A 53,695-nucleotide genomic window follows, 5' to 3' on the forward strand; every position below is an offset into this window, starting at 1 on the left:
TAATCGACCAAGAAACCCCGGTAACCACAACCCCAGCAACTGGGGGGAACACCGGCGGTTATACAAATCTTACGAACACTATCCCGACTACCCAAGCCGGAGCAAGTGCAGTAAATATTCCACTGGGGTTCACTGATGCCCAGTTGGAAAAACGAACGAGGGTCCCTCGCCAAACACTAGATCAAGTGAAGGCGTGGGCCGAAGCACGTCAGAGAGAGTTCCAAGCTGAATTGGACGAACGCTTGCGTTCAGTTCAACAGGCTGACGAATTCGGCAGTACTCGCCAACATCTCAATATGAACAGTGAGTGCGAGTACTCAGACGACGAGAGGGAAGAATCCGATACCGACGCAAACCCTCGCCATAAGGCGAAAGGGAAGCGTAAGGAAACGGACTTCCAACCGAAAAGAAATTTTGGGGAAGCTTTTAAACCAACAAATGCGGAGAGAAACCCGCGTGACTTCTCCAAAACCTTTAGACCAACTGCTACAAATGCAGGAAAGTCAAAGTTCGCAAGGGACATTGCGGAAGCAATCGCCCCGAGAAGTGCCAAACAAATGTCCAACATTGGCACTTATGATGGTCTATCCGACCCAGACGACCACTTGAACAGATTCATTGCGGGGGCAACCGTCAGTAACTGGACGGAACCCACGTGGTGTTACATGTTCCAGATGACTCTGGTTGGAGCGGCCAGGGCATGGTTCGATCGTTTGCCGGTCCACCACATTTATGATTGGGCGGACTTTCAGAATAAGTTCAGCCAGCACTTCAGCCAGCAGAGGAAATATACTGAAGAACAGTGGACGATCCTCAACTGCGTTAGAGAGGAGGATGAATCTTTACTAGACTTCATCACCCGCTTCAACTCCAAAAAGCTAAGTCTCGGCAACATAAGTGAAGATCTTGTTCGCGCCGCTTTCATCCAAGGCGCCGAATACCCAGAGCTTATCCGCACATTGACGGGTAAGGATGGCATGCCATCAACATGGGATGCCATCATGACGGCGGCAAAGCGCTTTGCCGAGACGGAAAAGCAACTGGGAAGGGATCTTCCCCAGAGTACACACCTCTACACGCAGAGGACAAGAGAGAACAATGTTCGGATCGCCCGGCAGAACAAAAAGAGGAAGCTAGGTATCTGGCAGTCAAGGGTAAACTTTGACACCTCATCCAGCTCTCACCCTCTTGTTGGCGGAAGACATCACACACACCCTTCAAGCCAAAAGCACCGGTGGACGCCACTCACCAAAAGCGTCACGGAGATATTTGCCACTGAAAAGCTACCATGGCCAAAAGCCCCAATGATCCGGCAGCGACCTAATGCGGATCAGAGTAAATCCTGTGACTTCCACGGGACAAAAGGTCATAGTACGGAAGAGTGTACATCCTTGAAGGATATTGTTGAAGCATTTGTCAAGGATGGAAGACTGGCACACCTGGTGGCATCAATCAAGAAGGGAGGAAGGAACGACAACCGGTACCGAGGCAACGGACGAAAGCCCGTTGACATCAGCATCAACATGGTTCATGGTAAGATCAGAGGAAGAAAAAGGCGAACGACAGAACCATGTGCGTGGAAGGAAGCTGAGGTGCGCTTCCCGCGAGTGCCAGGAGGACCCAGCAAAGAAGGCCCTATCGTCATCAAAAGCCAGCTGGGGCACTACATCACTTCTCGCACTCTTGCTGACAACGGCGCCTCGTCAACGGTGATGTACAAGCAATTCTTCGACAAGCTAGATGACGAAGACAAGGAACGCCTGGAAACGATCTGCGCCTCGATGGAAGGGTTTGATGGCAGCACAAACACCCCCCTGGGTATCCTATCTTTCCCCGTCACTCTTACGGATGGGAAACACTCCCGCACAGAAGATGTGGACTTTGTCGTGATGAGGAAGCCACACCACACATACGACATTCTCTTCGGGAGAGACGGGATGGCAAGATTCAACGCCGTGGTATCCTCAGTCCACGGCATGATGGGATGGCCAACAGCTGAGGGTGTAGCGATGATCACCGGCATTCCCCAGGTATGCATCGCATCTGTCTCATCTAAACCCAAACCAAAGATGGCTAAACCAACCATCACCGAACCAGAAAGATGGGCCTTCAACGGCAAGTACCCTGACCAGGCCGTCACCATTGGCCCGACAATTGTTGATCCCACACGCACCTTACTCAAGCGCTTATTACAAAAAAACGCTGACATCTTCGCGTGGACACCAGCTGACATGACTGGTGTACCCCGAAGTAAGGCAGAGCATAAGCTCAAATGCGATCCGGCTGTTACGCCGATCGTACAAAAGCGCAGAGTAATGGGGCCAGAACAAACTAACGCGTGTAGAACCCAAGTCAAGGAACTCCTTGACGCAGGCATCGTACGCGTTAGTAGATATCAAACTTGGGTTGCAAATCCCGTTATGGTACCGAAGAATAACAAACAATGGCGCATGTGCATAGATTTCAAGGACTTGAACAAAGCATGCCCCAAAGATTGTTATCCGTTACCCGAAATTGATCTTAAGGTGGATTCGTTGGCACCGTTCCGCTTTAAATGCTTCCTGGACGCGTATAAGGGGTACCATCAAATACACATGGCCGTTGATGATCAGGACAAAACCGCTTTTCGGACGCCCGATGGCACATTTTGTTACCAAATGATGCCATTCGGACTTAAGAATGCCGGGTCCACATACCAACGCCTGATGGACAACCAGTTTCATGCCCAAATTGGGAGGAACTTGGAAGTCTACATGGATGACTTGGTCATCAAAAGCCCTGACCCAGAAGCGATGTTGAAAGACATCGAAGAGACTTTCAACACGCTCAGGAAGATAAACATGAAGCTCAACCCGAGCAAGTGTGCCTTTGGAATGGAAGAAGGGAAGTTCTTGGGGGTCATCGTCACTAAAGATGGCTTCAGAGCGAACCCTGAAAAGGTCGAAGCCATTATCAAAATGGAATCACCTACTACCATCAAACAGGCTCAGACACTGAATGGACGACTAGTGGCACTTAATCGCTTTTTGGCAAACCACGCAGATAAGTCGTTTCCCTTCGTGTCAACGTTGAGAAACTGTTTAAAGAAAACGCACTTCCGCTGGACACCAGAAGCGGAAGCAGCTTTTCAGGAGATTCGGTCACGCTTGATCGAACTCCCAACGCTCACAGCACCAAAAGCGGGAGAGGAGTTAATCCTATACCTTTCTGCAACAGATAGAGCAACCGGGGCAGTCCTGCTAGTAGAGCGAAAAGGCATCCAAATGCCAATCTATTATGTCAGCCGTATCCTAACAGACGTAGAAACCCGGTACTCTACCCTCGAAAAATTAGTCTTAGCACTTATACACGCTTCACGCAGGTTAAGACGATATTTCCAGGGTCACCCAATCACCATTCTCTCCAACTTCAAACTTGCAAACGTTCTAGGAAAACCCGAGTTATCGGGACGCCTAGCCAAATGGGCAATTGAGTTGGGGGAATACGCGATAAAGTATAAGCCAAGACCAGCCATAAAAGGCCAGGTTCTGGCCGACTTTATTGCAGAAGTACCTGCATCGCGGGAAAAAGAGTTCCAGGAAGAGGTTCAACCCTCTCCAGCACAAGACATCAATGATGTCTGGCGACTCTACACTGATGGAGCAGCCAGTAACGAGGGTTCAGGCGCAGGGCTGAAACTAACCAACCCAGCAGGCCAAGAATACACTTACGCTATTCGACTGGACTTTCCAAGTACGAATAACGAAGCCGAGTATGAGGCATTCTTGGCGGGGCTGAGAATTGCGCGTAAGATGGCGGGGCTGCAAAGTCATACACGTCAAGCGAAGTGAAAACAAATCTGCGGATGCGTTAAGCAAGCTTGCATCATTAGCCTTCACCCACTTAGGAAAGGATATCCGCATTGAACTCCTCGAGACACATTCGGTCCCGCACAAGGAAATTTGTGTCATCCAAACCGGCACGGAAACGTGGATGACACCAATAATAAAATACCTTGCGGCAGGTACACTACCAGAGTCAAAAACACAGGCAAGAAAACTACGCTGTAAAGCACTGAATTATCAACTCATCGATGACATCCTTTACAGACGTAACTTTCTTGGCCCACTCTTAAGATGCGTGGACAACCAAGATGCTGACTACCTCCTAAGGGAAGTACACGAAGGCATCTGTGGAGTACACGCAGGTCCCCGCGCTGTTGTAGCTAAGCTAAACAACGCGGGATACTTTTGGCTGGGGATGCATACGGATGCGCTGGCATACAACAGAAAATGCAGGTCTTGCCAGCTTTACGCACCCAACACGCACCGCTCGAAGAATGAACTTGTTCCAGTCACCTCTTCATGGCCATTTCAGAAGTGGGCCATCGATGTGACAGGCCCATTTCCTACAGCAGCAGGAAATGTTCAGTTCCTAGTGGTAGCCATCGACTACTTCACCAAGTGGATAGAAGCAAAACCCTTAGCCCAAACAACCGCGAAACATATCAAAAAGTTTATTTGGGAATTTATTATTTGTCGTTTTGGACTTCCACAGAATTTGGTGAGCGATAACGGCACCAACTTTGCTGACAAGAAGCTACAACAGTGGCTGAAAGAACTTCAAATCACCCACACCTTTACCTCAGTGGCACACCCGCAAGGTAATGGTGAGGTGGAAAGAGCAAATAAGAGCATCGTCGAAGGCATAAAGAAAAGACTCTTGGAACACAGATCCGGCTGGGTGGACGAGCTTCCGCACGTCTTTTGGGCAAACAGAACGCTGAAAAAGGCCAGTACGGGAGAAACCCCGTTCAGCCTCACTTATGGCACTGAAGCCATGGTCCCGGTCGAAATTGGTTTACCCTCACCAAGGGTCTTGATTCAGCCAGAAGACAATGATGCGGAAAGACGGTTGGACCTTATGCTAACCGAGGAACGCAGAGACTTAGCCGCAGTGCGTGAAGAGAACTACAAGCGACAAATGCAAAAGTACTACAACACGCGGGTAAAACTCTGCAACTTCAATGTAGGAGACTACATACTGCGTAACAACGAGGCTTCGAACCAAGAACGCCCAGGAAAGCTGGCCCCGGTCTGGGAAGGGCCGTACATTATCAAAGAAGTCCTGGGAAAGGGCGCATACCGGCTCGAAAGGCTCGATGGCACTCCCATCCCAAGAACATGGAATGGAGCTCAATTACGCAAATGTTATATGTAGATCAATTCCAAACTTGTGAAGAAAAGGCCTAGAGCCACTTCTAATGGAAATGATTCTCCTTTCACAATGTGTTGATAGCCTTACCTTTATACTTATGAACTTCCCACACTGATGTGCCGGTATTCACCGCATAAATGGGGAAAGAAGTAAGTCGTTACGTGTGGAAGGCGGCAAAACCCGCATAAACACCGCTAAAAATCTCAAGTTTTAAGGAAAACCTACACGCAGGTCAGATGTAAGTAAAGTTTAGCCATCCTTGTAAGTGCAAGTGACGGTCTTACCCGCACAATCACGAACAAGGAAGCAAAACTTCAACCTATCATCTACCACGTTCAAAGGTTAACTTATTCTGAACACTTAGAAAATTTCAAAGGAAAAGATGAGGAGAACTTCCACGCAGGTCAGATATAAGTTAAGTTAAGCCATCCTACTAAGTGTAAGTGACGGTCATACCCGCACAATCATGAAAGAAGAAGCGAAACAAACTTATAATTTACCACGTTAAAAAGTTAAACTTATCTAAGTACTAAAGAAATTGCTAAGTTAGATCAAAACATGCGTAAAATAAACAAGGCAAAGAACTAACATAATCTTTATTTCATCAAATTCAAATATTACAAAGATAGCTATACAAAAGCAAAAATCTACGCTAATGGTGGAAAGGGATCTTCAGAATCAAGCTTCAGGACCACTTCCACTTGGACCCGCTCCATCAGTAGAGCGTGGTGGTTCAAGGAAGGCTTTAAGAATAGCTAGCCCATCATCAGCAGCAGCGACTTCGTTCACCTTCTCCACCACCGGATGCGGGAAGGCGGCATACTGGTTCACTGCTTGGTCGTAAATAGCTTCAGTATCCACATCATACAAAGGGAAGTTGGAAGGCGGGATGCCTTTCTCAACGAACTCTAGACCAAACAGGAAGCCGGCCTTTCCCCATCCTCATGAGAAGCGTTGAGGGCTGCGCTCATAGCATCGTCATAAGACGTCTCTGAGAAGACCCGATGCACAACCTACAAAGAAAAAATACAAGTATCAGAACCTTTTCTATTTACAAAGAAAAGCGTGAAGACATGAAGCTAAACATACCTGAGACAACGCTTCTCGAAGAAGCCATTCCTTGGCAACCAGAGCTTCTTGGAGGGCAGCTTGAGCTTCGTTACGGGCGCGTTCGGCTTCACTCTTGTTGAGGTTGGCAAGCAACACATCTTTAGCCGCAGCCTCTTCGACGCCCTTTAGCTTACGCTCGGTATGGTCAAGCACCCCCCTCTGGTCCAGGATTTCTTGAAGCTTCTTAGCGTCCTCCATCGCCAAGGCATCATGAGCCTGCTGGAGAGCCTCTAATTTGGCTTTAAGCTCTTCATTCTCCAGGCGTAGAGGCTCAGCAACAGCTTCAGCCTTGGTGGCCCTTTCAGTCGCGTTCCTAGCAGTCTCCTTAGCCAGCCGAAGCTGTTCATTAACAGCTTGGGCAGCCTTGGAGCGAGCCTCGAGACGGGCCTGAACCTCGACTTCAAGGGCCTTGAACGCCTTCTCCTTCTCCGCCGCCGCGGCGGACAGCCTCCTATTCTCCTCCCGGACAGCCGCGCCTGAGCTACTTCCTGAAGGCGAGCTGCTTTTAACTTGTCGTTTTCACGACAAAGCAGCTCGACGCGCGGCTGCATCCGGGCCAGGAGAACCCGAAGCTCATTGCTTAGCCTACCCTCCTGGTAGCTAGCCATGGCTTCCCCCAACGCACCACTGGGAGCAGCGTGACGAGCCCACTCCACGCACTCCATAGGTGTGCGAAGGGTTGTTCCTCGGCGAATGTTCCATCGTGGAATATACACTTCATTGGAATCCGACACTGCAAAAAACAAAGGGCAGTTAGGAAAAGATGGTTGAAAAATATAAAATAGGCCAAAAGAACCCTACGCACCTGTAGGGTCAATAACAGGCCGATAGCCGCCGAACCCATCACCTGAACCCAAGGGAAATCCACCCAAGAGGTCAGGCAGATGGGAAGGTGGCAGAGTTTGGCGATACGCCCCATGAATACCAGAAGGATCGGCCGTCGTTGCCGATGACGGAGGAGGCATGGTAGCGGCCGCCGCGGTCGCCGCTGCGGAATCCGCAGCAATAGTAACCGCCGGCTCGGTGAAAGATGCTGTAAAAATAGCACTCACAGCCGGCGGTGACGTCATCACAGCTGGAACAGTCGGCTCAAAGGAGTGAGCAACTGAACCAGCGGAAGCAGGCGCAGGCGCCTGGGTCGTCGCCTCAGGTAGGGTGACCAAGCCTACCGTCATTGGCGGAGAGGTACTCCTCTGCGCTCCACCCTGGAATGCGTCAACATCCACGCCTGCGTAAAGAAGATAAGTGTTAATGATATTAAGCTATGAAGTTAAAGAAAAGAAGTTTGTACTTACGGGTTTTCTTGAGCCTAAAGGTACGGAGAGGCGGGGACGAACCCGATGGAGCCGGCCTCTTTGCGCCGATCACCGTCGTCTTCTTGGGCTCTCCGGAGGTGACAGTCGCAGCCTCCGGAGCGGTGGTCTTATCACCACCGGGATTCCCCGCCACCTCTTCGCTCTCGGTCTCCGAATCAGACCGAGGCGCCGGATCGGCAGTGGAGGCCACCTTCTCCTTCCCCTTCCCGCCGGCAGCCTTCTTCTTCCGCACCAACGGAGGACCATCTGCGGATTCCTCATCAGAACATACGATTAGAGGAATTCCAGCAGAGGTTTCAACATTGAGGGGTCGAGGGTTGAATAGCGCCTTACCTGGCCGCCTGGCGCTCAGGATCTCGTGGCCTAGCGGGTAGACCTCCACGAACCGATCCGCCGTTTGTTCTAGGATGGGCAACTCGTTCTCGTCTAGAGCGCGAGTACCCATCCGAGCGGGACCGTCAGCCTCCCGCGGGTTCAGGAGCGACTGCAAGTCGTTCCCCTCTGAAATAAACAGGAAAGAAGTTAGAAGAAATTCAAAATCAACAAAAGGAAACAAAGCATACCGTAAGAAACAGAGTTCGAACCGTATTCAAGGACGATTGGGATTTTTTGCGCATCCGCCTGCTTCCACACCCGGCTCATCCCCAGCATCACCATCCCGGACTCCGCAAACCGGTAAACCGGAGATTGGACCCGGGAAATCTTCGAAAACCATTCCGCCTCCTCGTAGTTGGAGGCGTGAAGGCTAGGAAGTGCTTGCCCATTTTTGAACTTCATGGCAAGGGGGATGGCGCGAGCGGATATGTAGAAGAATTCCCTCTTCCACGAGCGAAGACTGCGCTCGGTTGCGCAAATCTTCAAACCCTTAATCCGGGTTATCAGAGTATACCACCCCTGGATGCACCTCCAAGTGTAGAAGGTCATCAGGCGGTCAACATAGGGCTCAATGCCCAGAATCCGGCACACCCACTCGAAGTGCCGAATCTTGGCAATCGCCATCGGGTGCACCTCGGTCAGGTGCACACCGTGCCTCTCCAGGACACGGTAAACAAACTTTGTCAACGGGAACCTAAGATTCCCATAAACAAAGAATGCAGCATATACCCCGATCTTGCCTCTGGGGGGCATCGTACACAGTCTGATGGGGTTCAGGAAACTCAGGCTCGAGAGACTCGAGCATGAACTTCCTGACGACGTACTGGTACAGATCGACAGGCAGAGCACACTGGCACTCGCCAGCAGTACTCTTGTCATCGGCTGTAGATTCGAGATCACGAGACATCTTGCAAAAGAAAAGAAAACGATTTCAAGAGAATGCTCGACTGAAAGATGAGTATTCGCCGGAAATCGTTCTAAAGATGAAGAGAAGAGTGAAAGTGTGAATTACAAAAAACCCTCTCCCCCTTTATATACTAATCGCAATTAATGCGATGAATTTAATGCGGAGGAGAGAGAAATCGAAGGTGCAATGAAACTATGACACGTGGCAAAAAGCAAGCTGGCAACAGCTGTTGAAAGGACGCATCCTATTAATTTCGCGGCCACGCGCCCGAAAAAACGGGCCCACGCGCCTGAAAAAGCGACTGGAATGACCAGGTACTGTCACGTTACCATAACTTCCTGCACGTCCTGACACAGTCAGAAGAAACCGTCGCACGACGTTTCAGAGGTTTGGACTGTTCTTATCCTTTCACCAACTCTTCGAATTTCAAAATAGAATTTCAAAAAGATTCAAAAGTAAGCGGGAAAATACCCCTTACCTTGGCAACCAAGTAACCATAAGACGGGTGCGGGTACAGTGTCAAGGCAAAACCCTTCACATACTTAGCACCCGCAGGGAATTGACGCCATGAATACCTTGGAAGTAAAGTAACCGTAAGACGAGTGCGGGTACAGTGTCAAGGCAAAACCCTTCACATACTTAGCACTCTGCAGGGAATTCAAACCAAGAAGGATCTTCTGGGCCATGCTTGCGGAAACGGGAATAACATCCCCGCATGACGGGAACGTCGAGAACTATATTGTTTGAAACTCCATGATGGGATTGGCGGTTTTAGCATAATTGATCAATATGTCGAAAACTCCCAAAACCCCATGGAGAATCCACACAAGTGGGACTCAACGCTCCTGACGTGCGAGGAGGTTACAAACCTACCCGCTTCACACCCAAAGATCAAGAAGAAAAGTCGGGAATTTCTGCGTGACATCAGGAAAACCGCGGGAAGAATCACCACGGAAAACCTAAAAACTAAACCCTTTTCAAAACCCCTTGCTAAGTCCAAAAGTTCACCTCACTTATTAATAATTCATGAGAAGAACATTGGACTGGGGGACTTGAAGAGGTAGGTCCCAGCAGAGCCCAGTTGGACCCACAAGACTCACCTTGAACAGGGACGTCTGCGCAATGACCAACTGCTCCAGCAGGACCCACCATGCTCAAAGAACCTTACGCGCAGTACGCCAGCTGTACCCGCAGGGAAAGCCTCCCAATGGTGAAGTACCCCGCCTGTTCCCGCAGCTGCGGATACAAGCCATCAGGGAAGGCTACCCGCACTAACAGCAAGGCTACACGCACAAGGCAGTAGCTACTTCAGTAGTCACATGAAGGAATGAGCAAGGCGGGAATACTCCCGCCTAAATGAGCCAGTCCGTATGCTTCTGGAAGGTCTTTCGTACTATACCTACTAAGGTATGGGCAGAACGGACGATTTGACCAGAACAGCCCATGAACCAATCACAGGGTGACAGCTCACCGACAACAGTACGAGGAGGAGCACCCTCTAATACTGTTTGTCACTATTAGCCGCTGCCTACTCACCAACCCTTACAATAGGACGTGCGCAGCCTACAGTTGGTGGAACAGTGCATAGCCGACAGTAAAGGAACAGTGTACAGCCGACCTTGTTACTGTTGGCCGTAGCCTATCCACCAACCAGCATGGCCTGTGCGTAGTCCACTGTTGGTAGAACAGGAATACTATTCAGCCGGCTGTACCTTCTAGGAAACCTACCTTCGGCTATAAATACTCCAACACCTTGGAATGGTAAGGACATGATCTGATATCTCAATCTTATCTAGCAATCTCTTAATATACACTTATATTCAGAGCAATCTAGTCTGATTCTCACGCCGGATGGTGGTCACAAGGAGGAACCCCCCCCCCCTTCTCAGTGACGAGCTTACGGTGTCTGTTTTGCAGGTCCCCTGAAGAACAACCTTCTCTGCCAGACCTCATCCTCGTGGGAAACATTACTTAACCCCCAGATTATCTATAATCTGCCCCGGGTCTCTTAGTGTTTCTTCAGACCTTCACCCATGAGCAATCTACACACATACATAAAAAACTAACAATAAATAAATAAATAAATAGCATAAACCTAAGATATATGAAATTTGATTAGAGATGTGAAAGAAATGCATAGTGTAGTTTAAAAGGGTGGTATATTAGGTTCTCGTACAACTGAAAGTTAAGGTTTTATTAATATATATCATAATCTTGCTTAATACAATGAGAAAAAGAAAGATAATATAGCTAGAGCATTAATATATTGGGAAATAGATGATGAAAAATAACCTTTAAATAAGTATATGAATATAAACAAGTAAACCGTTACTTCTTAATCTTGGTGAGGTGAAAAACTACCTACCTGATTATTTTATGAGAAAATTACTATTTGTGTCCCTGTGGTTTCAGGGAGGATGCACAATGAGTCCCTGAAAGAAAATTTAAACTGGTTGGGTCCATGTGGTTTCAAAAATGAACCATTTGAGTCCCTGTCAAATGTGAAATTACTATTTACCCTTTTTTTATGATCCATATGAGTTCATGTGGTTAAGTGATTGCTCAGTTTTAGTCCCTCTTTAAAAGTTACCTCTAAATTACATAATTTTTTTAACAAAAATAAGTGAACGAAACTTTTTTTTAAAAAAAATAAACGGACTGAACTCATTTTTTTTTAACAAAAATAGACGAACCATACTTTTTTTAACAAAAATACGAACCGAAATTTGTTTAACAAAAATAAACGATCAAACTACCTTTTTAGCGAAAATAAATGAACTATTCTTTTACTAAAGTAGTTGCGTTCGTTTAGTTTAGTAAAGGAATAGTTCATTTATTTTCGCTAAAAAGTTAGTTCGATCGTTTATTTTTGTTAAAAAATGGAGTATGGTTCATTTATTTGTATTAAAAAGTAGTTCGATTCGTTTATTTTTGTAAAAAATAGTTCGGTTCGTATTTTTATTAAAAAAAGTATGTTTCGTCTATTTTTGTTAAAAAAAAGTTAGTTCAGTCCGTTTATTTTTGTTAAAAAAAAAGTTTCGGTTTCTTATTTTTTTTAAAAATATTTTGTAATTAAGAGGTAATTTTTAAAGAGGGACTAAAACTGAGCAATCACTTAACCACAGGGACTCATATGGATCATAAAAAAGGGTAAACTAGTAATTCCATATTTGACAGGGACTCAAATGGTTCATTTTTGAAACCATAGAGACCAACCAGTTCAAATTTTCTTTTAGGGACTCATTGTGCTTCCTCCCTAATAACACAGGGACACAAATAGTAATTATCTCTTATTTTATAGTCTTAATGGACATACTGATAAATTATATGTGTAAGAGCATTCTCATCTCATCCCCTATGATTAAGGTTTGCAAATTATAGGGTGGGGGTGTGAATGATTGTGAGTGTAATTTATAGGGTGGAGAGAGAAATGTTGTGATTTTTTGTAAATTTGGAGAAACATTTTGGGAACATTGTTTGCCCCTATTTATTTTTTAATATTTGTTGGATTGGTTGTGAGTAGAGGAGAGAGAAAACTGTAATGATAAATGTATAAAAAAATATTATTTAATTAAACAGGAGAAAGAAATAAAGTGATTTTTAGTGTAATTATAGAGATAGAGATGAGGAATGGGTTAAGAATGCTCTAAGATACAATAATATAATTTTGAAACATGCATTTTTGAGTGAACATGATTTTAAACAAAACTGAGTTTTATGTTATAAAACAACTAATAGATATTATTTTTATAACAACACTTGGTGTCAAAACGGTGCTTACTTCAATATATATTTTGGAGAAATATGCGTTTGTGTGTGCGTCCAATGTAAAAGTAATATTTTTACGACTTAAACAACCGAAATGGTATATGAAGTCGGTTCTTAATTTTTGAAGAAAAGTGTATGAATATATTGATTACAACCGCAACTTAAAGAAATTTTATTTAGAAATCAATATATAGTTTCAATATAAATTTTTTGCTCGGCCCAAACAAATTGGATATATCTAAATGAAACCGACACTATTAAGAATATTATATTCTTAATATTTATATGAGTATATATTATATATGGATATTTATTTTCAAAAAGGATATAATAAGTTATCACCAACGGTCTTCCAATACTAACGTGTGAAAACATTATTTATAGAATAAATGAAACGATCGGTTGGTGAAAGCAACCACACCTTAAAGAAACGATCGGTTGGTGAAAGCAACCGACACAATAAACGAAATGCCTGGTTGGTGAAAACAACCGGCACGAACAACTAAACTACTAGTTGGGTGAAAGCGACTAGCATAAACCGACTTGCGAGTCGATAACGAACTAACTGACCTTACGTGTTTAGGACGTGTGAAGGCGGCGAACTATGATTAATCAAAAACTGCTAGCAAAATGACCACTGAACTCACGAGGTGAGTTTCACTACCCCCTTTTTACTGTTTTACTGTTTTATTTATTCGGGGGTGGAAAACATACACAACTGCATTTATATACGATAATTAGAAACAAAACACACAATCCTTATGCGAACATGAGTTGAACTATGTAGTGCTATAAGTCCCTTGCTTGCATACTATAACCATTAACTAACGGAGTTAGCCACATGAATATACGAATAGTACTATTAACGTTGACATTTCCCCCTACTGTTAGGTTAGTCGCGCTAACCTCCGATATTGCATCGAAACAGGGTGCGTATATTCCATCTGTGAGATTTGAACAGGGTAAAAGGATATAAGTCGTGGTTTGGTTATAGGCTCAGGGTTCGTCATATTAATTGGTAGACTTAGCTAGTCTACGGAGGATTCAACGTATTGTCGTATACTTATTTGTGAACTGATTCAACGTTTTATGAATAACGTGATTTCATATCTAGTCTCAAAACATGTGAACTCACCAACCATTGTGTTTGACTTTTTAAACGTATGTTTTTCCAGGGAATTAACAACGCTCATAAGGAATCATGAAGACGAGACCTAAATGCATAATTAGGATACCATTTTGGAGGATTTTACTTGTATAACCCTATCGATGTTTAGGGACATATACGAGAAATCTCCTGATTGTTATTACAAATTTTGTTTGAAAATAAGTTATGATTTGTAAAGACTTTGTAATACTATTGGTGTCTAAATACATGTATATTGGCGATAATCATATGCTTACGGTATACATGACGTCACTCGCCCGTACTTCTGCCTTGGCGGGGTGTGACAGCGAGTTACGTAACGCATGATTATAGATCACATATGTCTTAAAAGGGTCGCATTTTGTTCTTAGTGAGTCATGCTAGATGATAATTACAAAAATAGAAAACATGTCTTAATAGACCATATTGAGTCATCGTAAATCATAGTGGTCAATAATAGTTCTTACTTTTTACATGTCTTAATGACACTGACTGACCATAACTGAGCATCATTGGCCCCCAGGGCCGGCCCGGGGGGCCAATGGGGGGTGCGAGCCGCACCCTCGGCCGGGGCACGTAAATTTTGGGGGCACAAACATTTTTATACATATTATGGGCGGATTTATAGCTTAGCGAGGATGCCCACCTTCGACCTGCCGGAGTGCCCTGTTTTCCGATACACGTTAGTATATAATGAGTCTACAATCATATAAAAAGGGCGACCATGACATAATATCGGTCACTAAATTGACATGATTTAGGAATATTAACAACTGATTTTCAGCCTCTAATACGTTTCTTTCAAATCAGAGACTGAAGATCAGTCGCCTTACAATTGCACCTTTTTTCATTACTTATTTGAAACTGGATTTTAGTATTAAATTTATATAGGCCATACATATTTGTTACTGAAATTCAATTTCAATCTTAAATAAGGTGCTAGGATATTAATGAGTGATTACCAGTAGGAAGCAAATATCAGACACATAGAAATCAGTCCTCCCTAATATTAATTTATGTGTTCAAGACTGAAATAAATAAATAAATAAATAGTGTAGTCTCTAATGGTATCTTTGTTGGTATCAAATGATAGCATAATTAAACTTGGAATAGATATAGCTCAACACAATGCATAATTATAATTATATAGGTAGATTAATAATAATAACATTATCCCAATTTCATTATCTTCTTCTCATCTCTCAAATCACAAACCATACTCCCACTTTTGAGCCCGATGATGTCGGAGCTCCGGCGGTCGTTTATTCGTAGCTGTTACTCCACCGTAAGTTACTTGTCACCATCCCTGTTGCTGCTATTATCGCCTCGCATGATCTGATTGCCACTTTCTTAACCACCACAAGAGGCGGATTGGCTAACCCACAAACATGTTTAGCTAAATTAGTGGGTTGGTGTCGCCAGCCACCCGCCCAAGGGTGCTTGTTTGTGTATTGACCCCGTATATATATATTTTTTAAAATAATATATCTTTATTATTTTAAAAAAATAAATATACGGGGTCAATACACAAACAAACACCCCTTAATATATCTTTGGTGATTCTCATCTTTGGTCTCATTCAGCTTCGTGCGTATATCTTTTTTTAAATAATAATATATCTTTATTATTTAAAAAAATATACGGGGTCAATACACAAACAAACGAGCTTGATCCGTTTATTATTATATATTATATGATTTTGTACATTTATAATTATTTTTTATATGTATTTGTAACTATAAATTTAATATATAGCATAAATGTATACTATTTAGTCATTCTGATCATAATTTTATATGTGAAAATAATAAATATACATTTAATATTTTATAATAAAAATTATATAAATAATAGGCTCGTTTGTTCCTTTGAGCCAACCTAAAGCTCTATAATTAAGTGAAGCTTGGCCCGTGTAACTTACGAGAGCTCGAGCTCTGCTCATGTGTATCGGCTCGTTTATTATATATATTAGTATATGACTTTTATGCATTTAGAAATTGGGCTCCAACTTTTGATTGTTTAATTTTCTTTTGTTTTTCAGATGTTCTTTCCTGCTGGTAGAATTGCGGTTATGATGCATAGATGGTTGGTTGCTAAAATCTTCTGTGGATACGTACTCTACGACACTGATATGTTGATCAAACGCTACACATTACATGATGACTACATCTGGGCTGCAGTTGCTTTGTATCTTGATGTCATCAATCTTTTCATGGGCTTGCTTACTGTCTTCACTGCTGCTGCTTCTATGACCGAAATCCTTCCGATGGAATTTACATTGATCCTAATTGGACTCATATGGAATGCATATAATTGATCAATTTAGTAAAAGTCCAAAGTAGGAACTCGGGTACTTTTCGACAGTTTTAAGCTAATATTTGAATTATAACAGTATGTATATATAATGATCAGATTATTATGTAGGTGATTCTCGGGCTGTTAACTAAATCCCGACCCGTATACGTACAATTGGGTTGGGCTAATTCTTGATTTTCAAATTGAGGGTGTTTGTTGAATTACTAATTAGTTAATGTGTATTATTAGCATCCAAGTTTTTTTCAAATTCAATTCCATGTTTAGATATAGATGAGCTTGTATATCTAAAAGGACAGCAGCAACTCATAAGAATTTAAACTAAGTTTACTCAAACTAATGCATTACTTGTTTTACATACATGTACAGTTTTAATTTGTTGTGCAGCCTAAGCCTAATTAGTCTTATAGTACAAAATTGTTAACATCTATCCATCTACACAATCAATACATATGACGGCGATGCCTGGTGTATAAGAAGGCGCACATGGCGATCATAAACACGAGTGCGAACGAGAATGGCAGGTACCCACCCTTGGTGAACTTGTGCAGCACCGCACTCAAGAATACATACTCTGTCGAGCATATCACAAGCGCGTATAGTACAACAAGAGCCATCCTTGTTCGCCACACCACGATCATTATCACCACCATGAATACCGAGGTCAGCGTCTCGGCAAATATCACCGCGATTCCTAAATCACAGATTAGAAGACCCTCAGTTAGAAACCACCTCAAAACAGTTTTGATTATATATATATATATATATATATATATATATATATATTTAACGAACACGATAAAGATCTTGTTTAATTTTCAACCACCCTACTTACCATAAGCACTGCCGATCTTGTCAGCACTTTTGAAGGCAGCAGTAACAGCAATGCAGCCAATCATCAATACATAATTGATGACCGGTATGTAGACCTGCCCGGGATGGCTTTCGGATGTATGCACCACATTGAGTTGCGGAAAGCAACCCAATGTAATGGCTCGGTTCATGGTACGGCTCATTGGCTCAATCTTGGGCTCGTTTAACTTCTAAATCGAGCTCGGGCCTAACTGAGCTGCCTCATTTCATTTCGAGCTCGGCTCATTGGCTCAATCTTGGTCTCGCTTAACTTCTAAATCGAGCTCGAGCCTAACTGAGCTGCCTCGTTTCATTTCGAACTCAGGCTCAAACCTACCCTGGCTTGACTCGTGAACAACCCTACCCTGGGAACAAACTGCCCAACACCGCATTTATCAGTGTTAGCCTCCCACCGAGAGATTATGTTTTTACTTTCCATCTAGATAATATTGTATATCCAAAATCGATTTCCTGTTTTTATGTCAATCTCATAAGTCATATAATTCGCACCTATCAGTAAAACAATATTCTAACAACATATATACTCATTCCTTTCTCTATATTTGTTTTAGTTACAAGATACTCAAACAAAATCAATCTTTAACCACCTTTGTGTGTTATATCGGTCTCCCGTTAATTCTTAGTGTTTAAAAGGGGCAGCTGCCCACCTTAATTAATTTCTTAGTGTTTAAGAAAAAAGAACCGAGTGTAACGCATACGTTAAATCATGAACGCCCCCTATAAAATTTCACAGTCGTCCCTTTTAACTTTCAAAAACAACCCAAAGCTAGAGAACCCTTGATATGAAAAGAAAGAGTGAAACAATATATCAGATTATTCTATGGTCGGCGATGTGTCTCTATACAAAAGAATGCTAAGGAAGATGATGACCTAAATATAAACCGTAATATTTTACGGTGTACCATTTAGGAAGTTATATATATATATATATATATATATATATATTTTAATGTGATTAGTCTATTTAGTTAGCTTAATTATGGAAAAGGTAGCTCCCTTTGTATATATTTACTTTGATTAGAGAGAAAGAAGAAGAAATCTACTCAAATTTACTTGTTTCAGATTGTTGAAGTTGAGATGATCTACTAGCTAGACGCGATCGATGTTTGAATGATAATCTGGATCAGAACATTAAACGCGTATGAGCTATGAAAACATGTCCAATTAAGGTGATATAATTAGTTTGATTATATTTTTTTATATGACCTGACTCGAAATGTACTCAAAAAAATATATATTATATTACGACAACCGAGCATAAAAAAATTCTCGCTCCTCATAAGAAAATTTGTTTGGGTCCGCCACTACAGTCCTCTATATAACTAACCCACCCCACACTCCATTTCTTTTTATGTCTAAACAACATTGATCATCTCTCATTACACTCAATCTCTTCTTATTTCCCATAACCTTCTCCTTGCTTAGTTGCTTGCTTTACGTGAGTGCTCGTTCTTATTTAAACGTTTACAAGTTGGTTTTAGTATAAAACGTGTCACTGTCACCCTAGTAGTATAATTTGCTCTCTAGAACTTGATAAACATAGAAAACTAATGCTATAAATAATTGGTTTCCTTTTTATTAATATTTGTGGTTTTTACAAGAGAATACAAAAGAATTCATAAAAATGCATGTTTTACATAATAGATTTGTTGTTAAAATTAATGATCACAACAGTTATCTACGAGACCCATAAAAATTTTAGTTATTACTTTATAGTTGTTAAAAATATTGAATCAAAATGTCAAGACTTAAACGTATTTAGAGATAATACTTTAAAACCCGCTAGGAATATATAACAAAGGTGAAACCTAGCTACACAATTTTTTTCTAAACCAAGTGATAATTAATATAAATATATATATAAACCTATATATATATATATAATACCCGAGCGGAGCTAGCATGGTTTAAAATTGAGCTGATCTTGAAATCACTCGTACTTGGTTCATGAGCAACCCTAATTTCAGAGTTGTGGATAGGGTCACAATTAACTTGAATCACCCAACGACATTTCATTTCCTAAAGCCATGACCACGCTCATTGGTAAAATGCATGGGAGTCATCGAATCACGTGTAGTTGGCTTGGCATCCCATGTTGGGTCAATTGTTGTTTGGCTCAAGTGTAAGGCCCAACCCAATAATTAGGTTTATTATATCTGGTAATGTCTTGGCTAACAAGTTAGGGTTAGTCTATATAAACCGAGTTATGGTTAGACATTGGAGAGAAGTGGAGTTTGGTGTAACCGAGTTAGGGTTCATCAAGAGTCAAACCAGGTTAGGGTTTGAGGGTTTGTAATCAGTTTTTTGAGTAATATTTTCTTATTAATATAAACGAGAGTTATTCGTTTAATTCGTGTGTTGATTATCGATACGGGACTTGAATTGGTATCAGAGCCAAGTTCAAGAAATCGATAATCGGTCGGCGGCGATTGGTGACTTGAGGAGGAGTTATCAATCAGCGCATATCGGAACCGAGTTGGGTTTCCGATCGGCGTGTTTGGTTTTGGTTTGCGGTGGGCTAAGAGTGTTAAGCGCCAAAGTTTTTGATCGAAATTGATTTAGGTGGTTATAAGGTTTCGGTTTCTTTAATATGTGGTTCTTTTGTTTTAAAGTTTGTGACAAAAGTCAACATATGGGTTCTGGGTTTTGAATAATTCACGAACGGAAGAAAACAAAAGTTATTTTACTTCTTGAATTTGGTGCTGCACTACGAAGAAGAATTCAAAACCAAAACAATTTGGCAACGGGAATGACGAGGCTCGAACCCGCAACGCTCGCCTTGACAGGGCGGTGCTCTTGCCTATGGAATACAATCCCATGGAATTAAGAAGAAATCTAGCAGAAATTTTGGATTCTTTTTTATTCTCTCGTACCAGGTATTTTTTTAAGAACAGAAGGTTATGCCATTTAGATTGACAAATTGTTGGGTCGAGCTGGATTTGAACCAGCGTATGCATATTGTCAACGAATTTACAGTCTATCCCCATTAACCATTGGGGCATCGACCCAACGCCTAATTCATTTTAGACGTTCCATAATCAACTTCCTTTCATCTCCCAGACAGATTTGACAAATACATACTACTTCACTTGATATAAAATACAAAGTCATACTGAGTAGACTATTAGAATGACTTGACAAAGATGGATCACTTGATAGAAAATCCCACTCCTATAGTCTTGAGTATTGGTATACCCCTAGAGGGACTTGAACCCTCGTTTTCTCCGTGACAGAAAGAGGTCGTAACCACTGGACCATAGGGGCCTTTGGCCACCTTACCTTAATATAACTCAGGCCGAGAGCCACCTTTTGTCCTTTTGGAGATGAATAGGAGATGAATCAAACCCGAAAAACCCGTTAACTATTCAGGAGGTTAATGATCAAATCAAACTTTACCATTGAATTACAACCTTGAAACTTGATTTCGTTGGTCTTTCTCATCTTTATATCTCTCATTCACAAAGGGGTCTGCGGTGGATCCAAGATCCTTTACTATCTAGTGGATTCAATGTGCTTTACCAAAATAGTATTTGACCACTTAAATTATATTGCACCCTAAGTCACACTGTCAATTGACGACATGACAGGAGGACAATAATAGAACAGAGAAAGCGGAAATATAGATTAGGTATATCCCCACGATAGGACAGGAGGGCAATGAAATGGGTTACACTTCTCTTTCTTCTCGATTCTATACTTTGTGAGCTAACTACTAACGTACCATGGTTCTTTAGTGGCCGGTAACACATGATCCTGGAACTATCCGAAAATATACATATCCTAGTTGGAATATCCAAATTTTCGGATTCATATATCAATTTAATACAAATGCTGACTCTCAAGAGTCAGGCCGAATAAGTATAATGGTATGTTAATTTCGTCATGTCTTTATATTATGGAGTAGGATAAAGAAATGATCAAATCATGCTTTGACTTTCTTTACACTAGACAACATGAGAATTGATATATTGTCAAATCCATCAATAAATCGCAAGGTATTTACCTAGCCGTGGTTTGGATTACAATACAATACACAACAGAAAATATGTCAAGGGCTAGCGCCTAGCGACGCAACTAATTACCTGTTTGGTATATATTTGTGTTGTCACTTCGTATTTGTTTATAAAATTTGGACGTTGGATTGGACATGCAATACAGTGGAAATATTTTTATTTGGACGGTACACTTTGAGATGTTGCAAACACGATACCCAAAAGTTTGGAAAACGTTTAAACTATCCTTCAGACTATTATCTAACTACTTGTGTAAGTTGATGTGCTAGTATCTGCAATACATGTGTAGTCTAACGGAGTATATAACGTAAACTTAACTCGATTGGATTTAATACTTTTGGTCTTATAACATATATGTTATATGGGTCTTCTTATTATGTGTATATGTTATATGGGTCTTTTGTTTTCTTTTTCTTTTTTATAATTAATTTCATATTATTTGTGTTGATGAATATAAAATGATATGTTCACGCAATTTCTTTAAACTACCTTTTATTTAATCCTACACGCACGCAATATCTCTACCCTTTATACCCAAACCATATAAATTATCTTGTTAAGTGTTAACTATATTTAGGTGGTATCAATGCTTTTTAAGGGCATGCTGGCGTGGTCTCGTTGATTTGTATGTGGGTCAAACTGCCTTTAATTTGATGGAAATTTGGATTCTGTTTAAAAGTTATTAGAGTTTCTCACAAAACGACGGTTCTCAAAGGAGAAGATAGATGTGATACAAGCAATTATCGCGGTGTTGCTTTAATTTGGACAATTTGGAAATGGATAAATGAATGAGTCTTTACAATAAAATGGGTGCCGATCTCAAAGGTGATTATGTATGATAAAGAATGCTCTTTCTATGGGTTAAGACTTAAGAACCAAAGAATAAAAAATACTTTAGATTGGGAAGCTTGGTGTAGGTGCAACTTTGTTAAACGAGTCATTTGTTGTTTAGTGAAATGTGGGGGAGGGAAACAAATTATTATTATTTTGGCAACAACCCATTTGGGTTTGTTGTGCCACCCCTAGTAGAAAATATGTCAAGGGCTGGCGGCGTAGCTAATTACCTGTTCGGTATGTACTTGTGTTGTCACTTCGCATTTGTTTATAAAAAATGGCCTTTGGATTGGACATGTAATAGACGGTGGAATATATTTTTATTTGGACGGTACACTTTGAGATGTTGCAAACACAATACTCAAAAGTTTGGAAAACGTTTAAACGATCCTTCAAACTATTATCTAACTACTTGTGTAAGTTGATGTGCTAATATCTGCAATACATGTGTAGTCTAACCGAGTATTTAACGTAAAGTTAACTTGACTGGATTTAATACTTTTTGTCTTATACATTGGACATTTTAATAAGTTGTGATTAAGCGTCTTCTTATTACGTGTATATCTCATATGGGTCTTTTTTTCTTTTCTTTTTTTTTTAATTAATTTCATATTATTTATGTTGATGAATATAAAACAAGTAAATAACACACAATAATTGAAGAAAGTAGTGTGTATTATTATAAGTTTTCATTTTAAACGAATCCAATAATGAGAAAAGAGGAAACACTGATCCTAAACTAGCTATTGCACATATATATGATAACTTGTAATCAAACAAGTCAACCTTGTTAGTTAGTTGTTCGTAACTTTTCTAAGCTACTATATATAATTCTAGCTAGTTTTGTGCATGATACATGTATTTTCCTTTGAAACCGAGGGTTTACTATAATCGTTCACTTTCGGTCGATGATGAGTGTAAAACGTCGAGCTTGCACCACGAATCCTAACGGGTGCATTCTCTATGTCAACGCAAGTTGACTTAACTCTCCTTGTATGCGTCTTAGGACTAGAATCTAGCTTTAAGGTACATTGTGATTTTAAAACTGTACATGTAAAACAAGTAATGCTTTTTTTGCCTAATCTTTTTATCATTCTATAATAAGTATAAATCAAACAAACCTTACTAGTTTCAAGTTCTTTTTACGTGTACGCTATGCGTGTCTACATGTTATACATATTTAGGCTCATCTATCCATCTTTGGGACCTTTCGGTATGTTTCTGGCGTACAATTTGTTACGTACGTATGCTCAAGTTTGAGTTTAACATATTTTAACTTCTTAATAGTTGCTGCTGTCCTTTAGATATGCAAACTCATCTATATCTAAACATTGAATTGAATTTGAAATAAACTTGGATATATGCTAATTAATTAATTAATTAATACACATTAATTAATTAGTAATTCATGAAACATCTACATAATAATCTGATCATGTATACTGGTCTTAGTTAACAGGCCAACAATCACTTACATAATAATCTGATCATTAATTATATATACTGTTATAATTCAAATAGCTTAAAGAACTGTGGAAAACTCGAATACTAGCCCAATTTAATATGCATTCCATATGAGACCAATTAGCATCAATATAAGTTCCATCATAAGGGTTTTGGTCATAGCAGCAGCAGTGAAGACAGCAAGCAAGCAAGCCCATGAAAAGATTGATGACATCAAGATACAAAGCAACCGCAGCCCAGATGAAGTCATCATATGTGTAGCGTTTGATCAACGTATCAGTGTCGTAGACTATGTATCCACAGAAGATTTTAGCAACCAACCATCTATGCATCATAACCACAATTCTACCAGGAGGAAAGAATGTCTGAAAATTGCACAATCAAAAGTTGGAGCCCAATTTATAGATGCATAAAAATCATATAATATATATAATAAACGTGAGCAGGTCTCGTAAGTTACATGAGCCAAGCTTCACTTATAGAGCCTTAGGTTGGCTCTAAGGAACAAACGAGCCTATTATTTATATAATTTTTATTATAAAATATTAAATGTATATATATTTATTTATTTATGTATGAAGTATTTTCACATATAAAATTATAATAAGAATGACTAAATAATATACATTTATGCTATATATTTAAATTATAGTTATAAATACACAAAAAAATTATAATGTACAAAATCATATAATAATATAACAAATCTATGTTGCATGGGAACTGGTACGGGAACGGGAAACGGGCATGGGTACGGGAACGGGAAACGACAAAACTCAAAAAATCAAGAAACAGGTACGGCACGGGTTCGGCAATAAATACATATAAAAAATAAATATATATATATATACATAGGTAATTAATTACTAGTAACAAATAAATAAATATACAATTATTATTTATCTATAATGTCATTTAAACATTTTATGTATAAATTTATAAATTGAGGACCAAATGTAAGCTAGTCTAGATAGTGAGGGTTAAATGTTAAAATGCATAACCAAATTTAATACTATTTATGAAAAAATAAACAAAGTTTATGTTGGAGATATGTTGTCTTCAGCCCAGCCCATAATGGGTTAGCTGAGAATTAGAGAAAAAGGCATAAACGGGCCTGGCCAGCTCTAATTGCCAAAGCCCAGTTTGTTAGGTTTCTTGTTTAGCAAGATTAGCAAAGGGTTAAACCCTAATTAGCTATCCTATAAATAGATCTCTTGTATCTGTAATTCATTATCACTGAATAAAAGAATAACCCTAGTTGCCCCTGTGGACGTAGGTCAGGTAGACCAAACCACGTAAATCTCTCGTGTTTCTTTGTTCTTTGATTTCTGTTCGTGTGTGTGTGTGCTTCGATACCTAACAACTGGTATCAGATCCATGCTCGGCTCTTGATCATCGAAGAACACCAACCCAGCCGTAACCCACCCAAAACCGATCCTAGCCAACTGCTAGGGTTTTGCTGGAAGATAACCCAGATCTGTTGCAGTTGACCACAGTCATCCCTGACCAACCGAACGCAGCTGCTGCTGATCAGTTTGAGAACCGAACTGTTGCTGCTGTTGGTTCTGTTCTGTCCAGAAAGTAATGGCTGAAGGCGGGAAGACCAGAATTGTGGTATTTGATGGGCAGAATTTGGATGGTGGAAGATGCAAATCACGGATTTGCTAGTACAAAAGGATTTGGATTCGGCTCTAGGGACTCCTCCTAAACCGATAACACCAGCTTGGACAGCACTTGACAAGAAGGCCATGTCAACAATCCGGCGTATTCTATCTATGAATGTTGCATACAACATCCTAGAACAAACCACATCGCGTGGGATTATGGAAGCGTTGTCAAACATGTACGAGAAGCCATCTGCTACCAATAAAGTGTTCCTATTACGGGAGTTAGTTAACACACGCATGAAAGAGGGAAGTTCAGTTACTGCTCATATTAACCTATTTAATTCTCACTTGTCTCGTTTGTCTTCTGTTAATTTCAAGTTAGATGATGAACCACAAGCGTGCCTACTTTTATCCTCATTACCTGACAGCTGGTCAGGAACAATCACTGCAGTTACCGGGTCAGTTGGATCTGAAGCTCTCACGTTCAGTAAGGTTCGTGATTTGATACTAAGTGAGGATTCGAGAAGAAGAAGCACTGGAGAGACAAGTTCGTTACTCAGTACAGAGGGTAGAGGAAGAAACAGTAGTAGGGGAGGAAACAGAGGAAGATCAAAGTCTAAACGAAGAAGTAAGTCGAGATCAGCAAAACCAAGGAAAGACATAGTTTGCTGGAATTGTGAAGAAAACGCTCACTTCAGAAGTCAATGCACCAACCCACCTAAAGAAAAGAAAGAGGTGAACGCTGCCACATCAGCAGCATCAGATGATTCAGATGATGCGCTTATATGCTGTGTCGAGAATCCTGTTGAAGATTGGATTATGGATTCAGGAGCATCTTTTCATGCTATTTCTAGCACGAAGAAGATGAAGAAACTATGAACAGGTAACTTTGGTAAAGTTCGTTTGGCTAATAATCAGTGTCTTGATATAACATGAATGGGAGACATAGACTTAAAGACTTCATTGGGAACCACTTGGACCTTGAAAGATGTTCGGGTCATTCCAGGTTTAAGGAAGATGTTGATATCCATTGGTAAGCTTGATGATGAGGGATATGATGTCACTTTTGGTAGAGGACAATGGAAAGTAGTGAAAGACAGTATGGTGATTGCTAAAGGTAAGAAAAGAGGTACTTTATATGTGGTTGAAGTACCAGATGAAGGGGTTAATGTAGTGACTAGTGGGCTGAGTCAATCAAAGTTATGGCATCAACGACTCGGTCACATGAGTGAAAAGGGGTTGAAAATGCTTGTCGCCAGGGGAAAGCTTCCAGAGTTGAAGAGGGTCGATTATGAGTTTTGTGAACCGTGCGTTTTTGGCAAGAAAAAGAAGGTAACTTTTGCAAAGACAGGTCGAGCACCAAAAGCTCATAAATTAGAGCTAGTTCACTCAGATGTATATGGACCGACATCGGTCGCTTCAATTGGAGGATCTCGCTACTATGTTACCTTCATCGATGATTCAACACGCAAGGTATGGGTTTACTTTCTTAAACATAAATCTGAAGTTTTTGGTATTTTTAAGAAATGGAAATCTGCTGTTGAACTTGAAACTGATTTGAAGGTTAAGTGCTTAAAGTCCGACAACGGAGGAGAATACATCAGCAAAGAATTTATTGATTATTGTGCTGAAAGAGGGATCAAGATGATAAATACAGTTCTGGGAACTCCGCAACAGAACGGGGTTGCAGAAAGGATGAACAGAACATTATGTGAGAGAGCCAGAAGTATGAGATTGAATGCAGGTCTCCCAAAGATGTTCTGGGCTGATGCAGTTAACAATGCAGCTTATCTTATCAACTGTGGGCCCTCAGTACCGTTGGGATTCAAGATTCCTCAAGAAGAATGGAAGGGTAAAGTTGTAAATTATGATCACCTAAAAATTTTCGGGTGCAGTGCTTATGACATTAATCCAGAAGGTGACAAGTTAGATGCTAAAGCGAAGAAGTACACACTCATTGGTTTCGGGTCAGAAAAGATGGGCCATAGGCTTTGGGATTTTGAAAGCAGAAAGGTAGTCAGAAGCAAGCACGCCGAATTCAATGAAGCAGAGCTGTACAAAGACAGAAAGTTAGTCAACTCAGAGGTTCAGACCGAAGAGGTTGAGTTCGAAACCACAAGTCAGAGAAAAGAACCAGTTACAGAATCTATAGCAGGTCCTGAAGATGATTCAGATCCTGAGTTTGATAATAATGGTGGTGGAGTTGAAGAACCAGTGGGGTCTTTAGATAGTGGGAGTTCAGAGTCTGAAGAAGATCAGCCTCCACAACAGCCACAACAACCTGACAAGTGGGCCAGGAGATCCACCGGAGCTACTAAACCGCCGGACAGGTTCAATCCCGGTCGTACAAGTCCGTCAGTTAATTATCTTCTTTTAACTGATAATGGTGAGCCTGATTGCTACTATGAGGCAATTAAGGTAAAAGAATCGTTCCATTGGGAGCAAGCAATGAAAGAAGAAATGGGTTCTTTAGACAAGAACAAGACTTGGGTTCTTGTCAAGCTTCCGCAAGACAAGAAAGCTCTTCAGAATAAGTGGGTGTATACGATCAAAGATGAGAACGATGGAGCCAAGAGGTATAAAGCTCGTTTAGTGGTTAAGGGGTTTCAACAGAAAGAGGGGGTCGATTACAGTGAAATCTTCTCTCCAGTTGTGAAGATGACTACTATCAATATCGTTGCAGCAGAGAACTTACATTTAGAGCAACAAGATGTCAAGACAGCTTTCTTACATGGAGATCTTGATGAAGACATCTACATGAAACAACCAGAGGGTTTTCAAGTAAAAGGTAAAGAAAATTGGGTTTGTAAACTAAAGAAGAGCTTGTATGGTCTGAAACAAGCACCGAGACAGTGGTACTTGAAGTTTGATGACTTCATGGAGAGAATAGGTTTCAAGAGTTGTGAAGCTGACCACTGTTGCTATCTAAAGAATTTCGGAAATTCCTACATCATTCTACTTCTGTATGTAGATGATATGCTGATAGCAGGGTCTGACATGAATGAGATTAGCAAGTTGAAGAAACAAATGTCTAAAGAATTCGAGATGAAGGATTTAGGTGCAGCCAAGCAGATACTCGAGATGAGTATTACCCGAAACAGAAGAGTTGGTTCACTAACACTATCTCAAGAGAAGTACATAAGGAAAGTGTTAGAGAAATTCAAGATGAATGATGATCTCCATTAGGAAGTAACTTGAAGCTTACCAAACAACAATCACCAAAGTCCGAAGAAGAAAAATCAGAGATGGCTAAGGTTCCTTATGCATCAGCGGTTGGGAGTCTCATGCATGCTATGGTGTGCACTCGACCAGATATAGCTCATGCTGTTGGGGTAGACAGTCGATTTATGTCAAATCCTGGTAAAGAACATTGGGAAGCTGTCAAGTGGATACTCAGATACTTAAAGGGTACTCAAAAGATGGGGTTGTGTTTTAAGGGTAAAGATACTATGCTCAGAGGTAATACTGATGCAGATTTGGGAGGTTGCAGAGAGACATACAAAAGCACTACATGGTATGTTTTTACAGTGGGAGGCACAGCAGTGAGCTGGACTTCAAGACTTCAGAAAAGTGTGGCTCTATCAACAACATAGGCCGAGTATATGGCTGTTGCAGAAGCGAGTAAAGAACTAGTTTGGTTGAAGACTTTTCTCGAAGAATTAGGAAAACATCAGCCTGATTACTCGTTGTATTGTGACAACGAGAGTGCAGTGAAGCTTGCTAAGAATCATGTCTATCATAGCAAGACGAAGCACATTGGGAGAAAGTATCACTTTGTGAGGGAATTGATTAGAGATGGAACAATTAGTTTGAAAAATATCCCAGGTGCTAAGAATCCAGCAGATATGTTAACCAAGTCTGTGGTGCTGGATAAGCTGAAGCTTTGCATAGCTTTAGCTGGTCTCGAGGAATAGTTGAGGAGAGTGGGGTAACTAGGGAAAATTGAAGAATAAAAGGGATTCTTCATTTTACAGAAGTACGGAAGAGATGGTGCAGTTCGAGGTCCGAATACACCAAGTGGGAGATTGTTGGAGATATGTTCTCTTTAGCCCAACCCATAATGGGTTAGCTGAGAATTAGAGAAAAAGGCATAAACGGGCCTGGCCAGCTCTAATTGCCAAAGCCCAGTTTGTTAGGTTTCTTGTTTAGCAAGATTAGCAAAGGGTTAAACCCTAATTAGCTATCCTATAAATAGATCTCTTGTATCTGTAATTCATTATCACTGAATAAAAGAATAACCCTAGTTGCCCCTGTGGACGTAGGTCAGGTAGACCGAACCACGTAAATCTCTCGTGTTTCTTTGTTCTTTGATTTCTGTTCGTGTGTGTGTGTGCTTCGATACCTAACAGTTTAGGGACTAAATTTAAACAATTGAAAGATCAAGGGGGTTTATTGTTTAAACATAAACCTAAAGTACCAGCCGACGCCTTCTTCTTCTACCTCCATCTTCTTCTTCCTTCATCCTCTTCATCGATTTCCGGCGCCGGAATTCATCATATACGGTATGGAAACACCCTTCAACTTCCGGAAGCGTTTAATAATGGTCATTTACGTCCTAGAAACGTTTCGAAGTATGATTTGAATTTTGGAAACGGTCAACGACCGTCCCCCATATCCGGAATCGGTCAAGATACGTTTCCAGCCGTCCCCAATCGCGTTTCCGTCCCCGGCGAGTTTCCGGGACGTGGTATGGCACTCCGGCGGCGTTTCCGTGCAACAGAGTAACAAATGAACCGAGCTCGAGCTCTTGTAAGTTACATGAGTCGAGCTCGGCTCGTTTATATCTAGTTGGTTCAAGTTGTGATATAAAAACATGTATTATTATTTAAAAAAATAAATATGGGGTCAACACACAAACAAGCACCCCGGGGGGCGGCTAGCGACACCAACGCACTAATTTAGCTAAACATGTTTGAGGGTTAGACCCGAAACCGACTTAAAACTGTCTAAACCATCTATACACACGAACCTGAATGAGACCAAAGACGAGAATCACCATAAGGTAACCGAACAAGAAAGGGCCCAAGAATTTGAAGTCGTAGCCTCTCTTGGCGGCCCGAAATGTGAACAAACTGACACTCACAACCACCACTGCTGTCAAAATTGTTGCTTCTAGTATCGCCTTACCTACAAACATTATATAATTTGTTCTTCAATCGTTTATTACTTCTAAAGTTATGATATTAAACATGTCGATGGAGAGTAGGATTAATTACGGCTAGTCATAGCACATGCAAAACCGACTGCAAAAGCCATAGAGACGGTACTAAGGATCCCCAGACACACATAGTTCACAGGATGGCGATGACGATAATGGTACAATGGGAACATCAAGAAAAACCCTAGCGAATTGACAAGACGAAACAATTGTTAGGCCAAAATAAGAACAAGGACGATCAACACTTTATACCAAATACCGGTACCATTTTTCAGCATCTAGGCTTACTAGTTCATTTGCATCTTTTAAGCATTTTTTCAAGTCTTGATAATACTGGATTGTTGATGAATCTTGGTGATGATGAAAGATGCAACATTTATCAACTTGATAGTTATAACTATACCTTAACTTTAGGCTGATTTGGATAAATGTTGCATATAATGGAAGATGCAACATTTATTTTTACCATTATATGTTTTGATTGTAAAATTAAATGTTGCACTTTATACCAAACATTTTTTAAAGCTATTCTCATTATATGTTTACTGGAAAACTATTAAGTGTTTCTTTTTTATATATTTTTGAAGTTTATTAAGTGCAAAATGTGAAAAACATAGTGCTTTTTATTAAAAATCTCTAAAATTTTTATGCTTAACAACTTATCAAAATATAATTTCTGTAAATCTTTGTTATTAGTTGGAGATCCGTACTTAGCTTAGGTTTTGAAATTTAACCTTTAAATGTGAAAAAGATTAACGCAATCGATGGTATCGGTATTTTGAATATGCCGAATCAGAAAATCAGTTGGTAAAGGCATTTTTGTAACCTTAAAACTTGTAGTTAAACCAAACCAGAATTATAACACCAAAAAAGATAAAAATAAAAATAAAAATGAAGCAAAGCACATACTGATGAATGGAGTAGTGAAGACTCTTGTAGTTGTTAAGAGAAGTAGAAAATAAGTGAACCCGCCTCTTGTAGTTGTTAAGAAAGTGACAATAGGATCATGCGAGACGATAATAGCAGCAACAACAATGGTGACAAGTAACTGTGTGGCTACCAAGGAGTAAATCGTACGAACAAACAACCACCGGACCTCGGATATCATCGTACGTACGTGTTAATTCAAAGTGGGAGTATGGTTTGTGATTTGAGAGATGACAAGAAGATAATGAAATTCAGGTCTGATTATTATTATTATTATTATTATTATTAATCATAATAATTGTGGTTTCCGTTTTTAGTGTAGCTTCAAAGTTTAGTCTTTGCAATAAAGATGATCTAAAAACAGCATGCAATTATTCTATTCTATACATACATTTTTTAATATCTATGTACAACAGTAAACTTTTTTAACTGACGGTATTATATCAAACAACACAAAAAAATACACTTACAAGTTTGTCATATCCTAATTTACCCCTAATGTCTATGATCATGACCACCCATATACTTTTTTTTAAAAAAATTTTAATAGCCAACAAACAGAGAATTGTTTATAAATTCCGGACGTAGTGATTCAATGGGCAAAAGCTTATTACCAGTTGGCCCAACCGAACAGTAAAGTTAAAGAAATTTTATTAATTTCATATTTTTTAACTGATAATATTATATTAACGGTGTGTTTGGGATTCCTTATTTAAGAGAAAATGATTTTTTGTTAAAAGGACTTATTAACTTATGATTTTTTAAAAGAAGTTTTTTAAAAAATGTTTTGATTATCAAAATAACTAAAAAGGAGACTATTTTTTTAAAATGAGTATAATGGGTTTTGAGGGTTAGAGTGATGTAATAAGTACGTAAATCAAACTACTTAAGTTAATAAGTTCATATTCTTAACTTTTCAAAACCTCTTTATTTTGTCTTCTTCATAAGTTAAAATTTATAAGACCTTGTAGTTTACCAAACACTTTATATATCTTATTAACTTTTCAAAAAATTTATATTAGTGCTGAAAAAAATAAAAAATCCCAAACACCCTCTCAACAAGAGAACCAGTAAATACCTACTTAGTTAGTGACCCCAACAAACAACATAAAAATACACTTGCAAGTTTGTCATACCCTAATCTACTCCTAACGTCTTTGATCTTGACCATCCATCTACAAAAAAATTACTAAAATTTAATTAAGTCAATGGTAATAATTAGTATAGTGACAAGATTGTAAATCCTAAGTGACCTTGACAGAAAAAAGTGCAAATTAGACCATTTTTTTTCAAGCGAAATGATATTCAATTTGAAGTTTAAACCTCTCAAGTCTCAACCGACGCAAATGACTAAATATCTCAGTTACCGAAAATAAGTTGCAAATTAACATAAATTTTTTTGATGGATTGCCAAAATTATGTACGAATTAATTATAAAATATTTATGGATTGCCAAAAGTAAGTGGAGACTCAATTCTTGCTTTCATTACGTTATAAATATGACGGTTTTAAGAGCATTCTCATCTCATTCTTATCCTTATCCCTATAATTACATTAAAAAAATACTATATTTCTCTCTCCTGTTCAATTAAATAATATTTTTTTATACCTTTATCTTTATAGTTTTCTCTCTCTACTACTCACAACCAATCCAACAAATATTAAAAAATAAATAGGGGCAAACAATGTTCCCCAAATTTTTCCACAAATTTACAAAAAATCACTACATTTTTATCTCCACCCTATAATTTACACTCGCAACCACTCAAAACCTCACCCTATAATTTACATACTCCCCTCACATAAATTTAGAGGATGGGATGTGAATGCTCTAAGAGGGGCTTTCTTCTTTTTGTGGCGGATATAAATTCTACTGATTAGAATTTAATTATATTGTGTTGTTGTAACTTATAAGATTTATATTGTGCTGATTAGAATATGATAAGCAACATGGGGTACATTTACTATTAACACAACCAAACAATATCTCACAAAACAAAATAGATATGAAGTTATGAACTGAAGTGTAACAATTCACAAAAATTAAAGTCACCGACTTCCAAAGCCCACGTGAGTACGTGACCTCCAAAGTCCTGACCGACTGATAAGCCAACAAACCAACTCAACATCAGCCCATTTTGTTGCAGCCGATGAGTTTTAATTAGATGGACTGGACCATTCCTTCGTTCAAGGGCATCTATGAGGGTTTAAATAGCTTGGTTGAGCTGAAATAAAAAGGGTTGTAGACCTTAACGAGTAATAAAATATATATAAGTTAATTTTTATAAACGATTATTAATGTTATAAAAATATATATAACAAAAATGTAATATGAATGGGATACCCAAATATTTGAAACCCTAAAACTTAATACTTATATAAGTTATTAATACAAAATTTATTAAAATTATTATAGTTATTTTAATTTTTAAATGGTTTAAAGGATTTTAAATGGTATGTTGAAATAAAAGTTAAGGGTGAGTATGTAAATAATATATTTAATTATGAGATAAAAAGCATGAACTATTTTTGTCATTAATTGAAAGTTAATTTTGTTGTCATCTTATCCACAAAGAATTTCAGTTATCCGATGAACTTTCAGGTGACTTTTAAACATCAAAATTAAAGACCGATTTGACTAATTGACGATGTCGTTTGACTCAAGATATTTTATATATCAAATTTATATATGTATAAAAAAGTTTGGGTCCCAAAAATTACGTTCCCCGGCCGGGGTGCGGCTCACACACCTCAGACCACCCGTGGTTGAAGGTATTTATGAATTAAATAAGATATTCGTTGTTGAAGATATTCGTTTATGAAATTGTTAAAAAAAAAATTTACTTATTGTATTCTAGTAGGAATTCTAAAGCTAGAATAGGGTTTGTTGATCGTCAAAATGGCAATTCAATTGCGTTGTAATCGTCTAGTTTACAATGAGGCATATGTTTGTTTTTGTCTAAGTAGCTGCCTGAAGTTGGACCTAACCTTATAAAAAGATCGATTTGTATAATTACTTTATAATCATTTGATATGGTTTATTAGTTTATAGATTTGTTTTATTATATCCGAAATAATATATAGTTAATTTTGAGCCGTATTTAAAATGATAATGGCTATTTTAAGTTTTAAAAGTATTTTTTGAATTTTCAAACTAAGATCGTTTTTTCCTATTTCGAATTTGATTTCACCTTCTAAATTAAACATTTTTTTAATACATTTATATTTGTTCTAATCATATGATTTTATTTGTTCTATTACATCAGGCTTTATGGAGTTCATTATCGCTTGCCAAAAAGCTTATGTTCGGCCATCTCCCCCTTGAAGTTTTGGTTGATTTGCCCGATGTTTGCTTCTATTTCTTCACTCCAAGCTGTCATTCGTTGTTGATTGCAATGATTTGGGTTCAAGGTTTCGTGATTGAATCTAACGGCTCTTTCTTCTACAAGCATCCGATTGTGCTTAGGTTATAAATTGAAACCTTGGCTGTAGTCAAGTACACACAATCAACAGTGTTCTTGTTCCTTTATTTTAGAGAGTCACATTTGATTCGCTTTTAGCTTCTGATTATTGTTTCGTATAACCTCGATCTTGTGACTATAGATTGTGGTTATCTATCATTGCAATCTTGTGATTTGGAACAAAATGAGTTGGCTTTCAAATAAGCCAAATTGATTAACCTTGAGAAACCCAAAATTCAATGTCAATAACTAATTGATACATAATTCATTCTTTCATTTCAGGAAAAAAATATTAAACATAAAGTATTAACATTAGCACGAAAATCTCAAAGAACCACATCAAAAAATAAACTTATGCCATATATTTGTTTAATCAAACATTCTTCATGCATATGCTCAATAGTAGGAAAAAAAACGAGTACTTAGATTATTTCTTCACACACCACCTTAAAGTTCATAAGTCATTCCAACCTTCAACAACTTTTTATGAGGAACATCAAACACACTATAACTTTGTCTCAAGTTCTTCTTCATGAAATTGTAAGCATAATTGATCAAGAACCGTTTCCCAATCGAAGACCCTTCCCTCGACACAATCTCGTGCTCCCCCACCAAATGCACGACTCCAGAGTGCCAAGCCTTGTCTAGTTTCACAACATCCTCATTTGCTAGACTAGCATTTTGCGGTTCGTTTCCATAATCATATTTGATGTAATCCATTAAGCGTTCAATCAATATCTTCTCAAATGACTCCTTTTCATTGCCTACATCTGTGTACCCGTACCTCACCACACACCTAAAAACATACAACTCGTTTGGCTTCACTCTTCGGAACAAGAACCGCTCTTTGGGTGCCACCCTACTGACTGGCAACGACTTGATGGACAGGAACACAATAACTGAATGTAAAGCAGGCACATTGTCAACATAATGTTTAAAAATTGGTGGAATGCCATGGGCGAGCTCAGAATAGAAAATAGCAAGTCCTCCCATGTGACTAATGTTGGTGTCCATAACAATGTCTTTTATGGCTTCATGTGACACTTTGTGCTCGAGCTCATAGTTGTACTTTGCTCGGTGAACATAGTTCCAAGTGCACATTATGAACATTAGCGCGAGAGCAAATGAAAAAGGTAAGTATCCACCATTGGCAAATTTATATAGAACCGCGCTTAAGTAGAGATATTCTGTGAAGCTAATCACAAGAACATATAGCATCACCAGAAGTATATTGGTTTTCCATATAACAAGCATGATCACCACCAAAAATCCAGATGTTAGCGTCTCGGCAAATACCACCGCGATTCCTACATAAATATGAGGCAGAAGTACGAGTAACATGTTAGAAAATAGAAACCACACAAACCGTTTGACTATGCAAATTTTAGTGTGTATGTGTATGTACTAATAATGACTAAAATGTTAGATCTGAGTATTAAGTTCATTTTCTTAAACAAATGTGAATTTTATAGCTTTTCTCATAGAACAACTATGTATATATGCAATGTTTTATTATTTTTTTAGTTCTAATGATATTATAATATTATGTGTAATCCAATGATTATGCATTTTAATCATGATATATTATCTTTATCATGTTCCCTGACCCAACCCAAAAATTATAACGTCAGGTTGTTAGATATCTGACTTCGAAAAAAGTGACCTCATTGGATAAAAATTGGTTCCACCAACATATAAAGAAACTCTTACCATAAGCATTGCCGATCTTTTCGGTAGTTCTGAACGTAGCAGTAACTAAAACACAACCGGTCATCAAAAGGTAATTAACTTCCGGTATGTAAATTTGTCCTTCATACTTGTCTGAAGTATGCACGACTTGAACACGAGGAAAACATCCTAGTGAAAGCGACTGCTTGATGATGGAAAAAGTCCCGGATATCATAGCCTGACTCGCTATAATTGCTGCCAAGACAGCCATAACGAACATTGGCCAGTACAAGGCACTTGGAAGCGACTTATAAAACGTGTCAGCAACTTGATCACTATTGTTTCTTAGTCATGCTGCCTGGCCGCCGTATGCTGTGATTACAGCCGGATAAACCACACAACCCATGCTTATTTGTATCGATTTGACTGTAAAGTGTCCAAGATCTGCAAACATAGCCTCGGTTCCTATTGCAATCCAACCAGACATCATATGATCAAAAAGTCTAAAATCTTAACAAAACAAAAATCATTATTACCAAGTTGTACCTGTAATGGAAAGAATTACTCCACCAAGCGAAATCCATGCATCTTTTCCATTTCGTTTGAAATAATCGACAATGTATATAGGATTTATGGCTTTGACAACTAGAGGGTCGAACTTGATGAAATTGTATACACCAATACCAGTAATGAGCGAGAACCAGAAACAAAGGATGGGAGCAAAAGCGTAGCCAACTTTATCAGTTCCGAATCTTTGGACCATGAATAAAGCAATCAAGATCATTACAGCTAAAATGGCGATCCTCCCTGCATAGATCCATATCCAAAATGTTAGAACATTGTGCTTTCTTTCCTTATGAAGACATACAACAATTAAGTTGGGTTTGAATAATTCTATTTAAATACCTCAAACCCCGTTTGAAATTTTCTTTCTAGGACAATTGTAAGGAAACTGACGTATAAAAATAGAGTGTTACCTTCTGTCATGGAGTCAGTTGCTTCCTTAAGTCCTGATACCGCTGATAATACTATATAGAGAAATAAAAAACATTAGAAATTATTGAAAGTGCGTGAGAAAAATACGGAGTAATAAAGAGTAAAAGTGATCACCGGAGATGGAAGGAGTGAGGATGCCATCACCAACGACCATAGAAGTCCCGAGCATAGCAACAAAAAGAAGTGCATACTTAGCAAACTTGCTTTGCTCGAGACTCTTCTTGATCTTTGATGATATTTTGTTATGATTTTTTGGCAACTCAAGTTGATAATTTGAGAGCTCTTGGTCCTCTGGTTGATCGCTCGGGATTAAACCTACCTTTGCATATCGACACAGTTTCGAATACAACGCAAATGTACCCCCTGTTATATATTCAAAAGAAATTCATTAGGACTATTTTGACCACCATGTGTTACAAAAAGACTTATGATTCATATATAGTAGATAGTCTAAAAACAAGAAAATACTATTGTTTCAAAAACAAGACACTGCAACAAATTAGCTGATTTAATTTATCCTATATAAAGCATTTTTTAAACATCATGAAAATGAAATTGTATACGATATAAAGCATTTTTTAAACATCATGAACTATATATATGATATATCGAGTGTCTGTGCCTGACAAACCAAATCGAACAATATTGATACCGGCGCTAGTATTAATGGAACCAGTACCGTCATGTAAAACATCTTTCAAATTTATACTAGGCATATCACGACTTTTATTTTTGGGTTTTCTCTATTAGTTGTAATAGCGAGTGTCGATTTCATACATGTAACGTAACGAATTAAACTGATATATGTCCGCAACGTAGCGCGGGAAAATCCACTAGTTTTATAGAAACACAATGCATGCATGCATGCATACATACATACATACAATCGTGTATTAATACTCATTAAACAAATTATTAATTTGTATTAACTAACAATACATAATAACCAAATAGTGATTAAAGAGCTTTAAATGCTTAGATATTATTTAATTAATGAATGCTTTGAAATGTTTTCTAAATTCATAGGTAAATATTAAAGAGCATTAAGTGCACATTTGATATTACCAACAATAACACATAATTAATTGCATGATTAGTGCCTTAAGTGCAAATTTAATACTATCAACAAAAACACAGAATTAATCAAGAATAAATGCCTACCGTCACCGTTGTCGTTGGCATGCAAAACAATTGTCACGTACTTAATAACCGGAATTAATGTGATGGTGTAGAAGATCAAAGACAAAACACCCAAGATGTCATCTTGGTGTTTGATACCATTAGTAAATGTGCTCGAGAACACGTACAATGGTGATGTCCCGAGATCCCCATAGACCACCCCGATACTTTGGAAGGCGAGTCGAAGGATCACTCCCCAATCCTTAATTTAAACAAATATTTCAATGTCAATAATATTATATAAAAAAGTTAAGAAAAATGTAATTTATTAATTAATATGTACTAACTAATGGTGTGCGAAACCAAACCGAAAAGGAAAGCTTCGGTTTTAGATTTTTGAAATCGTTCAGTTTCGGTTTCGTTTTTTTGTCATTTGTGCTTGAAAATTTTAGTAAGAAAAGAATGTTGGCCGAAAATAATGAATTTATGTATAAACAATTTTGTTAATTGTTAACTAATACACTATTATACATGATTTGGCTAAAAATATTTGAGTTTCATATTTATTAAATTCTTATAAATTATTTAAAATAAAATACAACAAAACAAAAATCTAGAAATTCGGTTCGCTTTTTTCAGTTTTTATTACATGCAAAACCAAAATCGAACCGTTACTTAGTTTAGTTTTTTAACTTTTTTACAAAAACATAAAACCAAACCGTCAGTTTTTGTTTCGGTTCGGTTTTTTCAATTTTCTCGGTTAATTTCGGATTGGTTTTTCCGGTTTCTTGCACATCCCTAGACTACTAACTAACCTTGGTATCATGGTGACCATGGTGGCCATGGATGTTAGCAGCCTCAATATCTAACGAATCGTGACGCTTCAAGCCGTTAATTTCGTTAAGTAGATGATCAGGTGTTTGTTCCAAATCGATTTCCTCAGTGTTGCCTTCTTCGTCTTCCATGTTAACGGTGTTAGCGTGTCGTTTGCTGCCGCTAGGGGTTAACATGGTGAAACGAAGTGGAAAAAAAAACTCTAGAGATGGTAGTTGTTATACAGGAGTGATAAGAGTTATGATGATGCTATTAAAAGAAAAAGAATTTGTATTGCATGTATATTAATTAATAAACTATTATGTGTATATATTAATTTGCAACATTATATTTACTCTACGCGTATACATTAATATATTATTAATGATCATTTAGTATTTTTCTGTATTGGCATATCTTACATTTGACTTTTATATTAGCATACACGGTTTGTAAATTCAAGATATGTATATCTATCTATATTGGACATCTAGTCATCTATGATAAACTTGTGATTTAAATTGGAGATAAGGGGAAGAAGGGCACACGCGGGTACAGTGTGAGAGGGGGGGGGGGGTTGTTAATTCCATCATAAGGGGTAACACCGCGCGCTGCCGTGGCCTTATGGCCTAAATCGGGTTCCTGAATTGAGTGACAAGTACAACTACCTAGAGGTGCAAACGAGTCGAGCTGCTCGTGAAAAAGCTCGATCGAACTGAGCTTCACTTATCGAGCTCGAGCCTGTCGATCATTTATATATTTTTTATTACTATATATATATATTAATAGATATATATATATATATATTTAATAATTATTAATTGATATATATAATTTTGTGAAAAAAATTAACTAAATAACATATTATTTTATATAGAAAGTTATTATGAAAATAAATATACAAATATAATTATAAATATTTAAAAAATTAATTAATAAATATTAAACGAGCCGAGCTTGAAAAACTACGAAACAAGCCACCTGATGAAAGTTGGTCAATATTACCGTTAGTTTGGTCAATATGATTTTTTTTTATTAAAAAAAGAATCACCCACTTTAAATACATATCATCTCAACATAATCTTTCAAACTCATTTTAAACAATCAACTTCTCTTCTCATCATACTCAACATAAACTTTTTAGCTATTTATTTTCTATGACTATCAATTTTACGGGTAATGGGATCGAGGGGTTAGTTCCTCCTATCGACTCCATTGATAATGTTTTTTAAAACGCTGACAGTTTAGGTTTTTTCAATAATTTGATCAGCCAACTTAAAGACGAAGAGACGAGCAACACGGCTAAATGTAAAAAAAGACGTGTCCCTTGAATGTCTTGATTTTTTTTGTAATGTGTTGATTGAGTGATACGTCATGAAGTACTTGCGTAGGCCGACTATCCACGACATTGCGCTTTTGCACCAAGCACACGAAGAAAGACATCACCTTCCCCTTATATAGCTGATAATTATATACACATGTTATTTTATATTAGATAAAAATTTGATTTTTAAATTAACAATTTTTGAAATATTGTTGATCAAACTCCTTACTCTCAAGCTATTACCATATATGTGGTTTTAATAAGTTGGATAGGAACGCAAATGGGAGATCGCATTAGGTGATTTTGGGTTTTAAATCGGGTCCGAATCCACATGTACAAACTATGTTCATAGAAGACCATCGAGAACGACCAAGGTGCATGTGATCGATGACTGCCAAGAGATTTACAAAAATGGTTTGTACGTTTATGTTCAAACCAACCCGATCGAATGAGCATATGGAACACTTATAAAACGTTTTACTCTTTTTAAGGCTAATTTATATGCTTGATTATATGGTATGCTTTCAAAGATTATGAAAAAGCCTTTACAAGTGCACATTGTGTCTAATTTATGTATATATGAGTTTACGTTTATACACTACTTATAATATTGTATAAGTTTTATGTATGATTTAATGTAATAATATAGATAACTCAATAGATTCAATCTATAGCGAGATGGCACTTTATATTCGATTATTTGAGGAAGTCCCATTTTTGGGCATTTTGATAATGAATACCTCTCGGACAAGTTTTAGTAAGATGGGGTGTATACGATGATAAACCTCTCAACCAAATTGGCCAGGCTGGGCATTTTGATAATGAATACCTCTCGGACCAGTTGGGTTCTCGTGTTTCAGGTTCTTGTTGGGCTCATGTAACTTACAAGAGCTCGAGTTCGGTTCGTTTATTATATATTACATGATTTTATACTTATTTTTAATGTGTATTTATAAGTTATAACTATAATTTTAATATATAGCCATAAATATATAGTATTTAGTCGTTCTTGTTATAATTTTATATGTGAAAATAACTATTACATAAATAAATATACATTTAATATTATTTTACAATAAAATTTATATAAATAATAGGCTTGTTTGTTCTTTTGAGCCAACCTAGACAGCTCTATAAGTGAAGCTTGGCTTGTGTAACTTACGAGAGCTCAAGCTCTGCTCGTGTGTATCGGCTCGTTTATTATATATATATATATATTATATGATTTTTATGCATATATAACTATCTTTATCTTTATGTATATAATAAATGTTATCGGCTCGTTTAATACTTTAAGTAAGAGGCTTGTTTTATGCTTGCGAGTCAGCTTGAGTTTGATGAGTATGTGAAGCTTAATCGTGGGCTCGTTTATTAAACAAGTTTATTCTTAGGCCTGAGCTTGTGTAAGCCATGCTCGATAAGCCAACAAGTAGCTTACACATTACTTGTTTAAACATAATCTGTTTTTTATAAATCTGTTTTTTTTTTGTTCTAAATTTGTAATTATATAGTGTTTTTATGAACAACACTAATTCGGACTAAATGTGAACCCGCAACTACTCGTGTTGTGTTTGGGTTCAAATTGCCAACCCGTAAACATGACCTATTTAACATCTCTATTCGGTTATGATGCATAAATGTTTGGCTGCTAAAATCTTTTGTGGATACATAGTCTACCTACACATATGATGACTTCATCTGGGCTGCAGTTGCTTTGTATCTTAATGCCATCAATCTTTTCATGGGCTTGCTTTGTATGTACCAACTACCAAATTGTATGCCAGAAACATATATACCGAAAGGTCCCAAAGATAGATGAATGAGCCGAAATACTAAATACGTATAATAATAGGTAGACATGTATAATGTACACATTAAAACAACTTGAAACTAGTAATTAGATACATGTATAATGCATTACTTGTTTTACATACATGTACGTTTTATGAACGATACCAGATGATCGAAAACCAACCCCCTGAACACGCACACACCAAAATATAAAAGAACACTAGCTTCCAATTATCAAAACATTGTCTGTCCTCAGTTGGAGGTTAGCCATCATCACATATCTCATCAGCAACATATACCGTAACCTTAATTTGTTGTTCAGCCTAATTAGTCTTGTAGTACAAAATTGTTATCTATCATCTAACCATCTACAGTACACAATCAATACCTATGACGGCGATGCCTGGTGTACAAGAAGGCGCACATAGCGATCATAAACACGAGTGCAAACGAGAATGGCAGGTATCCGCCCTCGGGAAACTTGTACAGCACTGCGCTCAAGAATACGTACTCTGTTGTGCAGATCACAAGCACGTACAATATGACCAGAGCCATATTTGTTCGCCACACCACGATCATAATAACCACCATAAATGCCGAGGTCAGCGTCTCGGCGAATATCACCGCAATCCCTAATTCACAGATTAGAAGACCCGCAGTTAGAAACCACCTCAAAACAGTTTAGATTATATAATATACATATATATATATATAAAACAAACACGAACAAGATCTTGGTTAACTTACCATAAGCACTGCCGATCCTGTCAGCGCTTCTGAAGGCAGCAGTGACAACAATGCAACCGGTCATCAGAATGTAATTGATGACCGGAATGTAGACCTGTCCGGGATGACTTTCGGATGTATGCACCACATTGAGTTGCGGAAAGCAACCCAAGGTAATAGACTGGTGAATAATAGAAAACGTCCCGGAAATCATAGCCTGACTGGCTATGATTGCTGCCATCACCGCCATCACAAACACTGGCCATAACAGTGCACCAGGGAGGGATTTGTAGAACGTGTCTGCCACGTCATTCGCGTGCGTTCTAAGCCAGGATGCCTGGCCAAGATACGCTGTGACAATGGCTGGATACACGACACACCCCATGCTGATCTGTATGGACCGGACTGTAAAATGTCCAAGATCAGCAAACATCGCCTCGGTTCCTGTTACAATCAAACCAACAAATATATTATTTCATTTCATTTCACATGAAAAAATTAAACAGTAACAAAAAATTGACCACATTGTACGTACCTGTGATTGCTAGAACGACTCCTCCAAGTGAAACCCAAGCATCTTTCCCGTTTCGTCTAAAATAATCAATAATGTATACGGGGTTGATTGCTCGGGCGACTGACGGGTCATACCTGATGAAATTGTATGCCCAGATGCCAGCTATCAAAGATAGCCAAATGGAAATGATCGGGGCAAACAAATAGCCAACTTTACCGGTCCCAAGTCGTTGGACCAAGAAAAGTGCAATCAGGATCAAGATTGATATCACGGCAATCCACCCTGAATAAATCCATGTTAGAAAACTAGTTAATATCAGAAGGGCAATTTGGACTATAACAAATAATATGAGAAATCTGGTCAAACTTGACTTTTTTTTCTGTCAAGTTTGACTTTTTTGGGTCAATTTAATATTTTGGCCAACTTTGACTTTTCCTGGTCAAAGTTGACCCTTTGTTGACTTTTTGGGTCAATTTAAGATTTTGGTCAACTTTGACTTTTCCTGGTTAAAGTTGACTCTTTGACCCTTGTTGACTTTTTGGGTCAATTTAAGATTTTTGGTCAACTTTGACTTTTCTGGTCAAAGTTGACTCTTTGACCCCTGTTGACTTTTTTCTTGGTCAACTGGTGGGGTCATATTACCAAAACATATCTTTTATGGTATTTGCTATGGTTAGTTGGAATGCATATATAGTACACATGCATAGTGTTACAAGTCACCTGTTTGTTTCAAGTGTTTTTTGCATAAAGGGCAATTAGGTCATTTGGTTTCTAGAGGCAAATGATAATCAGTTGTTGATTGACTGGTTTGTAAAAAGATTGATTGATGCTAACAGAAGGTATAACTAACTTGCAGCATATGGTCAAGTTTGACTTTTTACTGGTCAAACTTGATATATGGAACATCCAAATGAGCTGGGAAACCTTTGGCCCGTTTGGAAAGAACATGTTCAACTTACAAGGGCAAATTGGTCATCAATTTCTGCAGGAATTTGTTTTGCTATGACAAAAGGGTACTTTGGCCTAGGGGTGTTCGCAATCCGCTTTTCGCGGTTTTTATATCACACCATGAGCCAAACCGTTCGTAATGGTTTTTGGTTTTTGCAAACCAAAACCAAACCAAACCAAACCAAACCGTGAGTAACGGTTTGGTTTCAGCTTGGTTTCACGGTTTGGGCTCATTGTGCTTGTATGATCGATATCCCAAATAAGATATGATAATATATAAGTTAAGTTGTCAAAAGATTTCAGAATTTAATAAGTTGCTAGACAAAAGCTTTTCGAAGTCCAAACAAGCTCTATGTTATTTTCTAACAAATTAAAATTTAAATCTCCCATATATGTAGAAAAACAAACTGGAGTTTTAGGATTATAACGAAATTATAGGTTATTATTTAAAATTTGGGAAAGTTGGACTAAAATGTTTTCACTGTATAGTCAGTAGTCACTATTTCATATATAGTTGATACATGTTTTTATTTAGTTAGGTCTAATTAATATATATGTATATATAATAACAAATAATTCAAAAAATTAAATAATTAAATTATTTGGTCCGGTGCGGTTTTATACGGTTGGTTTTTGGTATAAACCATAAACCAAACCGTTCACTACGGTTTGAAATCTTTGAAACCGACCGACCGAAAATTAAGAAAAAAAACCAACCGTGAACCAAACCGATGACCGGTATGGGCGGTTTCATGGTTTCGAACCGAACCATGAACACCCCCTACTTTGGCCTAGGGGTGTTCATCGGGTCAACCCGATCGGGTTTCAGGTTAATCGGGTCAGTTTAGTCGGGTTTTTCTTAAAAAATATCTAACCCGAAACCCGACTCTATTAAGGTTCGGGTTAGTCGGGTTCGGGTTATTCGGGTTTCGGGTTAGTTGAGTTAAACGGGTTGACCATGTAACTTTATAATTTTAAGTTGATTATTATGCTTGTAACTCGTAGACTTCAAAATTTATCATTTCACTCAATTTTTAATTTCTTTCACAAGTAATTATCTTATAACTACATATAGGCTTGTAAACGAACCGAACGGACATGAACAAAGGTATGTCCATATTTGTTCGTTTAACTTTAAACGAACAAGATCACAAACACTTAATCGAACAAATAGTGTTCATGTTCGTTGGTTAAAAAATGAACATGTTCATTTAAAATCGAAACAAACAGTTCACGAACATAAATTAACACACTTAAACAAAGATAAACGAACATGAAGGAACATGTATGAAGAGGTAGGTTCCCGCAAAGCCCAGTTGGACCCACAAGACTCACCTTGAAGAGGTGCGTCTACGCAAAGACCAACTGGATCCGCAGGACCCACCATGCTCAGAGAGATGAAGACCTTACACGCAGTAAGCCAGCTGTCCCCGCAGGAAAGCCTCCCTTGGTACAGTACCCTGCCTGTCCCCGCAGCTGTGGGTACAAGCCAAGAAGGAAGGCTACCCGCACTAACAGTAAGGCTACACGTATAAGGCATTAACTCTTATACTTCAGTAATGTCATCTGAAGAAGGAATGAGCAGGGCGGGAATATTCCCGCCCAAAAGAGCCAGTCCGTACGCTTCTAGAAGATCTTTTGTACTATACCTACCAAGGTATGGACAAATAGACAAGATCTGACAAAAGCAACCCATGAACCAATCACAGGGTGACAGCTCACTGACAATAGTACGAGGAGGAGCACGCTCCAGTACAAAATGTCATTATCAGCCGCTGCCTACCCACCAACTCCCATCATGGCACGAACGTAGCCCATAGTTGGTGGAAAAGGAATATTATATACAGCTGGCCGTACCTGCTTGGAAACCTACCTTCGGCTATAAATACTCCAACACCTTGGAACGGTATCATCATCTTCTCTAGCTATTTCTCTCTATATACACTTATATTCAGAGCAACCTAGTCTGATTCTCACGCCGGAGGGTGGTCATAAGGAGGAACCCCCCCCCCCCCCTTCTCAGTGACGAGCTTACGGTGTCTGTTTTGCAGGTTGAGAAGAATAGCCATCTTTGCCGGACCTAACCCTCGTGGGAAACATCTACTTAACCCTAAGATTATCCTTAATCTGTCGGGGTCACTTAGTGTTTCTTCATTGGCGCCATCCGTAGGTTAAGCTAGAACTTACTCTTCTTTTTCTCAGTTTTTCAAACTTCTGGAAAGATGGTTAAGGTTACTCCGATCCCAAAGCCACCGGGTAACCAAGAAACTCCGGTAACCACAACCCCAGCTACTGGGGGAAACACCGGTGAATACACAATTGTTACGAACACTACCCCGGTTACCCAAGCCGGGGCAAATGCAGTAAACAATCCTCTCCTGGGATTCATTGATACCCAGTTGGGGAAACAACAGACGAGACTTCCCCGACAAACACCAGAACAAGTTAAAGCTTGGGCGGAAGCACGTCAGAAAGAATTCCAAGCCGAGTTGGACGAACGTTTACGTTCACTCCAACAGGCCAATGACAAATTCGGAAGCACTCGACAACAGCTCAACATGAGCAATGATTGCGAGTATGTGGATGATGAAGATTGGGAAGAATCTGACAGTGATGCAAACCCACGTCATAAGGCGAAAGGGAAGCGTAAAGAAGCAGACTTCCACTCGAGAAGAAATTTCGAAGAAACTTTCAAACCAAAGAACACGGGTGGAAACCCACGTGACTTCTCCAAAACTTTCAGACAAACTGTTGCGAATGCGGGAACGTCCAAATTTGCAAGGGACATTGCGGAAGCAATCGCTCCAAAGAGTGCCAAACAGATGTCCAACATAGGCACTTACGATGGCATATCTGACCCAGACGATCACATGAACAGATTTATAGCGGGGGCAACCGTCAGTAATTGGACGGAACCCACATGGTGTTACATGTTCCAAATGACGCTCGTCGGAGCAGCCAGAGCGTGGTTTGATCGTCTACCGGTCCACCACATCTACGATTGGGCAGACTTCCAGCACAAATTCAGCCAACACTTCAGTCAACAAGGAAAATATACTGAAAAGCAATGGACGATCCTCAACTGCATCCGAGAAGAAGACGAATCTTTGCTAGACTTCATCACTCGCTTCAACTCAAAGAAGCTAAGTCTGGGCACTATTAGCGAAGATCTTGTTCGCGCTGCTTTCATCCAGGGCTCTGAGTACCCAGAGCTCATCCGCACGTTGACAGGTAAAGACGGCATGCCACCCACGTGGGATGCCATCATGACGGCGGCTAAACGCTTTGCCGAAACGGAGAAGCAACTGGGTAGAAATCTTCCCCAGAGCACAAACCTCTACTCCCAGAGAACAAGAGAAAATAACGTCTGTACCGCCCGACAAAACAAAAAGAGGAAGCTTGATATTTGGCAGTCAAGGGTAAACTTTGACACCTCATCCAGCTCTCGCCCTCTCTTAGGCTGAAGGGACAACATGCAGTCGTCGAACCGGAATCCCAGATGGACGCCACTCACCAAAAGCGTCACCGAGATATTTGCCACCGAGAAGCTCCCATGGCCAAAGGCTCCAATAATCCGACAGCGTTAAAACGCTGATCAGAGCAAATCCTGTGACTTCCACGGGACAAAAGGCCACACCACGGAGGAATGCACATCCTTGAAGGATGTAGTCGAAACATTCGTCAAAGATGGGAAACTCACACACCTCGTGGCGTCAATCAAGAACGGAGGGAGGAAAGACAATCGGTACAAGGGCAATGGACGGAAGCCCGTCGACATCAGCATTCACATGGTTCACGGCAACGTCAGAGAAAGAAAACGACGAACAACAGAGCCAAGTGCGTGGAAGGAAGCAGAAGTGCGCTTCCCACGTGTGCCAGGGGGGCCCAACAAAGAAGGCCCCATAGTCATCAAAAGCCAGTTGGGGCACTACATCACCTCCCGCACCCTTGCTGATAATGGCGCTTCATCAACGGTCATGTATAGGCAGTTCTTCGACAAGCTAGACGACGAAGACAAAGAACGCCTAGAAACAGTTTACGCCTCGATGGAAGGGTTCGACAGCAGCACAAACACCCCCTTGGGAATCCTATATTTCCTCGTCACTCTCACGGACGGGAAGTACTCTCGCACAGAAGACGTGGACTTCGTTGTAATGAGGAAGTCACACCACACATACGACATTCTCTTCGGGAGAGATGGGATGGCAAGATTTAATGCCGTGGTGTCTTCGGTCCATGGTATGATGGGATGGCCAACAGCTGAGGGCGTCGCTATGATCACGGGCATTCCCCAGGTATGCATCGCATCTGTCTCATCTAAACCTAAACCAAAAATGGCTAAACCAACCACCTCTGAGCCAGATGAATGGGCCTTCAATGGCAAATACCCTGACCAGGCCGTTACCATTGGCCCAACGATCACTAATCCCACACGCACCTTACTCAAGCGCTTGTTGCAAAAAAATGCCGACGTCTTCGCGTGGACACCAGCTGACATGACTGGTGTACCTCGAAGTAAGGCTGAGCATAAGCTCAAGTGTGACCCGGCGTTTGCGCCGGTCATACAAAAGCGTCGCGTAATGGGTGCTGAGCAGGCTAACGCGTGTAGAACCCAAGTCAAGGAACTCCTTGACGCAGGCATCGTACGCGTTAGTAAATATCAAACATGGGATGCAAATCCCGTCATGGTACCAAAATCCAACAAACAATGGCGCATGTGCATAGATTTTAAAGACCTAAACAAGGCATGCCCCAAGGATTGTTACCCGTTACCCGAAATTGACCTTAAGGTAGATTCATTAGCACCGTTTCGCCTTAAATGCTTCCTTGATGCGTATAAAGGGTACCATCAAATCCACATGGCTGTTGACGATCAGGATAAAACCGCATTTCGGACGCCCGATGGCACATTTTGTTACCAAATGATGCCATTCGGACTAAAGAATGCCGGATCCACATACCAACGCCTGATGGACAAAGAGTTTCATGCCCAAATCGGGAGGAACTTGGAAGTTTACATGGATGACTTGGTCATCAAAAGCCTCGAGCCAGAGGCGATGTTGAAAGACATCGAAGAAACTTTCAACACGCTCAGAAAGATAAACATGAAGCTCAACCCGAGCAAGTGTTCCTTTGGGATGGAAGATGGGAAGTTCTTAGGAGTCATCGTTACCAAAGATGGCTTCAGAGCGAACCCCAAAAAGGTTGAAGCCATTATGAAAATGGAATCACCTACTACCATCAAACAGGCTCAGACACTGAATGGACGACTAGTCGCACTTAACCGCTTTTTGGCAAACCATGCGGATAGGTCGTTCCCATTCGTGTCAACATTGAGAAATTGTTTGAAGAAAACGCACTTCCGCTGGACACCAGAAGCGGAAGCAGCCTTTTAAGAGATTCGCTCACCCTTGATCGAACTCCCAACACTCACAGCACCAGAAGTGGGGGAGGAATTAATTCTCTACCTCTCCGCCACAGACAGAGCAACTGGGGCAGTCTTACTAGTAGAACGAAAGGGCATCCAGATGCCCATCTACTATGTAAGCCACGTCTTAGCAGACGTGGAAACCCGGTACTCCACCCTGGAAAAATTAGTCTTAGCGCTTGTACAGGCTTCACGCAGGCTAAGACGATATTTCCAAGGCCACCCAATCACCATTCTCACCAACTTCAAACTTGCAAACGTTCTAGGCAAACCCGAGTTGTCAGGGCGCCTAGCCAAATGGGCAATTGAGTTGGGAGAATACGCGATAAAGTACAAGCCAAGACCAGCCATAAAAAGCCAGGTCTTGGCCGACTTTATTGCAGAAGTCCCCGCTTCGCGGGAAAAATAGTGCCAGGAAGAGGCTCAACCCTCTCCAGCACAAGACATTAACGATGTCTGGCGACTCTATACTGATGGAGCAGCCAACAACGAAGGTTCAGGCACAGGGTTGAAACTAACTAACCCAGCAGGCCAAGAATACACTTACGCTATTCGGCTGGATTTCCCAAGTACGAATAACGAAGCGGAGTACGAAGCATTCTTGGCCGGATTAAGAATTGTGCGTAAGATGGGGGTGAAAAACTTGGAAGCCCACGTGGATTCCATGCTAGTAGCCAACAAGATAAACGGGACGTACACGGCCGTGAACGACACAATGGCCCTGTACCTCGCACAAGCAAAAACCCTTATGCGCGATTTCAACGATTGCAAAGTTGTGCACATCAAGCGAAGCGAAAACAAATCTGCGGATGCGCTAAGCAAGCTTGCATCGTTAGCCTTCACCCACTTGGGAAAGGACATCCGCATTGAACTTCTTGGAGCACCATCAGTCCCGCACAAGGAAATTTGTGTCATCCAAACCGGCACGGAAACATGGATGACGCCAATCATAAATTACCTTGCGACGGGTGTACTACCAGAGTCAAAGACATAGGCAAGAAAGATACGCTGTAAATCACTGAACTATCAACTTGTTGATGGCATACTTTACAGGCGTAATTTTCTTGGCCCACTCCTCAGATGCGTTGACGACCAAGATGCCGACTACCTCCTAAGGGAAGTACACGAAGGCATCTGTGGAGTACACGCAGGTCCACGCGCAGTTGTAGCTAAGCTAAACAACGCGGGATACTTTTGGCCGGGGATGCACACGGATGCGCTGGCCTACATCAGAAAATGTAGGTCCTGCCAGCTCTACGCACCCAACACGCATCGCCCGAAGAACGAACTTGTTCCAGTCACTTCTTCATGGCCATTCCAGAAGTGGGCCATCGATGTTACAGGCCCATTTCCCACAGCAGCAGGGAACGTTCAGTTCCTAGTGGTAGCCATCGACTACTTCACCAAGTGGATAGAAGCAAAACCCCTAGCCCAAACAACCGCAAAACATATTAAAAAATTTATTTGGGAATTTATTATTTGTCGTTTTGGACTTCCACAGAATTTGGTGAGCGATAACGGCACCAACTTTGCTGACCAGAAGCTACAAAAGTGGCTGAAAGAGTTTCAAATCACCCACACCTTTACCTCAGTGGCACACCCGCAGGGTAATGGTGAGGTGGAAAGAGCAAACAAGAGCATCGTCGACGGCATAAAGAAAAGACTCTTGGAGCATAGATCCGGCTGGGTGGACGAAGTTCCACATGTCCTTTGGGCAAACAGAACGCTGAAAAAAGCAAGCACAGGTTTTACCCCATTCAGCCTCACCTATGGCACTGAAGCCATGGTTCCAATCGAGATTGGTCTACCCTCACCAAGAGTCATAACTCAACCAGAAGACAATGATGCGGAAAGACGGTTAGACCTTATGCTGACCGAAGAGCGCAGAGACTTAGCCGCAGCGCGTGAAGAGAACTACAAGCGACAAATGCAAAAGCACTACAACACGCGGGTGAAACTCTGCAACTTCAATGTCGGAGACTACATACTGCGTAACAACGAGGCTTCGAACCAGGACCGCCCAGGAAAGCTGGCCCCGGTCTGGGAAGGGCCATACATTATTAAAGAAGTTCTGGGAAAGGGCGCATACTGGCTCGAAAGGCTCGATGGCACCCCCATCCCAAGAACATGGAATGGAGCTCAATTACGCAGATGCTACATGTAGATCAATTCCAAACTTGTAACGAACAGGCCTAGAGCCACTTCTAATGGAAATGATTCTCCTTATCACATTGATGCTGATAGCCTTACCTTTATTCTTATGATCTGACCACACTGATATGCCGGTATTCACCGCATAAATAAGTGAGGGAAGAAGTAAGTCGTTGCGTGTGGAAAGCGACACAACCCGCATAAACACAAATAAACAGTAAAAATTTCTAAGGAAAATATGAGGAAAACCTTCACGCAGGTCAGATATAGATGAAGTTTGGTCATCCTACTAAGTGAAAGTGACGGTCCTACCCGCACAATCATGATAGAGGAAACAGAACATTAACCTACTATCTGACACGCGTCGAAAGGTTAACTTATTCAAAACACTTAGAAAATTGCTAAGTTAAACTAAAATTTGCATGAGCAAATCATATAATGTTTATAAGGCAAGGCATTAACAAAACATTTATATTCACGATAAAAGCTGTTCAAACATTACAAAATGGCTAGGTATCTACCCGCCTACAAAAAGTGCAAATCTATCCTAACGGCTTGAAGGAATCTCAAGATTCAGGCTTCGGGACCACTCCCTCCAAACCCACTTAAACCCGCACCATCAGTTGGTTGCGGCTGTTCAAGGAAAGCTTTGAGAACAGCTAGCCCGTCATCAGCAGCAGCAACTTCATTCACCTTTTCCACGACCGGATGAGAGAAAGCAGCATACTGGTTCACAGCTTGGTCATAGGCAGCCTCAGTATCAACATCGTGTAGAGGAAATCTGGAAGGCGAGATGCCTTTCTCTGTAAATCCTAGGCCAAGTAAGAAACCAACTTTCTCTCCATCCTCATGAGAAGCGTTGAGGGCTGTGCTCATGGCATCATCATAGGATGTGTTCGCGAAAATCCGATGCACAACCTACAAAAAAAAAAAAAAAACTTTTCTAAGTATAAAAAGCAAAAAGCAAAGAATAATGGAGCTATGCGTACCTGCGGCAACGCTTCTCGTAGAAGCCAATCCTTATTGGACAGAACCTCTTGAAGGGTAGCTTGAGCTTGATCACGTGCGCGTTCGGCCTCATTCTTATTTAGGTTGGCAAGCAACACTTCCTTGGCAGTAGCCTCCTCAACGCCTTTAAGCTTGCGCTCAATGCGATCAAGCACACCCCTCTGATCCAAGAGCTCCCGTAGCTTCTTGGCGTCCTTCAAAGCCAAAGCCTCATGAGCCTGCTGAAGCTTCTCCAGTTTAGCTTTCAGTTCTTCATTCTCAGTGCGTAGAGGCTCAGCAACAGCTTCAGCTTTTGTGGCCCTTTCAGTCGCATTACGCGCAGTTTCCTTAGCCAACCTAAGCTGTTCATTAACAACTTGAGAAGCCTTGGAACGGGCCTCATGCCTAGCTTACATTTCGGCCTCAAGATCCTTGAAGGCCTTTTCTCTCTCAGTAGCTGGTGGCGGCAAGCTTCTTGTTTTCTTCCCTCAGCGATCGCACCTGAGACCCCTCCAAGCTAACGCGCAGTCCTTAACTTATCGTTTTCACGACAAAGTAATTCGACACGCGGCTGCATCCGGGCGAGTAGATTTCGAAGCTCGGTGGACAACCTGCCTTCCTGGTAACTAAACATTGCCTCCCCCAATGCACCACTTGGAGCGGCATGGCGCGTCCAATCGACGCAGTCTGCAGCCGTCCTGAGAGTTGTTCCTCGGCGGATATTCCACCTTGGGGCATAAACCTCATTGGAATCCGAAACT

General features: G+C 39.9%; 1 protein-coding gene, 1 non-coding gene and 2 pseudogenes across 4 annotated transcripts; all 4 read right to left on the bottom strand.

Annotated features, from left to right (window-relative positions):
• Window positions 1-20,197: 20,197 nt before the first annotated feature.
• TRNAD-GUC (transfer RNA aspartic acid (anticodon GUC)) lies at window positions 20,198-20,269 on the bottom strand. Its single transcript has one exon. It is a non-coding gene; the product is annotated as a tRNA-Asp (tRNA).
• Window positions 20,270-23,342: 3,073 nt separating this feature from the next.
• LOC143597196 (protein LIFEGUARD 2-like) lies at window positions 23,343-31,189 on the bottom strand. The gene is made up of 4 exons (XM_077075772.1): window positions 30,991-31,189; window positions 30,140-30,265; window positions 29,893-30,050; window positions 23,343-23,681 (listed from the first exon to the last, which is right to left on the bottom strand). Exons 1-4 carry the CDS (start codon window positions 31,187-31,189, stop codon window positions 23,343-23,345), a joined length of 822 nt encoding a protein of 273 aa, XP_076931887.1.
• A 3,726-nt stretch (window positions 31,190-34,915) lies between these two features.
• On the bottom strand, window positions 34,916-39,262 carry LOC143597197 (potassium transporter 5-like; annotated as a pseudogene). The gene is made up of 7 exons (XR_013146847.1): window positions 39,068-39,262; window positions 38,295-38,514; window positions 37,248-37,496; window positions 37,115-37,165; window positions 36,684-36,944; window positions 36,180-36,602; window positions 34,916-35,776 (listed from the first exon to the last, which is right to left on the bottom strand). The product of XR_013146847.1 is annotated as a potassium transporter 5-like (transcript).
• A 3,299-nt stretch (window positions 39,263-42,561) lies between these two features.
• On the bottom strand, window positions 42,562-43,630 carry LOC143597198 (potassium transporter 5 pseudogene; annotated as a pseudogene). Its single transcript, XR_013146848.1, has 3 exons — window positions 43,442-43,630; window positions 42,928-43,350; window positions 42,562-42,812 (listed from the first exon to the last, which is right to left on the bottom strand). The product of XR_013146848.1 is annotated as a potassium transporter 5 pseudogene (transcript).
• Window positions 43,631-53,695: the final 10,065 nt, after the last annotated feature.

The sequence above is a fragment of the Bidens hawaiensis genome, unplaced genomic scaffold (assembly GCF_021521415.1).
Source record: "Bidens hawaiensis isolate Kalapana, Puna unplaced genomic scaffold, B.hawaiensis_p1.1 tig00047736_1, whole genome shotgun sequence".
NCBI lineage: Eukaryota > Viridiplantae > Streptophyta > Magnoliopsida > Asterales > Asteraceae > Bidens > Bidens hawaiensis.

Coding starts and splice junctions, on each gene's coding strand:
- LOC143597196 (XM_077075772.1), bottom strand. CDS start 31,189: ATGATATCCGAGGTCCGGTGGTTGTTTGTTCGTACGATTTACTCCTTG. Junction 30,051..30,139: donor TGCATGTGCTATGACTAGCC/GTAATTAATCCT, acceptor TAATGTTTGTAG/GTAAGGCGATACTAGAAGCA. Junction 23,682..29,892: donor TCGTCTTTGGTCTCATTCAG/GTTCGTGTGTAT, acceptor TGCAATTTTCAG/ACATTCTTTCCTCCTGGTAG.